Here is a 72,089-nt window from a genome sequence, read left to right as displayed (position 1 = left end):
CACTTACAAACCATTGCATGATAAAATTCCGTGCATACCAACCCCACGTTGTAGATTTGATTAGTCCACCACCATTGGGTAATTTTCAAGTTTTCGAACTATGGTTTGGAGAATATCGAGCTTTTCTGCACATAATTGTAATTTTAGGACACTGATGGTGTTGGATTAATGATCTCAGATGGGAGCTTAAGGTGATGAAGGTGGGGACGAGGCTGGGTTCGCTATCGGAGGCGTGCCTTGCACTGATGTTGTTGCCTGTTTTAAGGAGACTGTCAATCTTTCAGCTACTTGGACTTCAGTTTGAAGCTTCAGTAAGATATCACATATGGCTCAGTAATGCCATGATGCTGTTCTCAACATTGCATGGTTTGATCACCATCTTCATCTGGGCTGTCAAACACCAACTTGGAAACCAGGTACGCAAGTTATCGCATCTCGATGCTTCACCGAATGAAAAACACCCAGATTGTGTAAACACTCCACCATAACGGTCATGGCTAATCATTTCTCATATTCATAGCGCCTGTTTCGATGGATCCAGCTCAAATGAAAGGAATCGAAAACAGCGATCCCCAAGTGGGGCCCGCTGTTCTATGATCATGATTCCAGACGTGGAACTGATGGGCCACACAATGGATGGAGATGCCCCAAAAATGTTCCAGATCCATCAAATCTAGCCCTATTCTGCTGACCTTTGTTGTAGTTTTCCATTTCTTAACTCTCAATTTACAGGTCAGTACTGATTCAGTAAGGCCCATCAGATCAACGGTTAACTAAACTGTGGGCCTTACTGACGTAGGGATGGCTGCTCTGAATCCACGGAGCTTCTGGACTCCTCATAGAGATTCTTTGAATTCATGAGGAGAAATAGAAAATAGAAATAAATTCTAATAAATTCAAAAAAAAATTGATTGATGATAAAAAAGAATTTACAATCATTTAAATAGTGATGCCAGAAGAAGTCTCAGAATCAAACTCCACTCAAACTCCCTGAACTTACTATTTATAGACAGTCATGATTTCTACTAGACTTCATGGTTTTAGGCCAAAAATAGTAAGTGTCCAATTTGGCCTCCTAATTTTTCTTAAGCCTTTTCATGTTGGGCGCGACTCCTAAAGATCAAAGGATCGACGAAATTAAAAAGAACTTTTGATCGTTGATATGATGGAATCTCGCAAATTCGGCGTGGGCAACCTGGCATAGCGGGTTGGTTGTCTAAAGTAGCTTCTCCTACCCAAAATCATATATGGTATGTCGAATAACTCATTTCGGTTTGCGAGATAAGCCTGTTTTAGGGTTCTGACGGTCCTGATCACTTCCACCTCTGATCGGGCCTTCTCTAGTCTATCTTGGACATGAAAGTGTCCTAGACCCTACATCACTTAAACTTCTATATATAGTTTAAATTTGGTATCCAAAACTATCTAAATGAAATTCATGTCTTCATCAACCAAGAACCAAGATCCAAGCTAACTGCTCTTCATTCAATATCAATGGCAGATAAAGCAATGGCAACCAACAGGCCGTGTGAACATTGCAGGTGTGATTACATTAGCAGTGGGCCTAATCATCTGGATCACATCACTTCCTCCAATAAGAAGGAAACGATTTGAGCTTTTCTACTACACCCACCATCTCTATCCAGTCTTCTTACTATTCTTCTTGTTTCATGGTGGAGATCGCCATTTCTATGCTGTCTTGGGTGGTGTTCTTCTCTTTGCTCTTGATAGAATTCTACGGCTGATACAGTCCAGCCAAGTAACGTGCCTCATCTCAGCACGTATACTGCCATGCAAAGCAATAGAACTGACTCTTCCCAAACACCCTGGTAATCTCTCTCTCTCTCTCTCTCTCTCTCTCTCTCTCTCTCTCTCTCTCATGCACTCAATCCAGACCGTTCATATGTTGATGGACCAAATGATTTTTATTCATTTGTTGTCTCTGGTCATCCCATCCAAGTCCATGGATATATAACTGGATCTCATGCCAGATCCAACAACAGTGGTCCCACGCATTCTTTGATTAAGAAAGAAATGTCAACCATCCATAAAACCAAACCTTCACCACCCAAGTGCTTTCCCGGGCGTGGCTTTGGTGGATCCCCGGATCGACCGGGGTACTGTGGGGCCCACTGTGATGTATTTGACTAAATCCATGCCATCCATTCGTATTTAAAGCTCATTTTAGGGTATGGTGCAAAAAAAATGAAGTAGATACAAATTTCAGGTGGACCACAGTACATGAAACAGTGGTAATTGATCATTAAAAGCTTCTTGTGGGCCAAAAAATCTTTGGATTAAGATGATATTTGTGTGGTTTCTTTATCTAGGTATTTTTGACCTTACAAACAGTTTGGATGAAAAATAAACATTCCTGTGGAATCCATAATGTTTTTAATGGTGGGGATTCAATCACGACTGTTTCTTGTGGTGTGGTCCAGCTAAGATTTGGGTCATCTTCACTTTATGTATTATCTCCTAAAATAATCTTTCAAAACGGTTGGACGGTGTCGATTTAAGGCACATATATCACTGTGAGCCACGGAGCCAGGGGTCCCACTCACCTCGGTGGATCCAGGCATCCACCGAAACCACGCCCTGCTTTCCCACTCGCCTCAGTCCCGTCATGAGTGAATTCAAACACCAAGGGGCCGTCTGTCGTATCCAGTAATATTTGTTTATTTGTTAAAAATAATTCTTTTTTCTTAAATAGATTATTCGGTATTGGTCGGTCTGTGATATCTACTAATAAAAGTTTTTTTTTTTTAATTTATCAAAAAGGTCTCTTTTTGAAAAATAAATTATTTGTTAATTGTCTATTTTACATGTATTTATTTTTAAGCATAAGAGGTGGTGGGTTTGCTCTTTTTTTTTAAATTTATTTATAAGAGCTCATGTACCATTCATATCAAAAGTGGGCTCCACATGATTCCACATCAAAAAGGTCAAAGGTGGGACTCACATGATGGATGATATACCCATATGAGGGACAGTTGACTTCGAAGGTCGGCCCCCATAATGAATAACCCATATAGAAGGTGGGGCTCCACGTGATAAATGGTCTTACATCAAGGTGGGCCCCACAAGGAGGATGGGTCCGATAAAGTGTGGCTCGGCATGATGGATGGTCAACATGATCATGGATGGTCCACACAGAAGGTGCACCCCACATGATGGATGATGGACATCAAAAGCAAGTACCCCATGATGGATGGACCACATCAAAGTGTGGCCCCACATGATGGATGACCTACATTAATGTGGGATGCATGTAATGGACGGTCCACATCAAAGGGCAGCCCCAAATGATGAATGGCCCACATCCAAGAATAATTAGTATTGATGGTGGGCCCTACATGATCGCCTACATCAAGGTGAACCCCACATAATGGACGGTCCACATCAAAGGATGGCCCACTTTGAAGGTTAGGCCCACACAATGGATGGTCCACATCAAAGGTGAGCTCCACATCCAATGTCCAACATGATTGACAACCCACAGGCCGCATCCGAGGTGAAAGGCATGAAGGGGCATGCTTGTTTGAGACTCAGTTGTTGCAATTTTTAAAATTGATAACTACTATCCGTACAAAAAACTCCTATTTGAATGTTTTAACGAACATGCTTATTTTAAATGAAAGTTTTTTTTGGTTATGAAAAAATAATTTTACCATATAAACTTATTGAAAAGCAACAATTGAAAAGTATCAATTCTCAACCTCTTCTTAGGTTAGATAACCAAAACTAGTTAGTTTGGATGAAGAGAGGCACGGGATATGTAGAAGAATGTTCTATTAGACCAGAGTCTTAAAGTAATCTTTGTCAATTTCCAGGAATGGTTACAAATAGGGACCCTCATTATATAAATCTAAGAACATTTTGGGTTACTTATGGATGGCTAGAGTAGCGCCATGCATTGATCACCCAATGGCCTAAAAACAATCTAAAACCCTTTTAGAAAATTCTACTCCTCTCTTTTTGTAAGACTTTCCCCAAAAACTTTAAAACATTGTAAAGATCTCAAACTATTCTAAACAAATCTACGTGACTTGAGAAATCTCTACAATATGTGTTTAAAACCTCTAACATATATACTTTTGGGGGACGCGGAAACACAAAGAGATGAATCAAGCAAAGTACTCTAATCGCAACAACCAAGCCCAATTACAAACAAACCGAATTTAACATGGAAAAGCCATTTCGAGAAAAAACCATGGCACATATCGATAGAATGCACTGGACTTCGATGACATCGAACTTTCATGGACAGACATGTTAATTTATAGATTTAAGACATCAATCAACATATACAAATAAGTAGAAGATGACCTAGTCACTTAGTCTCATGAGAATGATTCAAGCCACATAACACAACCTAAGTTTTTATTTTTTTTGGGAGTATGCAGGTTTTTTAAGACATTGACATGGATATATATGAGTGCAGGAACCAAGTACCAGCCAACAAGCATTATATTCATTAAGATACCATGTATATCAAGCTTGGAGTGGCACCCTTTCAGTATAACTTCCAGCTCCTCTCTAGATAAGGACACTATATCTGTTGTAGTTAAATGCCAAGGGAGGTGGACAAACCAGCTCTACAATAAAATAGATGCTCCCATTGATTCAGATAATGGTCTGCTGATGTGCGTACCGGTCGCAGTTGAAGGCCCGTATGGGCCGGCATCCCTCGATTACCAAAGGTATGTATGTGTTAATCAATGTGTTCATTTTGCCCGATCAGTTCATCAAGTGGACCACATCAGTAATGAATATGGGCTGGCCTGATTTCTGGTTCTGCTAGCCAGGGCATGTTCAAGCTGGGTCCCACCTGATGATCATAAGCAAGCTATTCTTGTATTGATAGCTACATTGGGTTGACAGGTATGACGGTTTAATTCTGATCGCCGGAGGGATTGGTATCACTCCCTTTATCAGCATCTTGCGCGAATTTGCTTCCAAAAGCGCCAACAATAAAAGTTTCACTGTGGGCAGTTTGCAGCTGATATATGTAGTGAAGAAGCCCCAAGACCTGAGTATGTTAAACTCGATATGGCCGCTCTTGCTAGACCCACCAACGACGGGTGAACAAGTACATGTCCAATTGAAAGTTTTTGTCACCCAAGAAGATAGATCATCTGACATCCGAGTAAAGGATCAGCTGTTATCTGAAGTGAAGATGGTGTCCTTCGACACCACAAATTCACATTCCAACTGTACCATTTCTGGGCCAGAAAGTTTGTTGTGGATGGCCACAATCGTAGCATTCTCAACGGTAACATTCTTTGTGTTTCTTCTGATCTTAAACCATGCCTTTCTTCGCCCCGAAACGCAGACCTCCAAGAAGAAAAACCCGTCTTGGGTTAGCGATCTACTCATCTTATGGTCATTCGTCATTGCTATAGTTTGTAGTGCCTTGGCTACTGTTCTATTGAGATGGAGAAAGGAAAAGAGTGAGATTCATGTGGCTTCTCCAAAACAAGACAAGGGGATGGAGCGGCATTCTATAGAAGAGAAGGGTACTATGGTGGAACCTGAAATCCATCTTGGAGAGAGGCCAGATTTTCAAGGTATTTTTCTTGTGGTTGTCATCTTCTACCTGACTATTGAAAATCCAAGTTTCTCTATATCCTGCAACTCTCGTTTCCCACCAACTAGTCCTGTGTGTGGGACTTCTAAATTGTGAAAAAATGTCCACACGACGAAGATCACCTGTCGTCAAAATCAGGTTGATCCACTCATTAGGTGGACCCACACCTATTCATTTGAGTCCAATGTTTTGAATAGCTTTGCTATGTAGCGTAGCTTAACCTTAACAATGCGTAGCTTATGAAAATAGCTCAAGTCACATATAGCCTAAGAGCTACATGATAAACATGCATACATTACATGCTACATAGCCTACTATACACGCTATGTAGCTTACATTAAATGTTATTTTTCAGTAAGATATTACAATCAATTAATATTTTCAATGACTTGTTATATTTTTCTTTTTATTTTTGAATAAAAATTAGTTAATCTTTTCAATTGTTTTAGTCAAATAACACTAGTATTAAATCGATTAGGTTGCTCTTTATTTACCTTTATATTTAATCTTTGCCTGTTTTTTATATTATCTTAGGTTGTGTTAGGTTGCACCAAATGTCATTGAATTTCATCATTGATTAAACTAATTCGGTGCAAAATATTACAAAATTTCATGATGTTTAGCACAATCAAAGCACAAACTTAATTAAAAATCTAGAAGTAATCTGTAGTTTATGCCATACACTATATAGCTTAAGCCTCACGCTTTAAAAGGATGAATCTTACACTACACACTATTTACTATTTAAAACATTGTTGAATCAAACAACCAGTTCTTCATTCTTTTGAATGGTATGGCCCAGCTTGGTGAGTGCATCATCATATTTTTGGCCCAGATGATTTTCGTGGCTTGTCATTGTAAAGGATTGTCATCATCATCACTAAATTTGTAGTAAAATTCAAATATAGATCAAGCTAGTTGTAAGTTGCAGTAATGACCCTTTTATTAAGGAGATAGTCTACGTGTAAGATGGATATGTAATTTAATTCTCCATCTCAAAAGAGAGATACCAAAAGAATCAAATTCACCTAAATATTCTTCTGTTTTCATGATAGTAGTTTTAGGTCTACTCGATTGCCAAACGTGTTTGGTGGAGTTGAAATATGCAAACCATGTAACAGCATAAAGCCTGTCCAAATACGCACCTATCATAGGTATCATTGTCCCAACCGTCATCTGACCAACCCCACCATTAACGAGCGAAAATTGTATATCCAACTATCTAGGTATCATTGTCCGGCCCAACCGCTCACCTGATGGGCTCCACCATTAACGAGTACTGAACAAATGATCCTAAAATTCAATCAATGGATTCTTGCATATGGACCCATTTTCTAGTTTTAGGTCTATTGAAAGGCTAAAAATTTATGGGATTTTTCATACACTGCATATACTAATCAATGGTGATCTATGCAGGTTTACTTTCTGATTTTTCAATGCAAACAGAAGGATCCAACATAGGAGTGCTGGTGTGTGGACCTGAATCAATGCAAGAGTCCGTCGCATCGGCATGCCGGCGATATTCACACAAATTCAATATGGATGGTCGAAAGAGGAAGCCATCATTCAGTTATAACTCTCTGAGCTTTTCACTCTAAGACGTCTAGTCGCCTGTGGTGGAAGAGATTCTAGCAGCAGCAGCAGCTTTGCACCCAGCCAATGTATTGTGATGCGTAAAAATAGGTTATTTTGGATTATAATGTAAGTTTATGAGAACATCTGCAATACCTGTGTATGAAATTGTACAGGTCAAGTAGATTTAGGTTTTATTCACTATAAGAGTGTAACTTAGTCAAGTTGATAAATTGGTTTCCTATTGAACAACTCATGCCTGTAAAATAAAATAAATAATAAGCCATGTACCACTCCATATAAATTATATAGTCAGCTTTACTACCGAGGTATCCTTATGCACGGGAGACAAGCATGGTTTAGAACCCACAACCCAAGTGCTAGCATGGGACATAGGCACAAAGGTTTATGAAATCCACCTGAACATAAAATATATAGCATTTTTATAAGAAAAATAAGTTTCGAAAATAAAATTATTATTTTACTCTTAGAAAGTAAATAAATATATTATATGTGGAAACTTTTTTAGAAATACTCATTCTAAATACTCAATTGTATGATATTAAATTTTGAATTACCACTAAAACTGTGGGGGAAGTATTGTTAACCGCAAACCATATTTTAAATGCCATCCCACCAAAAAAAAAAAAGGATGTCTCTCCTATGAACTTTTGAAAAACAAGAAACCCATTCTACATTACTTTAAAAGTATGGGGAGGTATAACAAAAATCAGGATAATTGATTGTAAGAAATTAAAGTCAAGTCTTAGAGAAATTAACTGTGCCTTTGTGCGTTATGAGCTCAATAGTGCTGTATCTAGAAATTTGACTCTAGAATAATCAGCCTTTGCTTAAAAAATATAAGTATAAAATCTAAAGATACTATATTTTTCAAAAATATAGTATGTAATAGTAAGTTAAATTAATAAAAACGAAGTGGAACTAATGAATGATAATCCAGGTACTGTTCCTGATAAATTCAAAAATCATCTAGAAGAAAATAAATCAAGAAGATTGAAAAGGATAAGAAATAAACACATTTTCGTTCATATTTCTATATGTTTCTAGTAGAAGGGGATAGAAATAAAATAAGATATGAGACCCATCTATTGTTAAGTATTAAAGATGATCCTTAAGACTTAGCAAAGTTAGGTCATCTCTTGATGCACAATTTTGGAGGGAAGCCATTAAAGATTAAATGAATTCCATTGACTCCAATATATAACATCTGGTGATTGGTCGATTTTCCATCCAGTTCAAACCCTATAAGATGCAAATGATTTTTATTTTTTTTAAAAAGAAATTTAATTCTTAAAGAATCATAAATAAGTTTAAAGCTCTGCTGATGGCCAAAGGCGTTAGATTTTTTTTTTAAAAAAAAAGTATTAATTTTTTCGAGACATGTGCGCATATTGCTCGTATATCTACCATTATGACACTTCTCTTACTGCAATTCACTGCTTATTAGTCTGCCAAATGGATGTCAAAATAGCATTCTTAAATAATAATCTAGACAAAGAAGTCTACATGCAACAACCTGAGGAGTTTATTCAATATGAAAATAGAAGAAAGTGTGTAAACTGGTCAAATTTCTCTATGGGCTCAGTTAAGCTCTCAAGTAATGACATAAGAAGTTTGACTAAGTAGTGCAATTTAATGGTTTTAGAGTAAACCATGTAGATAAGGGCATGTATCAAAAGTCAAATCATCATTTGCTTGCATGTAAATGATATGCTAATATTTGGACCAAATGTAATTAGTGTGAAAGAAACTAAAAAGCTTTAAAGTACCAACTTTGATATGAAGAATATGGGTAGAATTAATGTAATATTAAGAATCAAAATTCTTGGTCTTGATCATGTAATGGCCTTAACACAATCTCATTATCTATAGAAAATATTAAAGAAAATTAATCACTATGATCATCAACTAATTTCAATCCTATTTTATCCAAGTAATGATTAGCTGAATGGCCTAAATTGATTATTATTTTAAAACTCCTTTTATTGTATAGTTGAATGAAGGCAATTGTTTTGATCATTCTCAAGCGATAAACATTATAAAATTTTATGTATTCTTTTATATCACAATTTATATAGCATCGTAAACAATCTAGATTAATTGGGATTTTGTGTAAAGTATTGGTGGATGGATTGTGGACGGTCAATAGAGGATGCACATAGAGAGAGAGAGAGAGAGAGAGATTGGGTACTTAAACATAACAACCATAGTAATTCCTCATTAATGCGATGCATGATATGCATACTCTAATGGAGGTACTTGACAATGTGAAACAAACATTGTCAAATAGGATCCCCACACTTTGGCCAGAAACGGACATTACCACAATTTCACACAACTGCTAGCCATCAAAGGTTCCGAGATTCCTGCTCCCAAACCCAACTACTGAAATAGGATTTCCCACGCTTTTAGTAGATAGTGTACAACTAGAGCGACAGTCATTACCACTCTTCCTAGGGAAACAGGCATCGTCACGCTTCCTAGGGAAACAGGCATCGTCACGCTTCCCTTATTATAGCACCCAGAGGAGTTGATGCCCACGCATCCAAGTGAATGCATGCTTTAGGTCTAACCATTAATTAAGCCGTTTTAACATCCATTCCATCCAACAATGCACACACTCCCCAAGTAGCACTACATCCACCACAAACCACCATTCATGGTAACACTGTCCACACACTTGTCCACTTATGGACCCACCAATACACAAAATTTATCCACTTATGCACCCATGGTTCAATCACAATCATCCACTTATGGATCCACAGTTCAATCACAATCATCCAACCAACCACTTCGATCTCCTCAACTTGGTAATCACTAATCACCAACACACAACTTTCATAGGGTGGATGTGGCTTACTTGAAATGTGGCATTCTCAAGCATGTGTCCCATCACATAACATAAACACATCAATTCCAAGTTCGCATAACATCATCATTACAAACACCATAGCATAGCATAGTGCATATGTATCCCAAAGACAAACCAAACTTCATGTGCACATGTTCACAGATTCACGAATCACATGGTTCATCAAAAGTCCAACAACATTACATGACATTAATCTCGTATTAAACGTCATTAAACAATTTATACACGTCCTAAGATAAATTGAACAAAACTACACAATGTAGGATTCAACTTAGACTAGTTTTGTGAGCAAATTGAGTCGACTCGATGATTTAATAGTTTTGTGAGCAAATTGAGTCGACTCGATGATTTAATAGTTTTGTGAGCAAATTGAGTCGACTCGATGAGTTAACTCAACCTAGCAAGTTGACTCGCTGTAACATATTTCCACATGTTGCTGAATCTGGAATTTTTGTATTTTGAACATATAATACTATAATTCTACTGAGTGGTTTTAAACACAAATCATTGCACATATGTGAATCATTACTTGTGTGGTCTTACTTTCAAGTCTAACACATGTACATTGTCATGGCAATCAATTTATATTCATAATTTCTCATAATTCAACATGTAATTATAGCATATAATCAACCCAAAAATAGAGATTAAATATAATGGAAACCAAACCTAAAGTAATAAGCATGGAGTACACAAACTAGAAAGTATAAGAAATCATGATAGTTGATGAACAAACTCCAAGGGGATCCCCACCTTAAATCACGATAGTTGATGAACAAACTCCAAGGGGATCCCCACCTTAAATCACGATAGTTGATGAACAAACTCCAAGGGGATCCTCTCTCTCTCTCTCTCTCTCTCTCTCTCTCTCTCTTATAGAGTTGTACATGAGTCGAGTTAGCTCGGTCAACTCGCTTCACTCGACTCAAAAAAGCTTGACTCGCCTCGGCTCAAAATTGGATTCGGACAAAGTCGAGTAGGTTTTTTTAGCTCAAAAATTTTTTTAGCCGAGTTCGAGCTTGCCCAAGCTCGACTCGGCTTAGATTAAACCTCCACTCGAATCGACTTGGATCAAATCGGCTCGGTGACTCGGTTATTTTGGTATTGACGATGCTCGTCGAGTGTTTAATGAAATGACTCAATGAAGTATTGCTTTGGGTGCATACATTCTCCGTGGGATCAGTTGGTGGCAAGGAAGGAATGGATACGAAACAAATCACCACATATAAAAAAAGAAAAAGAAAAAGCTTTACATTATATAACTACCCTCATATCTTGATTTTTGATGTTGCATGCCAAGTGTTTGATGAAATACCTGTAAACTGTTGTTATTGTTTTGCATTCTGTGAGAAATTGAAGATGAGCACTCTGTGTTTGAGAAAATGTCGCAAGGCTCGAACTCGACTCGAACTAGCCTGAGCTGCTAACCGAACCAAGTCGAGTTGGCTAGTCAGGCTCGAGGACCGAGCTGAGCCGAGTTCGAGCCAGGGTTAGCTACTGGCCGAGCCAAGCCGAGTTGTGTCAAGCTCGACTTGGTTCGACTCGTGTACAACTCTACCGAGGTAGGGCATGCAAGGGGTGGCTAGGGCTGGATGGATACTCTTTTTAGGGTTTTTGGAAATAGGAGCAAGGGGGAGGGTGTCTCTTTATGTAAAGCTCATGAGGACAGATTGGACATCCATACCTTATGGGCTATTGGACGGCTCCAAAAACGTGGCCCTATCATGATGTTTTGGTGGATCCATACCACTCATCTGATTTGGTACCCCAAGATTACCCTAAATATGTATTTTTCTAGGTGATCAATGACTCATGATAAGAGATACAAGGTGGGGCTTGATCTATAGTCACGGTACCATGATCAGGTCCATTCTCTTCATCAAAACTCATAGTCTCATTAGATAAGTTGCCACTCAAGTTTTTGTATTTGATAGATGGTGGGAACATAGTTAACTTAGGGCTCACTCTATTGAATTCAAGTATAATATTAGTAAATTCTCTCTTTAGCTTGGATTAGGAAACTAGTTCCTTGTTTTGCGCATGATATAACTAGGATGATGAGGTATCTCAATTGGTCCATGATTTTTGAGATTTGAGCTGCTCAATAGATAGGGAATAATTATGGATAGTGGTTGCATTTTCCCTCACAATAGCTACCAAAATCAAGGGTTTGGAGTATGTTTCGCTATATGGGTCGCTTCAACTATGATCCAGTGGCTGAAAATTGACTTGTATGGTTCATTTATGATAGATGGGCATGTGATAAAATCTCAGGTCAATCAGATCATGGGAACCATGTGATCTAAAAATCAATGGTTTAGGTTAATCGCAAAATCATAAATATTTCTTATCTGAGAATTTTGAAAAATCTAATAGTTTTACACAGTTCTAAGAATATTTCTAAGCAAATCTTACAAATGGAACCTCATCTAAATTATCATGGACAAGTTATTCATGAAATAAGTTAAAATTCACATTTACTAAAGAAAATGCACGTATTAAGTGACAAACTAGAACAAGCACTGGAACGGAAACATTAGGGATGTTACACATCGAGTGTTTTAAATATCAACTGGCACTTTTATGGTCTCTAATTAGTTAATCATAAGTTTTCAACCATTAACTTTGTGTTTTAACTGTTGATTTATTTTAAACCCTACTTAATAGACATCCAATAGTTAAAATCTGTTGATCCACTCCTTGGGGTGGCATGGGATTGCCCGAGGATGGTGACCATGAATGGTGAAGGGAATTGGACGATTGGGTTCATAGATTAGGAAGATAAATAAGTTTAATTCACACTAAAGTATATAAAAATCTATAAGGTAGTTGAGCCACATACTAAGTACAACTCATGAATGACATTATAAATTTTTGCTGATGCCATTTGGGTAACAAATGTTCCGTCAACTTTGCAAGGGTTGATAAATGGTATATTTCATTTCAACTTTATCTTTGACAGTTTGTTTTTGTAATTCTTTGATGGAACATACCTAGAGTAAGCATCTTGATCATTTGTAGATTAATTTTTACAACCTTGAGGTCATGGGTTCCTAGTCATGGCTTAGCAGTATACTCACAAGAGTTTCAACATTGAGGTCATGGGTCCCTAGTCATGGCTCAATAGTATACTCACAAGAGTTTCAACATTGAGGTCATGGGTTCAACAATCCACAGTGGTGTCTGTTAGTGTGAGAGTGTGGTGTAGGACGGCCTAATCCAACCCTAAATGAATACGGAATTTAAAGAGGGCAGATTTATGCAAGCATTAACAATAAAAATTCAGCATTATACATCATGAAACAAGAATGAACTAAGGAAAATTCAGCAATGATCATGGTCTTCCATCACATATGAATTTAGTTGGATCCACCGAAAGATAGGACTTAGGAATTTTCTGGATTGGGAAATCTGATAATTTTAGAAAAATGGATGGTTATTTAATTATAGTTCAAATCTAGGGCATTGGGTGATGGGATTTGAAGAATATCAAAATATGTATATGTGAGGATCAAAATCTTCCAAGATCTAATGATTTAGATTGAAAAGAAAATGAATCATCTTCTAAATCTAGAGAATTTAGAAGAAAATAAAGAAAAGAGGTTTAAAGAAGAGAATAATTTAAGAAAAGAAAGAAGGAGAGAATGAGAAGATGGAAAATCACTTCCTTGGGCCTCGCGCCTTCTTCCAATCACTAGCAGTCAAACATGGAATCATCCAGCCTTAAAGAAGCAAAAGCTCTCTTTTTCATAGACATAACATAGCATTACCTTTTAGGTTTAGGTCAAAACACCCTTATAAATTCGGAATTACATTAAATGCACAAAATACCCCTAATATTTTTTATTTTTTATTTACATTCGCATAAAAAATTATGCACACATTGTATCAAAACTCGAATAAATAAAATGCGCATAAAATAAAATACCTTGAGAAAAGAAAAAATGAGAGAGATTGAGAAGATGGAAAATCACTTCCTTGGACCTCGCCCTCTTCCAATCATTGGAAGTCGAAGACGGAATCATCCGGCCTTGAAGAAGCAAAAGCTCTTTTTTTTCATAAATATAACATAACATTACCTTTAATTTTTGGGGCAAAACACCCTTATAAATTCGGAATTACATTAAATGACCAAAATACCCTTACTAAAAAAGTTCCAGAAAAAAAAAGAAATTCGCACAAAAAATTGTGCGTGCATTATTTCAAAACTCAAATAAATAAAATGTGCATAAAATAAACTTAAATCCAAGATGCCCAATAGGCTTCGATGATAGTGTAATGAAGGTGGGTCATGATGATCCAACAGTCCGATCACACCATTATCGCAATCCAACAATCCAAATATCTCCTCCAAACAACTTACAGGTCACGAACACGTGTAAGGTCTTCAACCTCTAGAAACCTGACCTGTACCCGTTATCTAACCACATTGATACGAGTAATGCACGCTTCCTGCATTGATATCCTTTAAATGGTCTGATGCCCACATCAAAGTGTGTGTGTGTGTGTGTGTGTGAAAATAGAGATAGAGAGATTAATTTTTACAACCCTTTCTTCTAACATATATTTGTGAGGTGGTCCAATTGTTCTTTTGATAGGAAGCAAATTAATTGCTTGGGGCATATTATTATAAGGGAGGGTGTAATTGCAGATCCCATATAATTGATAGTGTCTGTTACGGTTCTCAAGCTTCTCGGGCATGACAAGATATTATCATAAATTTGTTTGAGACTATAAAAAGATAAGTACCCCTTAGATTGCCCAACTGAATAACTCTTTTTTATGGAACCACCCGATAGGAGGCTTTTGAAGCACTTAACCAGCCATATCCACCGCCCGAGTTCTTGGCTTGCCAAATTTCTCTCGACCATTCGAGATAGAGTACGATGCCTCTGCCTCTGGAGTCGAGGGCATGTTGATGCAAAATGGTCATTCCATAGCTTACATGAGCAAGGCTTTATCCAAAAACAAAGCCTGGGGTTTCCACATGCGAGAAGCAAATGCTAGCCACAGCGAGTGTCATTTCGAAGTGGCAGCCATATTTCGTTGGAAGACATTGCAAAATCCGCACACATTACCACTCCTACCCAACAATGATAGCTATCCAAATTAATGAGCTATGACTCTGAAGTGGCATGCAAGAAAGGGGTGGAGAATACTGTGGTTGATGCATTATCCAGAAGAGATGATTTGGGCAACTTATTGGTGTTTTCTATACAGAATTTTAATGGCTTGAGGAGTTTAAGCATGAAGGTGTTAGAGATATCAAATTGGTTGCTATTATGGATGAGGAGTTCAAGCATGAAGGTGTAAGAGATCTCAAATTGGTTGCTATTATGGATATGCTGAAGGGTGACCCAGATTCGATGCCAAAATAATCTTGGAATGGTGAGACCCTGTGGCACAAGGGTCGATTAGTTGTTGATCCTGTCAAACAACCACTTTCTCTAAAAGCTCGAGCTATCAGAGAGGATGGACACTCCAACACTCCCCCGCATGTGCAGAGTTCTTTCTCTAATAGCTCGAGCCGTCAGAGAGAATGGACACTCCAACACTCCCCCACACGTGCATGGTGGAACTCTACACGGGAACATGCTAGGTAAGGGTGGAGGAATACTCAACTCACACCACAAACGGCCCCCTGTGGGAGAATATATTCTGGTGGCATATTTGCTGCTTCTGGAATTTGAACATGAGACCTTCCGCTTAATACCATTTCAAACAACTACTTCCTCTAAAAGCTCGAGCCATCAGAGGATGGTGTATCAATGTATATCAAGGGACTTAACACTCCAACATAACAACAAACTGGGCAACAATCTTACAAATTCATAATGACTTTCCTTATGTTGGTTACTCAAGAAACTTGAAGACACAAGAGAGTTTCAGGGGTATTTTACTAGAAGGGAATGCATAACAAGTTTAAAATATTTATTGCAAAATGTGATGTCAACCAATGGAATAAGAATGAACCCATCTCTCCAACGAGCCTCTTACAATGCTTGCTAATTCTGGAGAGTATGAACTATAATTACCATAGATTTTTTGAAGGATTGCCTAGCTCTCATGGAAAGAACGCTTTATTTTTCGTGGTAGATGGCTTAAGTAAACACGCACATTTCATATCTCTATCTCCCCCACACATTACAATCATTGTAGCTAATAAGGTATTTGTTAAAAATGTTTTCAAACTCCATGGCATGTGAGTCTCCATAACAAGTAAAAGGGATGTTGTCTTTACATCTATTTTTGGAAAGAGTGCTTCAAATTGCAAGGCACTGAATTGTAAATAAGCACAGCTTATCATCTTCAAGAACCGATAGGCAGCACGAACATGTCATCGTTGTCTAGAAACTTTTCTCCATTGTTTCACTAGCCAGCAACCCAAGAAGTGGGTGAATTGGCTAATGGTAGAATATTTCCATAAATCTATTAAATGACCCTTATGAAGCAGTTTATGGGCCACCTTCGTCAATTTCATCATACATGTTTGGTACAATTTCTTTCCACCACCTAAATAAGACTCCTCTCTCATGATCATATTCTGGAACTTCTCTAAGAGTACTATAATATTGCACAAGCTTGCATCAAACAAGAAGCTAACAAATGTCAGACAGAGCAACAATATGGTGTATTTAAAATTACGAACTTATGAGCAGGTTAGCAACACAGTTCAATGAAGCTATCTCGTTATTATCATGGACCATATCACATTTTTGAGTGACTTATCACCTACAACTTCCACTTCTCACAAAAATTCATCTTCTTTCATGTATCTTACCTAAAGAAGAAAATTGGCAACATGGTCACGATTGTTTCCAAAAATTTTATTTTTTTGATGATGGTGTTGAGGGTCAAATATTGCATATTATCCCCCATTTATATCTTAGTTTTATGAACATGATAATGCTTAATGTTCTATTTTACTCATGTTTGTGTTGCAAGGTAAATTTAAGAGCTTGGATTGAAAAGGGTGCTAAAAGCATGGATTTGATACTCAAGAATCACTAAGGCAAGGGATGGATCTTAGGAGACTAAGATTGAAGAATTCACATGCCAAATATCCAAGAAAACCAAGTGAGGAATAAAGAGAATCAAAGATTTGAAGTGAAGAAAAGGAATCTTGAAATCGTCATAAAAAAGCATATTCTAAAACTCTGGGTCATTTTTGTGAAATTGCGCACAGTGAAGTCTATTTTAGCAAACTACATAAATTTGAGGCGGTTTCTAGAGTTTTCTAACTAGGTGTGAAAGTTGGAGTTCCACAACTATAAATAGGACTCCCTAGGATGTTCTTATGCATCTTCTAGAGTTTTAAGGAGTGGAGCAAAAGGGTGGAGAAGCCGTCACTAAGAGTTTTTCTTCTTCTTCCTTAGTTGTTTTCATGTTTTTCTTAAGAGACTTTGGTCCAATCATGTCTATGGTTGGCCAAACCTCTTAGCTAAAGCTAAGAGGTGAAGCTTGTAGCATAATGGGATGCTTCTCTTGCTTTAATTCATGTTTATGTTGAACCTTCTTTTATTCTAATTTGATTTTAAAGGAAGACTTCCAGTTTTTAATGATTTATTGTGACTTAAATTACAGTAGATCTGCAATAGCTTTGAGTATCTTCTTTTCCTTACTTTAAGATTATGGGATTGGTAAATCTTATTGTCGGCCATCGTCCCATGGGCATGGTTTGTGATGAAATCCCTTCCAAGTATCACAATTCTCCTCCTTTGAGAATTAGATCAATGAAAGTTCAGATTTGGTTTTATTGATATATCTTCCAATTGGATAGGATAGGACTCCAATTCCAATTGTGTTACTTGAATCAAGTAAGACGGCTCCCTGATCACTACAAGTGGATCCTTGGCACCCTAGTTCTCACCTTTAAATTCTTAGTTTTAATTACTCTATTCACAATTACTCTCTCAAATACTTCAGAATTAGTTTCACATCTTCTTCTAGTTCTACTTCTAGTTAATTTCATAAACGTTCAAGTTTCAGTCCCTGTGGATTTGACCTCGATCTTACTGAGATTATTACTACATCACGACCCTACACTTGGGGTAGTGAACAGATGGCAACATCACAATGCAATCTAACGCTACTTTCAGTCCCCAAATGCTTAAAAGGCATGACCTAGCTATAACTTATAGGCTTATTAAATGGGCTACTTCAACTGCAGAAGATGCAAAATGAGAGAAGGCCTCCACCATTGAAGACCACTTCGCAACTTTCCGACCTCGAAGAAAAGGTCAGTGACAAGGAGAGAGGCATGTAAAGAAACTCTTTTATCAAAGATTTATCTCCTTTTATGCTTAAAAAATTGCAATTATGTTATTGCCAAGTTCCCTAATTAGTTTCTTTACTTTTTGTAAATGGGTTGGGTATGAGAAGCATGCATAAGGCGTTTAGCTACTCTTTTTCTACTCAGCAGAAATAACAATGTTATTTCTTGCATAGTACCCTATTTTTCTCTTTTTCATTGTGAGATTGTTACATCTAATACGTTAAGACTTTTCAAACATAAGGCATCCATGATAGGACAACAGATGGATGGAATTGATTGTTGAATCATCTTGCCACATGTCCTTGGGAGACGCTCCACCATATCATCTCCCTTTTGTTTCAAAGGTGTTTGTACACAGTAGTTGTCTAGGGGTAAAGCCTTGGACAACCCACCACTACAGATCTCTACATTCGCAGGGCTAGAAAATCATATTTGTTATTGTCATGGAGTGTAGTTGTGAGCACTGTTTTAAATATCAACGATATCGACCGATATATCCAACGATATATCTTGTATCCCACCAATGCGATACGAAACGCACAAGTAGTGCGATATATCCCACATGTTCGATCTAGTGAGCATTTTCGAATTTCGACGCTCTTATTTTCTGTAATTCATGTTAAATTAGTGTCAAATTGTTACAAATTCATGATTTTTCATGTTCTGCATGAAAAATCATGGATTGGGAGCTTCGATTTCAAGATTTGGAGATGAGCCAAGTTGCAAAAAATTGGAAAAAATAAAATAAAATCAAAACTTCCCAATTTCTCATAAATCGTTTGCATTCTTTATGTTCAAACATCACATAAAAAAATGTTTGTAACCTAATCTAGTGTTTCCTCTTTTGCTTTTGAATGTATTGTTTGCGTTTCCACATGTCTTCATACATTTATAAATTACATGAATAGACATTGATTATACTTGCATCAATTCAATTAGACAACGCATAGATTAGGACCCAGAAAACCTATTAAGTGTACTTGTTTTTTGTAATGTTTTGATTTGTAAGTGTGTATTGATGTCTTTTTTAACAATCATTGAAGTTTCATCGAAAAATCCAACCAATTTCCCAATGTTTCCAACAACAGCGATACATTACACGATACAACTAATATATCCCATGCGATAACCGATACGTATCCATATCCCAAGAATGCGATATGTAACGCGATACTGATATTTCGAATACTGATTGTGAGTAAACCTGATCAGAGATCAACATTTCTCGGTATAAGTTGGAGAAAATTGTTTTCAAGGTTGTTGTGAACCCAAAAGGCATGGTAATTGATCCTAGGATGGAAATTGATCCGCCATCACTAGAAGGAATTCCTAGTTCTTCGCTCAATGCTTCAATAACATCCGTGAAACTAAATGTAAAAATTACTTACGCTGGGCTGTTTGTTGAGGTAATTCTTTTAGTCCAAGAGAATGATCAATTACTCATAGAACCCAAGCCAGAGGAATCTTATGCAAAGTATCAACAGTGGATGCGTGATGATGTCCAGATTCGATCTTGCTTGTAGAATAATATAGAACCTGTAGTTAGTTCTAACTTGGCATTCTTGAACACTGTGAAGGATGTGCGAGATACCATGAAAAAGACGTGCTCCTCTGAACAAAACATCTCTCGAGTGTATCAGTTTCAAGAGATGGATCACAACCGTACGTGCATTGACAGGACCCTCTTCAGAACCATGCAAAACATATAAAAAAACGAACCATTCCCATCTGTTTTCATTTACCTCGTACAACATCCAGCCCAAAAGGAAATTCTCTGAAAATCCTATCGTTCTTGGCATCTTTACAGGAAAACGTGGGCCACAACAACAACAACAATAATAGTAGTAGTGAAGAAAAACAATAGGAGGCGTGATACTGAGCATGGTGGAGCAGAGCCTAGCATGCTAACATCATAAAAGCATATTTCAATATTAAGGAAAGCATAGATCTACTCACACACACGCGCATGAACCAAAAACAAAAGCCCATGATAGGCAAAAATGCTCGGCTACTACATTGTGAAGACAAATGTAAGTTTGGAAACTAAAGCATGATCCCAAGTTATTGTATCAACTCAAAAACTAAATTAAAAAATGATTTTAACCATTTCCTAATCACACCTGCAATGCAATCCGACCTTCAACCTTTCTATGATACCAAGTGAAATCCTAAATCACGGCATGTTTTAGCATAAGGGGCTACAGAAGACGTCTTCATGATGCCTACATATCTCCATGATTGAATGTGTTGAAGGTTTTGAAGATGTGGGTCTTGGCTTTATTATTCCCTCTGCTATAGACTACCTCTAATTGATGTGAAACCACCCCAAAGTTGCGATGTGTAATTGATGGGAATTATGAGCCAACTGTTAATAGGCTTCTCCAGTCTGCTCATCAGAAAACAATTTGTCAATTGATTCAGGTTTTGCTACCATGTGATCTTCTATGTAAGCACACACAACAATAACTTTGCTGTTCAGAAGATTGCAAGTTTCTCTTCTTGCATGTTTGCCACAGTCCATTTTGATATAGCAATAACTGAATGTTATGATTCACTAAAAGCCAAATTCTTCTACTATATATTGCTTCTTTTTTTTGTCTCTATGAAAAGGAAAAAATGCTGAGAGAAGTGAACTTATAAACATAGCACTGTCATCTGCATAAAAGTTTGAACAATGAAAAGAACATCTGGTAAGATGCAGCATGTATTGTAGGATAATGATGATTTTGATTTATCACGTCGTTCAATTGCCGAGGAAGAAGCTGTTTTAGTTCCAATATCATCTAATAGGTTCCATATACAAAGTTACGAAAACACTTGTAATTGTTAATTTCCAAGAGCCATCGGCTTTGGATTGAGTCATTAATAACTTAACTCACCATTTTCGCTGTTCTGTATCAAGGGATTGAAAATCACTCACCCCCATTCTTTGTTTGGCAATGATAACATCATTTTATCTACACATCTGCACGTCTGAATCATCCTTGATCACAGGAGGGACCTGCACAAAATTACAAGAAGAAAACAGCAGCTATTTTAGTCAATACATAATAATTTCCATCATCACCTTCCTGCAGAGCACTGAGAAACAGAATTAGTTGGATTTGAGATAACCAGTGGAGAAAGAAAGGTCTCAACTGATGCTGTGGGAAAACGCTACAAAGCTCCTTTTTATCCATCAAACACAGTTATAAACTTATAATCACTAAGCATTGAAACCCATATCCATGCATTCTTCAAATGGCATTACCTCTTGGGTTCGCCAAAAGAATTTCCCTTTCTGACAGTTCGAATATTTCCTTCAAATGATGTGTGAACTTGTCGGATATGTTCCTAGTGATCCTTTTCTGGAACTTAGTGCTTTTCAGCCATACAATTCCTACATAAACTTGGCACTGGCATACTTGAGGGACAGAATCATGGGCGGCCTCAATCTGATACCTCAAATGGACCTGCATATGAATTTGAAAAGCTGAAATCTTCATGGTTGATTGAAAATGTATGCAAGTTCAAATAGAAAATGACAACTTTCTGGGGTAAAGCATACACGAAAATGGTCGCCAAAAGGGACATCATGGAGAGTCATGACCTCATCTACAATCCACCCATTGCCATCTGTTAGAGGAGCCTTTTTCTGCGTGCTTGTTACATCTCCTCCAAAAATTGAGATGTAACGGTAGAACTTGTAAGAGATGTGCCGTTCATATACATCAGGACTTACAGCTTCCCATGGTGTTACATTATAGTTAAGACAACCAACTTTTCCCATTATTTTCCGGTCAAAGGGACCTCCATCAAAAATTTCCATCAATGAGTTCATCTGCAGCCCAGACAAGAAAAGCTTTCAGCATCAAGGTAATAAATAAGACCAAGATGAATTCTTCACTTGATCCTCAAGCCAAGGATGTTTCTACTACAAATCTTCCAAACTTTCCCCTCCACTTCCAGGCGGGCCTAGAAAGATGATCAGCCTTGATTACTGAGAGATATGGGCCGGCCCCATTTTTGGAAACTCAAGGGTCTTACCATTGTTCATATCCTCAGCTCAAAGGATCGATCATATGACATAATTCCTTGGTAAGACCACACCTTGTCTTTTAAGTTTCTTTCGTGAGGAAAAACTCAGCCACAGGTGAAAGTAGCAACTACGTTTTGACTGAGGTGTCTTATAAAGGATCATTAAAAGATTGAGACTATGCTACTCTTGCAAACCCAAAAGATGGGGATTGGATAGGCTGAGGATGTGCCAAATACTCACACTAACAGGAAGTTGAGCAGAGTAAACCTTGGACATTTTTGAATCTTCAATGCCCGGAAAGGATCCAGTATCTTCAATCTGTTCATCCTGATCCTGTTGATCATCAGTTATTGGCGCCTTCTGGTCAGGGGTCAGGGTTCTTGTTCGCCATAAGGCCATGATCGTCCTGTGTAACAAGTCAATGAGTGAAATTTGAACAAAAATGAAAATAGAAAGAACAGATGCCATATTTGTATACATGAAAGGGAGTGGGCACAAGGGTATTTTGAGTTTTAGTATAGCACCTGCTGGCTACACTGAATGACCCAAATGACTGAAAGTGAAATCTCAGCCTGCCTTGTTCATCTTGAGTCTTGGCACCATGCCTAGCATCAAATCCACGGCCCTCGCGAAGAATAATGATGAGTGATGGACTACCCACTGACGCAAGGGATGGAGGAATCACTTGAATATCTTCAATGTCCTCCCACAGAAAAAAGAATTTGGTTTTATGCCAAAATAAATTAGCATAGAAACCAATTATTCTTGCAGAGAGGAAAAGCCGGCCCTGCAACAACAAGCTATTTCGTTTCATGCCTCTCATTTCTAAATAACATCTCATTGTATATAGAGCAGCCAATGGGTACCCAGATCCGCAGGTACCTGAGAAACCCGATTTGGTTAGGATGGGTCTATATATGATTTTGGGCCCATTTTATAAATCAGTTCGGTTCTGTTTACATGGTCTTGTACTCGTTTAGAAACTGGGTCGAACCAGATTAGGTAATAGACAGGTACCCAATTCATAATATATGATATCCATATGGCTCTAATAATATTAGGATGACATTTAATACCGAAAGATAGAGACATGAAGCTCTAGGAATAGGTTTAAGATGACATTTAAATGGCTTCTATAAGTCCCCATGTAATAAGATCCATAATTGATTCATCTGCATGCTTATACCTGTGTGGGGCCCACCATGTTGTGTATACTCCATTCAACCTGTGCATTAATTGAGCCCCACCATGACAATGGGATAATCCAAAATTCAGGCCTATCCAATCATTAAGGGGACCACACCATTGAAAACAATTGACAACCACCCAAAACCTCTAAATTCACAGCGTGGCCCACTTGATGGTTGGATCGGCCTGAATTTTATGATGTCTAACTTCCACAGTGGAGAGACCATAAGCTTAAATGACTTGTAGAGGAACCAGAATCTACATTTAACGCCGAAATTCTCTTCTTAACTTGTATTAGGAGATGGACTGCCAGATAGATTTTTAAGAAATGATACCAAATAAAAAATAAAAAATCAAGCAGAGTATAAATCTATCATACACATGCAATTAGCTGCAATACACGTCTCCGTCACATGTTGCTAATCAAAACTGTCTAAATAATTGGATATAAACAAGAAGGGGCATTTTATCAGAGTCATATTGATTATAAAGTGTTTCATCTGATTAATGGGCATATCTTTGTTAAATTCAGATGTTTGGGTAATTTTCTGAAACTTCAATCACATGTCCTCCAATCATAAGGGATAATGTGTATTTTAGAGCTGTTTTTGTAACACAAACATGTATAGTGGGTCCACGTGTATAATTTCTGAAAGCCTATGTATGAAGAATAATTCTCTGCCACAGTACCAAACAACTCATAGTTATTCCTAAAACCACAGGTCCACACAGTGGAAGATGAAACGGCAGGAAGAATTAAATATGGAAGAGCAATGTCCTAGGTACAAGCATGGTGAAGTTAAAATCGAGACTGTCCAAGATGGCCCATGTTTCAGAAAACCGGACGGTCCAATTGATGTGTCCAAGATGGCCCATGTTTCAGAAATCCAGATGGTCCAATTGATGGTATACAAGCTGGTCAGAAATCACAACCCCAAAAGAGGGTTGCCAACCCAATGGGAACCCAATTTCGATGGGATCTGGATCCAGGACATCAAATCTAGTACCCGGACACAATGGAACCTGACCCAACAAGACCTGGATATGCCTGGACTAGGGCTGTACACGAACCGAGTTAGCTCGGTTAGCTTGCTTGACTCGACTCGAAAAAGCTCAATTCGACTCAGTTCGAAGCTGAGTTCGAGCTGATTTTTTGAGCTCGAAAAATTTCGAACCAAGTTCGAGCTTGCCCGAGCTCGACTCGACTCGGATCGAACCCAACACGAATCGAACTCGGATCAAACCAGTTCGGTGACTTGGTTACTTTGATATTGATGTTGCTCACCAAGTGTTTGATGAAATGACTCAACAGAGTGTCGGCTAGAAGCAATGAAGGTATGTTTCATCAAACAAATACTCTTTTTTCTTGACTTTAATGTTGCCTACAAGGTGTTTGATGAAATACCTGTAAAACCATTGCCGATGTTTTACATACAGTGAGAATTTGGAAGTGCAGTCTCTGTGTTTGTGAAAATGCTGCACAGGCGAACCTGGCTCGATCTTGGCTTGAACTCGGCTTGAACTGGCCCGAGCTGCTGACCAAACCGAGCCGAGCTGGCCAGTCAGGCTCAAGGACCAAGCCAAGCCAAGCTCGACTCAGTTCGACTCATGTACACCTCTAACCTGGACCCAACCCAAACCTGACCTGTTGACAGCCCTAATTGTAAATGAGAGCATAAAGAGGAAAATTACATGTAAAAATAAAATAAAACTTCAGTTTACCACAAGCTACTAAATGAAGTGAAATCAAATCTCAATGTATGCTCCCAACACCAATGCAAAACTAGATTCTTGTCTGGTGTATATGGTAAAGTTGTAGTTGTATGCAAGGCAACTGGACCATCTTGGAAAAGCACAGCTCCTCCCTCCAGGATTATTGTCAGTCACATGGCTTCGACTCAAAGTCCCACTGGTTCTTACTTCTTTGAAGAGCATAAGAAAGAACCGGTTCCAAGACAACGACATGCTGCCCAAAGTACTATCCACGAATCCAACAAATCTCGATTCACATCCAAAATAATACTAATACTAATACTAACACTGATACCAATAACAACAACAATAAATATCAACTGCGCCTACCATGGATAACAGTCCCACAACACACGATAATAAACTAAGCAGATCGATGAGTCCATTCATAGGGGTTAGCGCCTTTGATCTTGAACCTTTCAAAAAACAGACCTAGAATACTTCTTTGAGAAATAAAATTGCCATTAGTTTGAAATACCTCTAAAGTAATACGTCATAAGATGCATGTTTCATCCCTGAAGTCATTAACCAAACAATGTTCCAAATATCAGTGGATATTATTGGTATCGTCGGGTGCCCAATATAGATACTAGGTTCAAATAAATATATTTACTTTTATAGGCGATATTTTCGCCTGTATCGCCAAAATATTGGCAATGCATTGCTGACCAGCCAGTATATATATTTACCTGCATCGGCAATATCTTTGATATTATCACCAATACATGGGTCTCATGCGAAAATGTGGGAAAATCACGAGAAATTTGAAAAAAAGAAAAACCCAATTTTTGTAATTTTTTTTTATTGATTTAGATTCAAAGTAGATTTAGAAGATGATACGGTGCTTCAACATGATTTTCCTAGTGAGGCTCGTCTCACTGCTGATCATTTTATTTTCAGTTCAACCATGTCGTAGGAATATGTCTGATTATGAGCTCTCTAACTTTGTGGATTTATTAATGTCATCCCCTCGATTCATGAAGAAGATATTATGGTTTGGAAAGTGCATAGTTCATGCATCTTGTCTATTCATTCTTTTTATAAGTTAATTTGTGGGGAGCCCCACAATCTTCATTTCCCGCATCAAATTTGGTCATACGGTGCTCCTACTAGAGTGACAGCATCTACATGGCTTGTGGGAAGAAAGAGAATCTTAACCATCAATAATTTACAAAGAAGGGCTCTCATTCTTCCAAATATTTGTTTGATGTGTATGGAAAATGCGGAATCAATTGATCACTTTTTCAATCATTGTTCTTTTGTTCGAAGGGTACAGGACTTCTTTCTTTCTACTCTTCAGACTGATTGGGTTATGCCGATTTTGATTGCAGACATGTTTTAAGCTTGGCATAGAGGTGGGGTGGGTAATCAAGGAAAAGTTGTGGTATCTTCTATTCCTAGCAATGTTGTGGTCCATTTAGGGAGTGTAACAAGGGAAGTTTTTGGAATAGGAAATCTTCGAGTGAGGAGGTTGTTAGGAAATTGATGCAGGACAATTATCCACTTGCTCTAAAAGCTTGAACTGATAGAGCATGGGAAATTAATCCCTTTATCTCATAGCCGAGGCCCCACATCGCATGGGTTAGGACCTCGGCCAAACCCCCCTCACGAGCCCCACTTCACATGGGTACTGCTTCACACGGGTGTGCCCTTGCATCCCACAGGCAATACCACTCGAGCCCGGTGTGAAAATTCACATGCATTAATCACCCTCGGTGAGGAGTCTCGAACACGAGACCTCCCGCTCTAATACCACTTTGATGCAGGACAATTAACCACTTGCTCTAAAAGCTCAAACTGATAGAGCATGTCGAATTAATCCCTTTATCTCATAGACCAGGCCCTACATTGCATGGGTTAGGACCTCAGTCGAACCTGCAAACTTAGGAATTTGGAGATATTTTTCTGTATTGCTTCAACCCAAAGGTGGGTTTAAATAACCACTCTACAAGACTATACAAGGAAACTTATTTAGAGCTTCTCTATACATGGTATATTACAACTAATGATAACCCATATATACAATAATCCCCCCCCCCCCCCCCCCCCTCAAACTGATGTAGGATAATGAACCAACATCAGTTTGCCACGAAGAAACCTATGACGGGATGGGGTCATAGTTATGGTAAATAAATCAGCAAGTTGTAACTCTGATGTCACATGAGGAAGAGAAATGATTCTAGCTATGTATTTTTCTCTCACAAAGTGGCAGTCAACTTCAATGTCTTTAGTGCGCTCGTAAAATACTGAATTGGAAGCCAACTGAATAGCACTAAGGTTGTCAGCATATAATGGAGTCGGCAAAGACAAATGAATCCCAAGATCTGTCAACAATCCCCGTAACCAAGTAATTCACTACATGTCTCTGTCATTGCATGGTATTTGGCTTCTATGCTGGATCCAGATACCGTGGTTTGCTTCTAACACTTCCAGCTAACCAATGATTGTCCCAAGAAAACACAATAGCCAGTAGTGGACCATCGTGAAATGGAACAACCTGCCCAGTATGCATCAGAGTAAGCAGATAATTGTAGATCATGCGATGATGGAAAGAAAAGCGCCTAATTGAGGGTACTTCGAAGGTATCTAATAATGCGATGAACTGCCATCATATGCAATGTGCAAGGTACCTCGCCAAACTGGCTAACAACATGAACTGCATATGAGATATCAGGACGAGACATAGTAAGATAGACTAATCTCCCCACCAGCTGCTTATAGGATATAACATCTGAGAGAATGTCTCCATCATCTTTCATGTGAAATGAGGAGTGAAGTAATGATTTGAGATCGGCAATTCCTTGAGCATCACTTCCTGTGATGAGAATATCATCAACATAGACCAATAAAGCAACAAGACTTGAATCAGACTTGAGAATAAACTGTGATGAGTCATATTAGCTTTGAGAATAGCCCGTCGTGGTTGACACCCCATGGAATTCTTCAAATCATGCTCTTGGTGCTTGTTTGAGTCCATATAAAGCTTTAGATAGCTTGCAAACTAAGCGTGAATCCTTGGACTTATAACCTGGAGTTTGCTTCAAGTAAAAGTCTTCTTTGAGATTCCCATGGAGGAAAGCATTCTTGACATCAAGTTGACTCAGTTGTCAACCTGTAGAAGAACTTATAGCAATCAAAGAACGGACAGTTTTCATTTTTTCCATTGGAGCGAATGTCTCATCATAATCAACTCCATACTCTTGTTTATAGCCCTGGGCCACTAGCCAAGCTTTGTATCAATCTAAGCTCCCATCAGATTTTAATTTCATAGTATATACCCATTTGCTGTCTATCACTTGCTTCCCCTCAGGTAATGGAACTAGCGTCCAAGTAGCGTTCTCCTCGAGTGCTTGAATCTCATCATCCATGGCCTTTACCCAACATAGTTGTGTATATGCGTGAGACTAAGAAGTAGGGACAACCAAAGAATCTAATCTAGAAAACAAGGCATGATGAGAGGCAAAAAGATTTAATCGACAAGGAGGAACAGACGGACGACTGGAACGACGTAATTGGATCTCAGTGGAAGGTGGGACAATTACCTGCACTATAGGAGAAGAGCACACCTGATCGGAAGTAGGAGTAGCTAAGGGATAGGACCCAAGAGAGATAGGCTTCACATGGCGTTGGTAGACCTGCAAAGGATGAGAGGGAGAAGGAAACATAGAAAGACTTTCTTCAAAATGGGACGTGAGAAATGGAAGACGGAACAACGGTAACTGATGAAGATGCATGGACAACTTTATAATATAGCAAATTTTCAAAGAATGTGACATGTTTAGACACACGAACATGATGAGTACGTGGATCATAACAACGATACCCTTTCTGATGCTCCCCATATCCAAGAAATACACATTTAGCTACCTTGGGACTGAGTTTATCCCGTTCTCGTTCTGGAAGATGAACAAAAGCAATGCATCCAAACACTCTTAACTGACTATAATCTGGATCTTTATCATGAAGGAAGAATGTGTGAGTTTTCCAGTTGGCCAAAACACTGAAAGGTAATCGATTGATTAGATACACAACTGTTGATTTTGCTTCAGCCCAAAGAAATTTTGGAACACGTGCATACTTCATTATGGTGGTTGCTACCTTAGTAATGTGTCGATTCTTTCGTTCTGCCACTCCATTCTGCTCCGGTGTGTGAGGACATGTTCGTTGATGTATAGTACCATTTGAACTTAAAAAACTCTCAAACTTGGAAGACATATATTCTCACCCAGAGTCAGACCTTAGAACTTTAATTTTCTTTGCAAATTGGGTCTCCACATATGATGAAAATTGTCTATAATAAGAGAATGCTTCAGACTTGTGATTCATGAAATAAATCCAAGTGTGCCTTGAAAAGTCACCCACAAAGATGATGTAATACAACGAACCACTAGGAACCATGATGGGAGATGCACCCCAAACATCAATATGAACGAGATCAAACAAATTCTGAGTACGAGAGTTACTCAATGAAAAGGGTAATGCAGTACATTTACACATGCCCTAAACGACTATGCCAAAGTTTTCAACATTTATTAGCAAAAGAAATATCATAAGAACATGGAAGAAAAAAACAACGCGATGAGACAACTCTGGGATCGAACTCCTAAGTAAATAACCTTCCTCTCTTATGGCCCTTCCCAATTAGCTTCCCTGTTTCCAGATCCTGTATGAAACAACCAAACCGAGAAAACAAAACCAAACAGTTATTTTTCACTAGTTGAGCAACCGAAATCAAGTTGGCAGATAATTTAGGAACATTAAACACTTTGCGAATGAAGAAATTGCGAGATGATGAAGGTGAGACTTTCCAGGACCCGATATGAGAGATAGGTAAATGGTTCCCATCCGCAGTGTAGATGGAACCCACTCCTCTATAGGAAACACAATCAGTTAGACAAGAAAGATCCCCAGTCATATGATTAGATGCCCCCGAGTCAATATACCAAAGATTTATAGGATTAATATTACCTATCGAACCTGAAGAACCCATCGCTTGAAGGATTTGCTGAATTTGTTCGGGAGAAAGTAGATTAGGCTGCACTGATGGGACCATAGATGATGAGTCAGGCTTCTCAGCAGAGTAAGCCAGAAATGCACATCCACATCACTGGTAGTGAGGTGGTAAAGGAGGGCGAGTCGGGCAATTGGCTATATCATGCCCTTCTTGTTTGCAGTCAGTGTTCAAAATATCAGTATGACGTTACATATCACATTCTTGGGATACGGATAGGTATTGGTTATCGCATGGGATATATCGGTTGTATCGTGTAAACATGGGGAAACATTGGGAAATTGGTTGAATTTTTCGATAAAACTTCAGTGATTGTTAAAAAAGACATCAATACACTTATAAATCAAAACATTACAAAAAACAAGTACACATAATATGATTTCTTTGTATGGGGTCCTAATCTATGCATTGTCTAACTAAATTGATGCAGGTATATTCAATGTCTATTCATATAATTTATAAATGTAAGAAGACGTGTGGAAACACAAGCAATACATTCGAAAGCAAAAGAAGAATCACTAGATTAGGTTATAGACATGTTTGATGTGATGTTTGAACACAGATAACAAACGATTTGCGAGAAATTGGGAAATTTTGAATTTTTTTCAATTTTTCGTAACTTGGCCCATCTCCTTCAAATCTCGAAGTCGAAGCTCCCAATCCATGATTTTTCATGTTTTAAAATCATGAATTTGTAACAATTTGACACTAATTTAACATGATTTACAGAAAATAAGAGCATCGAAATTCGCAAATGCTCACTAGATCGAACATGTGGGATATATCGCACTACTTATGTGTTTCGTATCGCACTGGTGGGATACAAGATATATCGTGGGATATATCGGCCATTATCGTCGATATTTAAAACAGTGTTTGCAGTATCAACAAAACAGAGTACTTAGTCCAGAGGATTTCAGATTTGCTTTCTTGTTGGGATGAGTAGCCACATGACCAAATCAATGGATGAGCGTCGAAATCAATGGAGGACCGCCAGAATCAATGGGGGAGCTCCGGAATCAATGGAGGAGCAGTGGTCGGTCGTGCAGCAGGTTCAAAAACCTAGCTTTGACACCATGTAAACTTAGGAATTTGGAGATATTTTTCTGTATTGCTTCAACCCAAAGGTGGGTTTAAATAACCACTCTACAAGATTATACGAGGAAGCTTATTTAGAGCTTCTCTATACATGGTATATTACAATTAATGATAACCTATATATACAATATTCTCACAGAACCCCCTCGTGGGCCCCACTTCCCATGGGCACTACCTCACACGAGCCACCTGCCTCATACGGGTGGGGCCCGCCTCACACGGGCCGCCTACCCCCAGTGTGCCCCTGCATCCCACAGGCAACCCCACTCGAGCCCGGTGTGAAAATGCCCCTACATTAGAAATCAAATATAATTTTTTGGGTTGGTCTTCTATTGTGAAGGCAACTAACCCTATCTATCTTTCATCATTTTTCAACTTGTAAGTTGGGTTATTCTTTCGCATTTTTTGTACTTTTCTAATAATTTTTTGTTCTCTAATAAAAAAGGTAGATTTAGACCACTCCTCTTCCTTTTTTTGGATCAAATATCAAATTTAGGGGAGAAAAGATGAGAGAGATCATCGCTTGAAAGCAGAAGCGGGATGAAACTCAAAAAGTGAGAAAATTTCGAAAGTAAACATTTTCCTCAGATCTTAGCATGGATTTCATTAGTAATCCATGTCTATATATGATTATCATGCATTGACATATATTTGAGTTGGAAATCTCAACATTTGGGCAGTGGAAATTGAGAAAAATTGGGGAATGCCTAATTTCCTCCATTTTGTCCCCTAAAATTGGTAATTGAAGAGTCGAATTTTGATATGTTGATGAGAGATGGCCGATCTATCGATTCACCAAAAGTTCATCCTGAAAAAGTAATTTTTTTATAATTATATAAATATATGTCCTATGTGCATGCAAGATGTTGAATAGATTAACCGCCTTTTCATTCATCGGAACTTCGCCAAGGAGGTGTGGGCCACCTTCCTTGCTTTATTTGTTACATCATGGGTGATGTTGGAGTCCATAGAAGACCTTGTGGGCTTAGCATGAAGGAAGAGTGGGGAAAGAAAGCAAGATAGTGTGGCGGCTAGTTCTTATGGCTTCGCTTTGGGCTATTTGAGGAAAAGGAACAATCGTTGCTCTCGCAACCTCCGTAGTTTGGTTAGTATGGAAGGTGGACATTGTGTCAGCCAAAGCAGACAATATCTTACCAGAGGGGTCGGGGTGTTACAAATGGTATTAGAGCCAGGGCGCTCTATCTCCCGAGGTGGGGTGAGTCCCTGCCCAGCCGGGTTGGTGACGAGCCAGCTGTCAAGGAGGTGGGTGTCCAGTCCCACATCGGAAAGGGAGAGCCTAAGATCTTGGTCTATATGTGGGGCTTCGGCCTTCAAGGGTAAGACGCGTTTTGCGGGTGGTTCGCTAACCGCTTCCACTTGCGAGAACAAAACCGTGAAGGTGGACATTGTGCCAGCCAAAGCGGACAATATCTTACCGGAGGGGTCGGGGTGTTACAAATGGTATCAGAGCGAGGGCGCTCTGTCTCCCGAGGTGGGGTGAGTCCCTGCCCAGCCGGGTTGGTGACGAGCCAGCTGTCAAGGAGGTGGGTGTCCAGTCCCACATCGGAAAGGGAGAGCCTAAGATCTTGGTCTATATGTGGGGCTTCGACTTTAAGGGTAAGACGCGTCCTACCGGTAGTTCGCTAACCGCTTCCGCTGTGTAGGAACAAAACCGTGAGGGTGGACATTGTGCCAACCCGAAGCGGCCAATATCAATCCTTAATTGGAAAGACGCGTTTTGCAGGTGGTTCGCTAACCGCTTCCACCTGCGAGAACAAAGCCGTGAAGGTGGACATTGTGCCAGTCAAAGCGGACAATATCTTACCATTGGGACCGGAGTGTTACAGGTTGTGACTTGTGAGGAGAATCAAGTTTGATGTAGCCAGTTGGGCATCTGGCTTTAAGTCAATGGATTGTAGAGTTTTTTCTTTTTTAAAATTGTAATTCTTTGTGCCTTCCTCTAATTAGCTGTTCTTAATAAGATTTCCATTACCTTTAAAAAAAATTATTTAAAAATTACAAAGATGGAATAAAAAAATTGTTTTATTTGGTAAATTAATTTTATTATTCCAATATATATATATATATATATATATATAGAGAGAGAGAGAGAGAGAGAGAGGAATGCTCAGATGCACACCAGGTCTCACGAGTTCTTGTGAGAACTCATTTCCGATGATATAAGCCCAAAATCTTCATTGTCCACCTGATGCAGCACCTTATGAACCCCCCAGTGCCCAAGTTCTATCCTGATCCAAAAGTCTGGTGGGCCATGGAAAAAGGAAATAGTTTCCTCCCTTGATTTGCCTCTCTTTTGTCATGACCCACCAAAGTTTTGGATTAGGGTAAAACTTGGCCCTAGGGGTTTCATGGGGTGCTGCATCAAGTGGATGGTTCAGATTTTGGACTTATATCACGGGAAATGAGTTCTCAAAAAGTTCGTGAGAACTGGTGCGCAGCGGAGCATCCCTATATGTGTGTGTGTGTGTGTGTGTGTGTGGATGGATGTTGATAAGTAATGTGCTACCTTTGGAGGAAAGTTATTTTTGAATGATTTCAAAATTTAGAAAATAATTAAAAATCTTTTTATTTTCAAAAATTAATTATATTTTTCATAATTATGTATGCATGTATGGATGGATGTGTCATGAAACAACTACAATAAGATCAAAAAAAAACTTGTTCTACCAGGAAACCTAGGCACAAAGTATCCCATGCACTATCTACTACCAAACAAAGAGCTATTATGTAATGCCCATCCAGAGAGTTTCTACAGTATGATTAGGTTTTCAGTCCATACAAGCAGGAGCCCCCGGTTCATTGTTAAAGATTTGATATGATGCAACTTATTTTAGATGGGCCATGCACCAAAGACCCACCTGAATGGAAAATCCCAATCTTTCAATATGTCGCCAGCAAACAGGTGTTTAACAAAGAAAATACAGCAAAAGGGACCATTCAAACCTAAAACCAAAAAAAAAAAAAAAAAACAAAACAAAACAAACAAACAAACAACAAACAAAAAAAAACAAAAAAGAGCCAAAGATTCAACAATTAGGATCTGACAGTCCAAGGGACTTAGTGCATCAACCATTAACGGTGGGCCCGCATATTAACAATTTGGACCTGTGAACCATGTGCACCACTAGCTGATAGGGACATATCGTGCACACGCACGCCCCCCTTATGCACGTACGCAAGGAAGGCCCCACCTTCGATCTGGATCGATGACGACATCCATGGAGGGCCTCCTAGCTAGATGACTATGTTTTGGTTCCTTGGAGTGGACCCGATCATCATGTAGATCCCATTATTGGATCTCATGATCGTGGCCCACTACCCTAGGTGACCTGGGACTATGAGTTTTGCTTATTACCGTTATTAGGAACACCATGAACGGTTTAGATTGCATTGATTAGTTGCTATTTTATATTACTTCGTCTCTACGTAATATTATGCGCACATGGCGCAGCTTTTGAGGTATAGGTTTTTCTTATAAATAGGCAACCCCTTGTAGGGTTTTTTTTCATTGAAGATGATTAATAAAATTCTGCGTTTTCCTGCTTCTCTAATTCTCTGAGTTGTGGAAACCTAATTGAGTGTGAAACCCTCCCTTCTTTGAAGAGCTAACTACCGTGGTGCGAAACCACACCCATCCCAAATCGCCCTCATCTCCTACCCTCCATATTCCTCATCTCCTACAGCCATCCCCTCATCAAGTCCACCCACGTTTGCAGCTAATCTTTCTCCAACAGCAGATTTCTAAAATCTGGCCCTCCAAGAGGGCTGAAACTTCAACGGAGCACCATGTTCAAACCGATTATCCATTTGACCTGAAATTTGGAGGGAAGGTGGCCCATCCCTGGCCGACCAGGCCCTAGTTGGCTGATTCCAGATTCGTGGGCCCCACACACATGCGGGCCACCATCCACGCACGTGCATCAAGCCGATTTGTTGTCCACACGTGCGGGCTGATCACAAGTTCCCTCTCATCTCTATTTCACTCCTCTTTCGCCTTATTTCCATAACTCTAACCCTAGATCATCTCAAATCCCCAAGTTCTATTCCACTTTTGAAACCCTAGGTTTTCCCAAATTGAAACGTGGGAATCCCTTGGATTGGGAAATAATCCTCTGCATGTGTGGATGAATCTACTATCCTTCGAGCATTGTTTGGCCTATAATTTTTAATTGATTCAGCCCTAACATGTGTAGGCTTGGACCCTCGTAGATTCCCCTTGTTGAATGCTTGACTTTATGTGGGATGTGGAATTATTGTAATTGTTTCTAAATTATTATGATCTAAAGCCTGAAATCTTGCACATCATATCTAATTTTCATGTTCTGCATCACTAGCACAAACTGGAAAATGCTAATGATGCTATAGAAAAACCTGGGTCGAGTATTGTGTAGTACCCTCTTAAACGAACAAAAATAAATACTTAAAACCATGCACATTATTCTACTCCAAACTCAAAGATCTTAACTTGAAAAGCATGTAGTCCAAACCCAACCCAAATACCTAGTAACTTAAATTGACTATCCAACTACCCAAAAACTGAACAACAAAATTTTGGATCAGATTACAATTCCAAGTACATGCATAGTGTAAATAAATAGCACCCACCATCATATCAACAGTTTGGATCTCTGAACCATGAGCACCACTCGTACAAAATGAAAAACCATGCATATTATAGAAACACCCACGCTAAGCCTCCCTTTTTTTTTCCTTTTCTATTCTTTTTTTACTTTTCTTTTCTTTTCTTTTCTTTCTTTCTTTCTTTTTTCTTTTTTCTTTTTTTTTTTGATAAATGAAATGAGAATTGTATAATAACCTCCTATATAAAGTTGGAAACTTAAATATTTGCACATTATACTATTGAAAGTCAATGATCTTTAAGTGAAAAAGCTTGTAGCCAAACTCAATCAAAATAGCTAGTGACCTAAAACAAAATGGTTTGGTTTTGTTTCCATTTCCAACCTAGAAACAGAACAATTAATTATAGTTTGGTTTACATTTCCAACAACATGCAATGGAAACAAATAGCACCTGCAAAGGTAACTTGCGCTTCAAGTAGCATGAAAAATCATTGATGAGAAATTCGTCTGGTGGCAACCCAAACAGCTTCTGAAACGTCAAATTCCTCTGAGGCGACTGAAGGTTTAGCTGGAAAATGGGAATTACGCAGTTAGAGAAACAGTTTTAGGATGTACACGAACACCATGGTAATTATGATCCATTTACCTTCTTTCCAACTTCCTTCTCCATCTTCATTAAGTACTCTCTAATAGTTTCAGCTCCTTTACTATTGTCTAGGAAAATTCGTAAGTGCAGCTTCGTCTGAGATACTTGTGCCAGTTTGCCTTCAAGGGGAACCCATATATCTGCCAGTTCTGCAGATGTGTGTTTTAGAAAATTGATCTCAGCATGCCCAAGAGAGCCAGCCTGATAAAATGGACCATCAAAATCAAAAGCTTCCACATCCAAGACAGATGGCGGCTCTTCCATTGCATCAAACTCCAGTATTTCTGCACATGAATTCACTTAAAAAGTGATGATCACAAGGTAGACCAATCATCTCAAATACCCAAGTGTCTAAACAAAAGTAAGCAAGTAATTCAGAATGTTACCATTCCATTGAGGATTGCGAGTTTGAAGCTTGACAGAGCTTGTTCTAGTTTTGCCATTGCATGTGAAAACCACATAAGGGTCTGAAAGCCCATCTGAATCTACAGACGCAAAATTCTCTCCTTCAATTAAAGCCACTGTAAGTAACCATCCATCACCTTGTGCTTTGACTCCATGATCACTACCTATGGAAAAGGAGAGAATGGCATCAAAAGTAACTAATACATACAACATTACCACTAGCGGTGTGTCAAAGGGCTAGATCTGACCCAGCCCAAACCCGTTAATACTTAGTCACACATCATACATGATACACCCAATCATCAATCCAAATTGTCCACTCCTTGTACACCACTATTGGCAGGCCATGACACACACACAAAAAAAATGCATCGCATGGATCGGATGATACTAACCCTTTGAATGTTGGACACTCTGCCAGAAACAATCCAATTTTTACGAGCCATAGCACAGATGGGAGCATCATCTGACCAAAGTGCTTCTTTTGCATCACATGCAATCCACAGTGGAGCCTATTGATAGATGTTTTAAAATGATGATGAACCTAGTTGATCTTTGCTCACCATTTTTCATAATATTGATCAGATGGTTAGGATCATCCAATCCGATCCGTGTGATCTATGCATCATAGCTAGGCAATAATGGTGTGGAACAAATGGACAGTCCCAACCAATAACTAGTGGAACCACATGTCATTTAGAAGTTATGAAATCATATACAATCCATAATGGGACCTATTGCATTGATATTTCAGATGACGATTGGGTGATTTTGCCTATGCCATGATGGTTAGGATTATCTGCTCGATGCCATCTGTGCATCACACATACGCGCGCGCGTGCACACACACACCCACACCACCACCTTTATATTTGTGTGTGCAAGCGCACACACATACCTTCCCAAAATTTATATCTCCACACTCATGCACATACACACATGTATGCACGCGTACGCATGCACCCCATCCCCATCTTTACACTTCCCCAAATTATATCTGCACACACACACACACACATGCATGCGCTTGTCCCCAACCAAGGTAATGGAGGGTTGATCTTAAGTAGGCAGTATATGAGGGTCTCTATATGACCACATGGCCATATAACCCTGCCCATCCAGTTGACATGTATAGAGATACGATTAGTCCATCTAATGAACCACCTAACCATCCAGCCGGATATTCTGGCAGACAGTGTAACCAGTTCTATCATGAACTAATCTGAACTTTTTGCCCCCTTCCTCCCTCATGACCTTAGTCTAAAATTGAAACCCATAATCATGATCCAAAATTATAATAGGCTACCATGGTGATTGAACAAAAGCCAGCAACTAGAGATAAAGAACACTTTGATCTCACTTCAAATTGTCAAACTTGAGTGTCAGAAAAGTTCCAGAAAGAAAATAAATAAGAAAAAAAAAATACCTCTTTGCAGTCTAGCCTGTAGAAAATGAGAAATCATATTAAATATGCATTGTCCTTGAAGAACCAAAATTCCACAGGAGACCAACTCCCCAAGGGTGTCAGGCAAATCAAGACCATTAAATTCCAGCCCCTGACGTGTGCTAGGACCTGATAGGAGAATGTGCACTAGAACATACAAGCCCATGAAAATGGTAGAAACCACAGTCACATTCCAAAAGTACTCCACTGCCAATTCCCAGTCTGACTGGTGCTCCATTTGCAATGATGCCAGTGCCTGCTTCTTATCAAACAGGAGCTCTGCAGGATCCACTGGTTTAATATTCTGAGCTAACAAGTTAGCAAATTGTTCATAGCTTTCCTTGAGTCCCTGCCGAGCCCCTCCTTCAATCATTCCTTTCATAACCGTGCTCTGAAAGAAGTTTATGTTCCAAGATATTATGAGACGGGAGGACTCTTCTCCTGAAGACAATTCTGGCCCAGGCATTATCTTGTAGAGCAGCTCGATCTTGAAACAGTTGCCATATGGGACATCAGGTGTGCTCACACTCATCAAGACTGCAAACTCCTTCCCATCTGCTTTTAGATAGGATTGCTCCTCCACAGCTTTCACAGCCTTCACTAACTTTGTTGCAGCCTTTGTGTAGGTAACAACTCTTCTTAAACGTAAAATCTCGCCGCATTCCCATGTCCATGAACCTTCTTGCATGTCCATGGTTCCCTGCACTTGTGCCAGATCTTTCCTGAACTGTGAATTGGGTGCAAAAAGAAATGTGTTCAAATCTTTGGATGAAATCATATATGTCTGATCAACAAGGATACCCCCTTGTAGATCTTCTGGCATCTCATCATGCTCTTCATCTTCTGACCGCATTCTTTCCATGGCTTCTTCAAAGGTGCAGCTAGCAGAAGGTTCACTTGTGTTATTCCCACAATCAGAGAGTGTATTGCCAAACTCAGATGAATCATGATTACTCGAAACACTTGTGTAGGATTCCCCATTCTTAGTAAGAAGTTTCTGCATTAAACGGCCCGCAAGTGCCTGCACTGACTGTTTTTCCTGTGGGACAGGTGCTGATTTTTCCAAGTTCATCTTTGCATCAGGAGTTGTGTGACTCAGAATTTCATGAGATGCTTCTTTTGGGTTTTCCATTTCTTCTGAGTTGACATTGTCAGTGAGTCTCACGCAAGTAGGAGAACAATGGATGATACCATCATCATTATTTCTCCCATATAAGGACATGGTAAGAAAAATCTTCCCTGCATTTCCCAAGAATCAGGTCATTTCATGGTGATCAAATAGAATATTGAAGTTACATATAGAAAGGGAAGAACAAGTCATACACCTAGAATTCCTCATTCTTCTAAACACTATTTTTAAACTGATCATTGTTAAATGCTGAAAGAGTGCATAAGCAGACAAGCAACCATGGATGATGAAATCTTAGAAAAGAAAACATTCCCCACGAAGTACCAAATCAAATCAAGAAACTATCCCAGCATGAATTATGAAGCCTACATGCATAAGCACTTTCAAACAGGGGAAAAAAAACATTTTTCCATCCATTAGTGCTGCCGCAAGATTGCGCCATTATGCAAAACTCCCAAGTGCAGATTGATTGAAGGGGACTCAATGCAATTGCATGGGCCTCCTCAGAATACACCTCTTTGGGGTTAGCTTATATTTTAAATGAGCTACGAATATTTCACTTATTCAGGTCCCTAGGGTCTCGAATTGTATCGTTTGATTATTTAGCACAGGTGGGGGTTCATATCTCCAGTGTTCGTGGTATCAATATCCTTTACATGCATCACTGGCTGCGTATACAGAAACATGTATCAATATCGCCAATGTTATTGCTGATACCCAGAAATGTATTGCTGATTGAGGGAAATATTGGGAAAACACAGAAATTGTGGAATTTCTCAATGAAACTTCAGGAAATGCTAAAATACACATTTGCATATTTAGGAATCAAATAATTGTAAAAAAAAAAAAGACACACATAATACGTTTCTCTCTAATGGGGGCTAAAAGCATGTAACACTAACTCAAGGATACATTGAGAAACATGGGCAAATTGGTGGATTTTTTCAATATTACTTCAGGAGATACTAGAATACACATTATTGCATATTTAAGAATCAAATAATAGCAAAACTGATGCATATTTGCATATTTAGGAATCAAATAATAAGTTTCATAAAAGCATGTATCATTGACTTAGGGAAACATTGAGGAAACATGGGGAAAATGGTGGATCCATCCATCCATGCACGCACATATATACAAACATACATTCATGATACATACATCCATCCATCCATCCATGCATACATATACACACATACAACACATGCATTTCATCATACAACCATGCACCTATAAAAATAAAAATAAAAATGAAATGAAATGGAATTTTTTTTAATAAACAGATTTTTGGCTATATTGATACATTGGCGATATTATTGAAATACCGCCGATACATTGGCAATACAAGCACACAGTTGAAAATATTGGCAATACATTAGCGATATCGATACATTGGCAATACATGCAACACTTGGAATTTACACAATCAAAAATATTGGGTTACGGTTTTGACAGGTTTAGAAAGGTTGTAAGGCAAGGGAAAAGATAAGGGAAAAAGAAGAAGAGGAATACCTTGTTGGAGAAGAGAGAGGAAGCATGCACCTTAGGGAATCCACCACCAAACAAGCGTCTACTCTTCCACGATTCAATTAGAATGAAGGATTTCTCACAAACCCTAAAAACAAAGAGGAAAACTACCTTCACACAAGAGAGCTTCTCTTTTATTTTCTTCTCAATCTTCTCCACTAGGGTTAGAACTCGTCTCCCATCCACAGAGAGTTGCGTGGATGTGGGTGGTTGCCTCCATCTCCAGTACACCGAGTAGGTCATTTGATGTCCCCATCAATTCTCTTCAAAATAGCCTGGCGGGTCCCATCTAGAACTCGTCTCCCTTCCACAAAGAGAGTTGCGCTGATGTGGGTGGTTGCACCCATCTCTGGTACACCCGAGTAGGTCCTCTAATGTCCCCATCATGAATCTACTAAAGGCATTGGTGGGGCTTATTTGAAGTGGCGAGTTACATCGGTTTTAAGTTGTGTCAAAAATTACGCATGCTCAAAAACAAAATCCATACTTAGAAGAAAGAGGTTCTGGGGTCTCGTGGGTGGGAGATCAGGAACATCCTTGTGGGACTTCAGGAGTTAGATATGAAGGAAGAAATTTCTAAGTTATCGAAGAAATAAAAAGGAGTTCGGGCTAATTTGTCTCAAGACTAGAGAAACCAATTAAAGGAAGAAGAAATCAAGTGGCACCAAAATTCCAGAATGGTATGGTTGAAGAAGAGGGGCAAGATTACAAAACTTTTCCACATTATCGCTAATGCTAGGGCTAGATGCCATAAATTATCCAGCTTGTAAATGGATAGGAGGAGAGTTTAAGGAAAGGATCGATTACGCGAGGCAGTGATAAACTTATACAAAAGAATGCGATCAAGGGAAGAGTGGATAAAGTTGAGGTTACATAATCTACACTACCATAGATTGTCAAACGAGCAGGTGGAGAATTTGGAGCCCCCTTTTTCTAAAGAGAAGGTAAAGGTACGATTGAGTCGTTAGGCAGTGATAAGGCGTCAGGTCGGAATGGTTTTCCGATAGCATTCTTCCAATTGTTTTGGGATACAGCAAAGGGCGACATCATGTGCTTCATAACAGAGTTCGCTGAGGGGGTCCACCTGTTGGCAGATATTCGCACCTCCTTATTGCGATCATCCCAAAGGTGTCAGGTGCAAAAAATATTAAGGATTTCAGGCCTATTAGTTTGATTGGAGGCCCCTATAAAATCCTTGTTAAAACCTTTACTTACAAATTCATATTGGTTTTGAGTAGCGTGATATTAGATAACCAATGTGCTTTTATGTCGAGTAAACCGATTCTAGATTGTGACCTCATGACCCATGAGTGCATTGATTCAAGATTTAAGGAGGGTTCAAATGGCTTAGTGTGTAAGCTGGATATTGAAAAGGCCTACGACCATGACGACTGGACTTTTCTAGACAATATACTTAGTAGGATTAGGCGTGGTGAGAAATGGAGAAGGTGGATGAAGGAACGTATCTGTTACGCAAGATTCGGTTTTTTCAAAGACGACACTAGCCAAAACAGCCCAAAATCTTAAAGCCAATATTTTAACTAGGATCTTATACGGACCTCCAATCAAGCTAATCAGCTTGAAATCTTTTAAGCTTTTCGCTTTGGTGACCTTCGGGATTTGTGGCTATGAAAGATGCTCCTAACTCGATTATGTAGAATTCCAATATGAAGCTCACGATATCCCCTTCAACCATTTCCCAAAACTCCTGAAAGAAGACCAACAGGAAGCCATTGGGACACGGGGCCTCATCCCTTCATAAAGACTTTACAGCAGAGCCTTTACTTCATCCTCCAAAAACGGCCTCTGAATAGATGCAGCGACAATGTCGAAAAGACCACGGATCTAGAGATCATCCAGCAAGGGCAACTCCCACCCCTCGTCCATAAGGAGAGATTATAAAATTTGACCACATATACGCACACCTGATTTTTCTCCTCAATTCTTCTACCGTCCACAACAACACTGCCAATATTACATTGCTTCCATTTGATCTCTTCCTCCTTAAGTCGGCTTGAATATTCCTGAGTAGCCACACCCTACGGTTCTTTTCTTCCTCTAAGAACTTGACTCTTCCGCCTTTATATTGAGGGCATGAATTCCATTCAGCCAATCATCCATCTCCCCCTCGTGCCTCCCTAAAAACTCTCTTCCAAGAAAAATGATTTTTGCCTTTAAGAAGCTTCAACTTTTGACTGAGCTGGAACCCGGCAAATCCCACCACAGTGAAGGAATTCCACCATTCTTTGATTAGGTCAACAAAGCCCTTCACCTCTAGCCATGATAGCTCGAACTTAAATAGCTTTGACCCCCAACTCTCCACCTCTGGCTCCGACAAACAAGAACAATGGTCTGAAACAAGTTTTGGCAACCCTCTCAAAGAGAACAATGGACCCAATCCACTTACAACTAGGGTTGTACACGAACCGGGCTAGCCCGATTAACTCGCTCGACTCGGCCCGACCCGGAACTGAGTTCAGGTCGGGAAGGGCCATTTTTTTCGGCCCGAAACTGAGTTCGGGCCGAGTTCGGATTTGTCCCAGTTCAGCCCGACTCGGCCCGAAACCCGACTCGATTTGGCTTAACCCGGCCCGACTGATGCAAATTCTCTCAAATGCTCAGGATCAAAGTAGAACCGAAAATCCTTCCCTTCCTCGTCCTGATTTGAAGAAGTGTACATCGAAGATAAACAGATCTTTAAATCCATAACCAAGGTCCGGTTCAGATACTGAACTTCACCCAAAGCACACAAGAAACTCCACAGGTAATGATTCATGCTCTTGCATCTATCCCCGTCGCCTGTGTAGATCAAGTACCGTCCTTTACTAAATGCACCCTCGGAAACAATCACCGGAAGGGTATCATTTACTGCTTCACCAACCACGGGCAAATTAGCTTGAGGCATAGGCTGCTTCTCAAATCCTGGCTTTTGATTCTTTTTCCTTTTCCTCGCATTCATACTTGTATGGTAATCCCCAATCCCAACAACAGTATAAGTGCAGTTCTCGGATCTAGTAAAACGATGCAGTTTTCCCTTCCTTAGGTCTAAACCGCCATGCCATGTCGCAGCTGCTATCATTTGATCCACGAGCAGATTTCCCAAATCGATAGAAATGGATGTCCTTAAAATGCTCTATGGCGGCCCTCATCATCAACTGGAAGATATTTGGGTTTGTACAATCAATTGGGCCATGAAATCCTCACCTGTCTTGAGGACAGATTCTTCAGACTTGAATGTGACATTTGTTTTGGAAGTGAGGAAGGTAGTGATTTTGGTTGACGAGTGGAAAAGAGGATCTTCGGGCTAGTAAGTTGCAGCGATGATGGTGAAAATCAAGACCCCTAGAACGAAGAGCGTGAAACAGAGGTTCCCAATCATGGCAAGGGCGTTTTGCCCAAGGTTCTCTGGTAAGGTCCGAAACTGGCCCCGAACTCAGCCCGAACTCGCCCGATTGCTGACCGGGCCGGATTCAAGCTTGATGTGTTGGCCCGGAGGCTGGGCCGGGTTCGGGCTGGATTTGGCTGGTGACCGGGCCGGGCCGGGTTTAGCCCAGTTCGACCCAAATCGACCCATGTACACCCCTACTTACAACATAAATCTGTCTAAACTGGAGATTGTTATCTTAATCTTGCCAATTGGACCAGGGGTGTAACATCCCAAATTTTCACGACCAGAGTTTGTACTCATGCCCGTGAGAACCGGGTGTTAATGATGTATAAATTGGATGCTTTAAAAATCGCACTATTTTTTTTCCATTTGGATCACATCCAGGTATATTCCTGAAGGTAATCATTCATGAGAATAAAATCAACTGTATTGATTATTTCATTAGAGTAAAGAAATTTAATAAATAATCAAATGCCTTCTCAATGGAAGCTTATTACATTAATCGAGTTCGCAGCAGAAGTATAAAACTAAATAATAAAACTATCTTCGTATTCTTTCAGTATGATCTTACATAGGAAGATGGTCCTCTAGGTCTTTAATCTGTACATCACTTGCATCATCTGTACGGTTGGGAGAGGGTCAATGCCCTACTTATAGTAATGGTCATCCTTTAAGATTAACAATAATTCAAGAGATTTATAAAAGCAATGTAAAGGTTCTAATACATCCCGTACTCCACAGCTACAAAAGGTATCAATGCACAAGCAATCTATATGAGATGCATGCCTAGCAAAGTATATGCGGTTTATCACACTTAGCGATCGCCACAATGTGGAATACGATTATAGTTATCCGACACGCCCCGCATCCCATACTAGGAGATTCGCCGGCGTGTCCCACGTTTAACATGGATTTATGCTATTATCCCAAGACGAACACAACACATGACCAAGGGAATCACGCAACCCGAATTGGAGCGACTAATTGCGACATCCAACCCCCAAAAGAAAAGACTGGATTGGAACGACTAAATGCGACACCCAACCCCCAAAAGAAAAGAATTGATGTAACACATGTAACGATTTACATACACCAATTTGTGTACCATCACCCATGAAACATGGAATTACGTGTCGCCCCAAGGCCGCAACCGAAAACGCATTACGTCCACGATATTTATTCGATCGCTAGAAGAGGGATACCCAACATAATACTTGCACCAAAGAGGGAAATCCAGTGAATCATAGGAGTTCAGGAATATCAAGACACATGCCTGCGCCCTTTAAAAATAGATAGCACAAAGCCAATAACATAAAGAGAAGAGTGGCAAAGGCCAACGTAATAAAGAGGAGAGAGACGATGGTCAACTTAATAAAAGAATAGTAGCAATGGCTAACTCAACAAATAGACGAGTGGCAATGGCCAACTCAAATATAAGGAGAGTGGTAATAACCAACTCAATAAATTAATAAAGGCAAGGGCAAGGCTTGCATCCATCGCCCCACATACATTCATAAAGATCATTCGTAATTAACATTACATTATAATCCCAAAGGGCAAATAATTGGTGGTAAAACATATGATTGCAGGAAGGATTTGTAGTAACAAGAAGGCATGTAAAAGGCAAGATAAATATAACAACTTAAATTAATGTAAGCTTAAAGGATAAACCCTCACCTTCACTCGACTCAAATTTGGCCCATGCAAGTCTACTCATCACACGATCTCTCTCTCTCTCTCTTTCTTTCTTTCTTCCCTTTCCTTTCTCTTTCTTCTTCTTTTTTTTCTTTCTTTTTCCTTTTTCTTCCTTTCTGCCACGTCCGGTAAGGTTGGTTGTTGCTCTCTCTCTCTTTTCTTGCAGTCTCTCTTTTTCTTGTTTTCCAACTCGACTTAGCCTCAGCCCAACTCGTCAACGAGTTGAGGCAGGATGGAGTGGCACTCGACGTAGTGCAACACCACACGAACCCTCTCTCCTTCTGATCGGATCTTGTTTCTCCTCTCAAATCCTTGCTAGGTTTTTATAGCTCTCGATCTAAACTCAAAAAACTTTTTACGTAAGTCAATTTACGCAGCAAGAACAATGGCGTAAGACCTACACAGCTCGTTTTGCAACCGAGAGAGACGGACACACTCAACTCCCTACTTTCTTGTGGAACGGTGTTGTTTCCGTTTATATCTGGGATTCCCTTCCGGTTTACGATCCCTATGGTCAACGTATGTTCCATCGGAAATCCCTTTGCCTATCTTTGGACGGTTCAGATCATGATCTGGTCTTCAATCTTAGTGGTGTTGGATATTAGAAACAACTGCTTTGTGGCCACAATCGCCCTATGCAGAGCAGTTTACTCCGTCGTGGTTAGGGATGGTGGGCAGCGAATGATGATGAACAGCTTGGATTCGTTCCTCATTCCATGATGGTGGGTCCCACTATGCGTTCTTGTCACGGTCGGATTCATGTTCCAAATGCAAAAACAGGAGGAACGTAACGAGAGCTTCGGGAGCAGTCCGGTTGTCGCCGGTCTTGTGTGTGTGAGAGACCTCACCTATGTGCGAAACAACCTAAGGTGTGGTTGGGTTTGCCCTGGCTTCAAGATGGATGGTCTAAATTGACCATCCGATCACAGCTAGTGGGCTACAACTTGTTTTAGCGGATGAGGTCCATTCACTTTGCGAACGGCAGGAAATCCTCCTCTCTTTCGAATTCTGTCGGGTCAGCGCCCATTTGACCCGGGCTTCTGGCCCAGTGCACCACTCTTTATACACACCCACGCTAAGTGTGGGGCCCACAGTGCTGCTCTTAAGAAATCTACACTGTTCCTTTGTTTTTCCATCTAATTTAAGGCATTGAGCCCAAAGTTGAAGCATATCCTATGGTCAAGTGAATCATACCACATGAAACAGTTGTGATTTCCACCGTTGAAACTTTTCTAAGCCCTACAGTGATGTTTATTTATCATCCAATCCTGTTCATAAGATCATACAGACACAGATGAAGGGAAATTCCCTACCACAACTACCCAGGACCTTTCTTCGCTCGATGGACACCAAAATCAACGGTTGAGGGCTGATCTGTCGATTGGGTCTCTTTTACAATGATCCAAGGGTTGAAATTCGATGTGTACAGTTAAATTTGGATTCCTAGGCATGGTATAAAATTTCACATTAATTGGATAGTGGGAACTACGTGATCTAGAATTCAGGGGTCTAGTTTAATGGCATTTTCATAGTTATTGCCAATCTAAGAGTTTTGTGAAATCCAATGATTCTACATGGTTGAATGCATCCTTCTAAACAATTCTTACAAATAGACTTGCGTCTGGACCATTACGGATAGGGAGTTATTCGCCACTTCATTCAAGGGAAGGTGCCTACGTCAAATCACGTAATGGATGATCTTGTCTTAAAATCAACAGTCAGATAGCTTGGTCCTATTGCTTGGAGATCATTATCAATGGTTAGACTTGCGTCAGGATATAGATGTAACGTTAGGATAGTTAGATTTGTATCGTACGCGTGTACATATTATGTTAACTTATTGGTAACGCTTGAGAACTTTCAATACACGGGTATTGAAATGTTCGGGGTGTTACAAGGGGTACTTGTCATCCACCATCAGAAGATCCACCAACCCATGTCGGTCTACCCACAACAAGAACTCCTCTATACCATACATAATATAGGCCCTGTTGGACTTCTCAAAGCTAAATCTTGTCACGTTGAAATCACCCCCTATGCACCAAGTAAAAATGAACCTGTGGCGCACTAAATCGAGCTCTTCCCAAAAGTTGTCTTGATGCAGGACCAATGCATGAACTGAGTAATATGTGAGATCAAATAGCCGAATTAAGATATTTAATAAAAAAAAACACAAGCATCGATATAATCATCACAAATATCATGAAAATCAAAAGAAAACCATGCGTAATCCTAGCCTAAGCTACTAACATTGTAACTCAAGATCATTAAATAAAAAGAAACTAGGATCTAATAGATGTAGGTACATCCAATTAGCATAGGATATAGTCTATTTCAAAATAAGAAACCTAACACAACCTAGGGTGAAAATTAGGGTTTTGGTAATTTGGGAAAGTAGGAAATTTAGGAAATTTAGGTTTAGGGTTAGGGTTTCGGGTATGGAAGAAAGGGGTTTTGATATAATGATGGCGGGAAGCCAAAAGGGGCAGGTGGGTTTCACACGTGTGGTCGTACGGTCACACATGTGGCGTGAGAGGATGGGTTTAGGTTGGTTAGGGTTTGGATTGTGGATGGGTATAGAAAAGTTGGGCTTACAGAAAACGAAGATTTGAGATGGGAGAATTAAGAACCTGAAGAGAATACCTGGATGAGGAAGAAAAGAGAAGATGGTGTGGGGATAGATGGAAACCTCACACCTCTGTTGGTGAAGATTAGCCTCGCACCAATCTTCCTTCCAAATCGCATGGAAGTATCTTCAAATCGCAGGAAGATGGGAAAAGAAAGCAAGAGCTTTTCTATTTTTTTAATCACGAAATTCAATGGGAGAGAGGTCACACGCCGCACCCCCCACCCCCCTTTTTTTTATAGATCCAAGAAGTTTCAAATTTACAATAATCCCCGTCTTGTGCACTTTTAACGAAAATAGCCCTAGTCTAAATAAAATCAACCAAAACACTCATAATGTGTCCAAATATAAAATAATCAAAAGCTAAATCCTAAAATATGATCAAATCTAAAACTAATGTGGACAATCAACGATCAATGGCCCGATTATGTGATTCATGCGATCCAATGGTCCGATCGTCGCATCCCTCCGATCCAACGATCTGGATCACTCCATAAAGCAGCCCATGTGCATCTTCCCAGTGTGGGGTCTTCAGCACGATCATGCGTACTCGCCTAGCCACAAGGAAGGTGGTGCGGCCCGCATCCTCCTTTGATATGTACATGAAGGTGTACGTGACGTGATGTCCTCATCAACTCTCCTCGGCTAAGAAGAGTTCGCCTTTGGCGGACTAAAACTCCTGTAGTACTCCAAAATGTCTGGATCTAAATGTTTTAGCTCGTCCTCTTTAATCCACGTACTGTCGGAGATCGGCCTGTGCTTCCACTTGACAAGGAATTTTTGAAATCTTCCATGTCGAGTGGAAACTACTTGTGTATCTAGTATATCTTCTATCTGTTCGCTTCAAGTAGGCAAGGAAGGTAAAGGTGGTAATGGCTCGGATGATTGGTCAGGTAAGGGCCATGGATTTAGGACTAGGTCATGGTCTGTGGGAGGGTCTGTGGATGGATCAACAAGCAAAGTGGAAGAACCCTTGTATTGTACTAGATCTTCCAATTAAAAGTAGAACTAATTCCCATGGTAGGTGGAAGGTCTATTACATACGCATTAGAACCCAGTTTCTGCATTATTTTGTATGGTCCTACGCTACGTGCTTGTAACTTTTTAACAGCCCCATGTGGGAACCGCTCAGGCCTCATGCGAACCATGACATAATCTCCTACTTGAAATTCATGAAACTTGCGATGAGAATCGGCAAATGCTTTGTATTTTTCATTACTTACATTAATTCGCTTCCTGACCTCACTGTACAACTAATGTATATGACATGCAAACTCATATGCAGACTCAGATGGCCTATGGGACACAGGTACGAGATCTACAGGTTTCCTAGGTTTGTACTCATGCACAACCTCAAATGGACTCATGCCTATGGACCTATTGTATGCTAACTCAGATGTAGGCAAAACAGTATCCCAAGTTCAAGCGTGAGCACCCACAAGACATCTAAGCAGATTTCCAAGACTCGTATTGACAACTTCAGTTTGACCATCTGTCTGAGGGTGGTAGGCAGATGAAAATTGAAGCCTTGTGCCCATCATGTGTCATAGTGTCTTCCAAAAATAGCTCATAAAGCACACATCACGATCAGACACTATGTTCTTAGGTAAACCATGTAAACGCACTACCTCCCCAAAGAAAAGCTTAGCCATATTGGAGGCATCTAACGTTTTCAAGCACGGAATGAAATGGGCCATTTTGGAAAAACGGTCCACAACCACAAATACGGAATCGTGTTTCTTGATAGTTTTCGGTAAGCCCAACATGAAATCCATACTAATATCCTGCCGCGAAGCATGGGGTACTGGCAAAGGCGTATATAATCCTGTATTTTGCTTCCTCTGCTTTGCCAGTTGACAAGTCCTGCACTGCCCAACAATCTTGGCTACATCTCGTTTAGACTTGGCCAATAAAATCTATCCTCCACAAGGGCAATGATCTTGTCCCTCCCCAAATGACCGGCTACCCTCCTTCATGAAGTTCCCAAACTAGAAAATCACGGAGGGATATACGAGGGATGCAAAGTCCGTCACCTTTAAATAGGAACTCATTGATAATGACAAACCCGTGACCATCGGTTGACTGACCATCTTGACGCATATAAATCTCCAAAATATGAGCATGTAGGATACTCCTCTCTCAGCCGATCAAACCTAGTCACTTCCACTCTCATACTTTGGAGAAGCGTCACCCGACGACTAAGGGCATCGGCAGGTTTGTTCTCGACCCCAGTCTTATGTTTAAGAACGAAAGAGTATTCCTGAAAAAATTAGACCCATTTAGCATGCCTAGGGTTTAGTTTCTTCTGGAAATTGAGGTAACATAAGGTCTCGTGATCAGAGAACAAGACATTCTTACGGTAATAAATAATGCCGCCAATGGCGCAAGGGATTGAACGACCGCATAGACCGCTTTGTTATAGGTGGAATATCGTTGCTTTGCCTCATTCAACTTCTCACTAAAATAAGCAACGGGGTGCCCTTCCTGACAAAGCGCACCACCTATACTTACCCCAGATGCGTCACCTGCAACCTTAAACTTTAGAAAAGTTTGAAAGGCAAAAGTCTGAAAGGCGCATGACGGGGGCTTCGCTCATCTTGCCCTTAATCTTCTTGAAAGCTTTAGAAGTAGCTTTAGTCCATACAAATTCCCTTTTCTTGATGCAATCGGTAATGGGAGCCATAATGGAGCTAAATCCTCTAATGAACCGCCTATAAAAAGTTATCAAGCCATGAAAGCTTCGTACCTCATGAATATTGCACGATTCAAGCCATTCAACTATGGCACGGACTTCCTCGAGGTCCACTCTCATGCCCTCAAATGATACGATGAACCCTAAGAAGATAACGCTCTTTGACATAAATGTGCACTTCTTAAGGTTGGCGTATAGCTTTTCAGTTCTAGGGACCCCGCGAACTTGCCTTATATGGTGGAGGTGTTGTTCCTTTGATGTGCTATAGACAAGAATGCCATCAAAATACACCACAGGGAACTTACCCACAAAGGGTCTCAACACCTGGGTCATCACTCTCATAAATGTGCTCAGGGCGTTAGTCAAGCCAAAGGGCATGACTAGCCATTCGTATAGCCCATCCTTCATCTTGAAGGCTGTCTTCCACTCATCTCTTGGGCGTATATGTATTTGGTGATACCCGCTCTTGAGGTCAATCTTCGAAAAGATTGTGGCACCTGCCATCATATCTAACATATCATCAAGACGCGGTATGGGAAACCGGTACTTGACCGTGATTTTATTGATGGCCCAACTGTCCACAGACATGCACCACATGCCATCTTTCTTGGGCGTGAAAAGCACTGGCAAGGCACACGGACTCATAATCTCCTGAATAAAACCCTTTATGAGGAGCTCATCTACTTGCCTCTTCAACTTCGCATGCTCCTTAGGGTTCGTTTGATAATGAGGAAGGTTTGGTAGAGTCAACCCAAGGATAAGATCAATGGCATACTAGATGTCCCTCATTGGTGGAAGCTCATCTGGAAAGTCCTCTGGAAATACGTCGTGAAACTCATCCATAATTGGCTTCACCTCAGGGGGTCCCTCTACACTAACCTCGAGTGTAATTTCCCTCACCACTAAGGCGTACACCATCAAATCCACCGTAGTCTCTCTCTCAAACTCCTTGGCGTTGATTACATGGAGAGACTTAGGTTGGGATTTCCTCGTATCCCTTGGGTTACCGGACTTCCCCTCAGTTTTCTTCTCCGCGTTGATTTTTGGTGGGAGAGGAACTAGAGATATCTTTTTGCCTTGATTTATGAATGAACATGCATTTGAGCGGCCGTATATCGTCACATCGTGGTCAAATAGTCAAGGTCGTCCCAAAATGATGTGTCCAACGTCCATGGGTAAGACGTCACACCACAGCGAATATAAATAAGATCCAAAATTAACAGGCACGAGACATCACTAGGTAACAGGTATGGAAGATGCATTTACCCATGACACTCTATAGGGCTGAGGGTGCGGTTTAGGTTTCAACCCCAAACGGGACAACGTGCTAGTGGAGACCACATTGGTACAACTGCCACTATCGACGATCACCTTGCAATTCTTCTCTTCACATTTTGCATAGGAGTAAAATATCGTAGTCCGACACCAATCATCATTCTCCTTAGCATTGGTCAAGGCGCACCTGACTACTGCAAGTGGTGTGGTCTCTTCTCCTTCTACTTCTTCATCACTAGCACCATTGATGTTGGGCTGATAAAATTCTTCTTCAAAATCGCCCTGTTCATCTCCTTCTTCCTCACCATCGTCAATTACTAGGGTTTTGTTCCTCTCTTTCGATGGAGATTGATGCGCAAAGTGACCAATCCCATAGCAATTGAAGCATTGCATTTGCTCACCTCCCCTAGAGCTAGCAATCGCTATCCCCTTTCCTTTGACATCTCCAGGGTTGGGTTGGGAGCCAATTTGGGGCCTAGACTGACTCCCCACATTAGGCTTAGCTCCTTGAGAGAAAGACTTGACATTTGGATCCCAAGAGTCATAACGCTTACCAACTGGTGCCTTAAGGTAGTGTTCAATGTCTTGCACCACTTGGTACATGTGCTCTAATGTACCAACATCAAGAGAATAAAGTTCTCGTTGGATCTAAAATCAGAGGCCCATCCTGAATCTGGACAATGTAACTATCAGGTCCTCCTCAATGTCACATCGCATCATGTACTCTGGAATGGTCATGGATCCTTAGCGCAAAGCCTGCCACTAGTCTAGGAGCCTCTGACGATAAGAAAGAGGGAGATATTTTTCTTTAAGGACCTCTTTCATCTTGGCCCAATGCGCAACTGTGGGCTCTCCTTTCCTTTCAATATTACACTCCATGTTGGTCCAAAAAAGTTTGGCTTGGCCCACCAACTTCATCTTGGCAAATCTCACTCGACGAGTATCAGACATATCATACCACTCAAAATAGTGGTCCATGTCTGCTAACCAATCAAGGAATGCTTTGGGGTCCAAGCGACCATCAAAATTGGGGGCATCAACTTTCACACCTTTCATGACTTTTGCGTCTAGATCATAACACTCTTCACGTGGTGGTGGCACCTGTGCTCGACCACGGCCAACGCCTTGGCCACGATCATGCTCCCACCTATCAACTTGATTTCCAGCTTGAGATTAAATGTCATCCCCAGTGTTGGGGTTTGCCTGTAAGGAGGCCTCAAGTTGATTAACGCGCACATTGGTTACGGTTAATTAAGTGGCAGTGGTTCTATTGTGTGCTTCAATGGTCGTCAAATAGTTATTGATAGCATTAAGGGCCTCGGCAATCTACTCTAAATTCATATTGGGAGGTAAACCAAAACCACGTCCTAAACGAGTGGGCATACACAAGGAAATTCTAAAAGGAAACCCTAGATGTGACTCTTAACCTAGATGCGACACAAAAATCCTATATGGCCTAGATCTATATGAGGACTCAACAAAACCTAGAAAAATGACTGACTACCTCAACGAAATATGTCCCCTTCGCAGAGCCGGTCATGCGGGTCGATGATGCAGGACATGAAAATTTAAATATGATATGCAAGATTTCAGGCTTAGATCCTACCAATTCAGAAACAATCACACAAATTCCACGTCCCACATGAGGATCCAAACATTCAATTAAAGGGGAATCTATGCGGGTCCAAGCCGACACAGGCTAGGACTGGACCAATAAAATTATAAGCCAAACGATGTCAAAGGGAAATAAAATCAACTACTCATGCATAAAAATCAGTCCCTAATCCAAGGGATTCCCTAATTTCAATTCAAGGAACCCTAAGGTGATAAAAAGGGGCAAATCAATTAGGGATCATGTAATATAGGGTTAGGATTCATGAAAAAACGGCTATGAAAGGATAAAAGAGGATAAAAACCTGAGCCAAAAGATGATCCCGCGTGTGGACAGCAACAATGGCCCAGACGGACATACGTGTGATCCCGGCCGCACGTGTGTGGGGCCCACTATTCAGAAAAAGGCCACCTTGGCCCTGGTCGGCCAGGGATGGACTCCAAAACCCCCAAATCTCAGCTCGAACCGATGTACGGTTTGTGCATGGTGCTCCGCCGAAGTTTCAGCTCGCCTACAGGCCGAAATCTGGAAACCTGTTGTAATAAAGAAATCTAATGCAACAAAAGGACAAATTCGAAGTACGGATGGTGGGGGAAGATGAAAAAAAAGATGATGGAAGATGGGGGTGAATTGGGATCGATGTGGCTTCGCACCACGGTAGTTAGCCCTTCGAAAAGGGAGGGCCTCGCACCCATTTTTGAATTCTTCCACAACTCACGAAGAGAGCAGAAAAATAAAGCAGGAATTTTTTTATTAACTTCAATGAATGAAAAGAACTACAAGGGGTGCCTATTTATAGGGAGAACCATATACCCAAAAACTCGCACCATGTGCGACACCTATTACTTAGCGATGAAGTAAACTAAAATAAAAACCAAACAAGGAAATCTAAAGCGTTCACGATGGTCTAAATAATAACAATAAGCAAAACCTAAAATATAAAATCAATCCGATGAGTGGGCCACGATCATGAGATCTCATGGTGGGCTTTTCTTGACTATCGAGCCACTTTTCTGAACCAAAACTTGACTTCTAGCTAGGAGGCCCTCCCTGGACGTCATCATCGAGCCAGATCGATGGTGGGGTCCTTCTACGTACGTACATGCGTAGGGGGGTGGCGTGAGTGCGCGTGATGTCCCCATCAGTCGAGCTGACCATTTTTAAAATTTAAGTAAAGGGTTTCTGTAGAAAATTTTCACCACAAAGACGGATTAACAATAGACCCACCTACACTAAAACTGTTCTTTGATACTAAATTTGATATAGGACCGATGCATGAATCGAGTAACATGTGAGATCGAATAGCCGAATTAAGATATTTATAAAAAAAAAAAAAACACACAAACATCACTATAATCATCACAAATATCATGAAAATTAAAAGAAAACCATGCATAATCCTAGCCTAAGCTACCAACATCGTAACTCAAGATCATTAAATAAAAAGAAACTATGATCTAATGGATATAGGGACATCCAATTAGCATAGGATATAGTTTCTTTCAAAATAAGAAACCTAATGCAACCTAGGGTGAAAATTAGGGTTTTGGTAATTTGGGAAAGTAGGAAATTTAGGAAATTTAGGTTTAGGGTTAGGGTTTCGGGGATGGACGAAGGGGTTTTGATATAATGATGGCGGGAAACCAAAAGGGACAGGTGGGTTTCAAACATGTGGCCATACGGTCACACGTGTCACGTGGGAGGATGGGTTTGGGTCGGTTAGGGTTTGGATTGTGGATGGTTATAGAAAAGTTGGGTTTGGAGAAAACGAAGATTTGAGATGGGAGAATTAAGAACCTAAAGAGAATACCTAGATGGGGAAGAAAAGAGAAGATGGTGTGGGGATAGATAGAGACCTCGCACCTCCATTTGTGAAGATTAGCCTCGCACCAATCTTCCTTCCAAATCGCATGGAAGTATTTTCAAATCGCACGAAGATGGGAAAAGAAAGCAAGAGCTTTTCTCTTTTTTTATCACGAAATTCTCAATAGGAGGGAGGTCACACGCCCCCCCTCTTTTTATAGATCCAAGAAGTTTCAAATTTACAATAATCCCCGTCTTGTGAACTTTAACAAAAATAGCCCTAGTCTAAATAAAATTAACCAAAACACTCATAATGTGTCCAAATATAAAATAATCAAAAGCTAAATCTTAAAATATGATAAAATCTAAAACTGATGTGGACGATCAACGATCAATGGCCCGATCATGTGATCCATGTGATCCAATGGTCCGATCGTCACGTCCCTCCAATCCAACGGTCTAGATCACTCTATAAAGCAGCCCATGTGCATCTTCCCAGTGTGGGGTCTTCCAGATGCTCGCACATGCACATGGGGTCTTTAGCACGATCACGGGTACTCGCCTAAACACAGGGAAAGTGGTGAGGCCCGCCTCTTCGTCTGATACGTACATAAGGGTGTACGTGACGTAATGTCCTCATCATGTCTCCTCGTGACTTGGGTCGGCTCATACACGAGAAGCACCACTAGAACCCTAACAGGACATCCCTAAGAACCAACGACACTAAAAGGGACCCTCCCCACATTTTGGAATCCCAAGCCAACACAATACCCCTAGTCGATCCAACAGACTCAATGACCACCCACTCCTTTGAGTTCACTTCCCAAAGAGAATCCACAAGCTTTGTGCCAATGGCCTGCATCTTGATCTCCTGGAGAGAAATCACCTAAGGCTTCCACCTACTACAAATATCTTTAATTTTTCCCCTCTTCTGTGGGCAGCCCAATCCCCTATCTTCCAACATAAGATCTTCATTCAGGTACTAACCTACCCCTTCTCCCCTTCTTAGCCTAGGTCCTAAACTCCCCAGTTAAGAAATCGATGCCTGATACAAGACTTAAAAGCTCCCTATGGCCTCTAGGGTGTCATTGGATTTTCCTCTGAGATGCTTGTTGAGATCTCTGGCTTCCCCTCTCCTTCACAACTAGGAACAAGGCATAATAGTATTCTACTTTATTACTAAAGGTGACATCCAGCATTCTACGTGCTTAGTACATCGCGACCCTGAGACATCTTCTCCTTCTAGCTTTCGACACTTGATCACCAAAATTGTCTTCCTCAACAAACCCAACTCGAGTGGCTAATGGTGAGATCAAGCTCCCCATCCCACTAGAGGCCACCTGAGGCAGAGCTACCTCAAGCACCTCCCCAAGAGCTTCCCCAACTCTGAACAGCTTAACTAACCGAGCCAACAGCCTTGACCCCTGCCAGTGCAGCCTACCATTGAAGGGGTCGCCATCAAAGCATCGGATGAACTTTCACGCTCCATTAATACTCTACTGAAGACATCAGATTCAAAGTCCTTGCTAGGTCCCGACTCCCCCATTAGTTACGACGAGATCCTGTCATCAGAGATCACAAGAGCTGACCTAGAGCAAGGGCTCTCCTCGAACTCAAAAGGGGGGAAAAAAAAAAAACGAACCTCTTGGTATTTTAAGGGGGGAGACCGGTCACATGTGACTTGAGAATTAAAAATACCCACACGAGCCATAAAAGGAAGAGAAGTCACACGAGCAAAAAATTGACACAACCAACGTCACCCAAGGCACGTGGCTCTGTGGTGAGACAGACACCCACCACCATCACCATGATGTCTGCAAGACACGCATCTCCCAATGCTCGCACCACGGCATCACCTCCCCTACTCGAACCTCCATCTGGGACTCAAGCCTGCTCTCTCGACCTAACACCACCACTGAACTGAACCCCGACACCTTGCCATGTATCGAATCCCGATCGCCTCAACTAACGCCCTATGTTGCTACCACTGATGGAGGGTTGGCATCCAAGACACATGTCAGATCGCTCGCCTCTCCTAACAACAAAGTTTCCCTCCGTTGGCGCATTTGAGATGTCGACACAGGTGACATGCATCACCCTATGAGAGGACCCAGGACTAGCCGTCGGTTATCACACGGAAGACATTGGGAGAGAATCACACATCCCTCACCTGATTCGGTGTTCCGACATCCACCATTGCTTGCACCAAAGCTCCCCCTAGTCGGCTTTCCGATGACCTCTGCCCCCACTCCGACCTCCGACCGCCTCCCAACAACCTCTGGAACCTACTTCGCCACTCGAATGGAGACCTTTTCCACCCCCACCACGATCAAAATCATCTTAGGAGCCACTATCAACCTCTTTCTTTTGACGAAAATCCAAGCCACCCTAACCTCCAATCCTAACTCCGTCGCCGAATTGATCATCAACACCTCATCGATACAGGATCCAATCATCTCAAATGCTCTAAAGAACCACAACTCTAGCGGTATTCCCCCAAACTAGTACCACTCTCTCACCCACAAACATCAATCTCTCTTCCCACCGATATAGCCACTTAACAGGTCAATCGTCGAAGAGAGCTCCGTCTAGTAGTACTTGATCAATCTCCACCGTTGATTTGAGGAATAACCAGAACTCCTACTGTGGTAGAGGCTTGAGAGTATATTCTCCTTCCTCCACTCCCCACTTTTTGACAGTCACCTTTTCACCTCCTTTAGAGTGGTTACAGGCCTCACGGCCACCACCAGACTCCATTAAAGACTCTCCCGGGCATTCTCTATCACCTAGTGATGCACGAACACCGGCGGGCCCGCAGTAGTCAACTCCTTTCAAAGTCATTACTACTTCGTGATTGACCATCTCTGGACTAGACATGGCCTTTTGCACTGACAACTACCTACCGTCGAAGCTCCTTCGATGCAACACAACCACCACTAAGGGGACGTTCTTCGCCCTCTTAAGATGAACAAAGGAGAACCCTCCAAGCTTCCCCAACCCCCTCCCTGGGAATAACTGCCTCTTCACCACTCCTATCCTCCCGAAAACCCATCTAAAGTTGAGTTTCGTTCACTCCTCTGGGAAATTATCGACGAAGAGGGTAGGCCTGGGGAACACAGGGTATGACCTAGAGGATCCACCTCCAACACCCTTTGCTACCTTACAGGATTTCTCCACCCGAAGCCAATCCCCTACAACCCTACTAGAGAACCCTCTACTTCCCTCTCACACAAAGTTTCTAGCAAAACCCCTCTCCCATTCTGCAAAGTTCGGTCCCTAACATCTCCTCCCTCCCCAGCCTTCGCCTTCCCCTTCCCGTTGCAGTAACTGGCTCTCTATTTATACCCGCCCTGCTTCTCTCTATAACACTCCTTCCTAGCAAACCCCTATGATGATTCCCCAAATTACTACGCTCCTCGATCGGCTTCGAGCATTTTGCTTCTGACTCTACACATGAGGTGGTGCGATTTCCTTAACTTTCCCACCTCTTTCGCTAGTGTTGAGGTAGATGGTTTATCACACCTCCCATCTCCAAGCCCAGCCCCTAGCTTCCTCTCATAATTGGTCTGATGACCAAGCTCTGGAGAGAACTTTGTATCCCGATCTTACGAAACCCCTCCAATGAGATCTCCCTCTTGAAATCCCTCTCAAGATCCTTCAATACAAAGCCCTCAATTGATTGTTTGAGCACTCTCTCATCTTGCACCTCCTCTACAGCACCCTTGGACCTCTTCACTTTTTTAGCTTTTGTCATAGCCCTTGGACCTCTTCACTTTTTTAGCTTTTGCCATAGCCCTTGGACCTCTTCACTTTTTTAGTTTTTACCATAACGAACACTTAGGGACACTTGGACACACAACTCACATCCCAAATTGCCTTTAACATGCATATGATATCAGTTTTCCCATCTACCACCATCAAAATTAACTTAAAATGATAGATCATCTACAATGTACAAAATTTGCAAAATAAAAAGAAACGAAAAGAAAAAATGAAGTGTAGGTGGAAGGAAAACCGCACCCTCTCCATGTACCATTACTAAAATCTTAATATATGTTTCTCAGTATAAAACCCAATACGATTGTCCTGTTTTTCACTGTGAAACTTTATTATCTTTCCAACCAAGTTGAATTCTGGTCACAAGAGGGTTCATCCAACAACTCTTTACCAAAGAAAATGGTGTAACAACTATCTCCCAAATAAATGCCATCCATAGAATCATGAGTGCCCTACAGAAGAAAGGTGGGTCCCATTGCGGTTGCTCACGCAAGCAGAGTGAGAATAGCAAATTCAGCAAAAGAGCAAAGCAAAACCAAACCAAACCAAACACACCTCATTCCATCGATGATTCAATTGGGGTTCCATCTTTCGAAGCCGGCGAAGCAGAGAAAGAAACAAAGAGAGAAAACAATGAAGAAAAAGAGGAGGAGAAAATCAAAGACGAGAAAGAAAACAGACGCACACCCACCAGTGTCCTTGTTGGTCTTGTTGGATTTTCCATGCTTCGGACAGAGAGAAAACCAGGTGGGCGGAACCATCTGCTTCTCTTCTGCAAGCACCGTCGAGATGGGAATCCGAACCTGACCAACGAAACAGGACGCCCTCCCATTGAAGAACCGTCCATCAAGATGATGATGGTGATGATCCGGACCGTCGATGTAGACAGATATGACGATAAGATCATCTTGATCGTCGACTCTGAAAATGAATTCCTCATTCCAAATGGGATTGGATGTCTTCCTGACGACCCTAGTCCTTGCCTCGTACTTTCCCAACCGAAGCTTCACGTAGGAATCAGTACGCCCACCGTCGGATGGAGGTAGGTCCCTCGCTTCCAAGACGTACACGTGTATCTTTGTCATTGTAGTTGCAGGGAGTAGTAGAAAATGGAGAGTAGGAGCAGTGTTTCGTTGTAGTTGTTGTTGTGGTTGTTGTTTGAATGAGAATAGCAGTGGTAATGCAGGAAGGTGGGAGAGGAGGGTTTTGATGGAAGGAGCGGCTCCGACGCAATTGAGAGTAGACGTGGAAGTGGGAGGAACTGACACGCCGTGGCAGGACTTCCGTAAGAGAGAGACAGAGCGATGGAGCTGATGTTCGGGTTGGGGCGGGTTCGCGGTTTTACTTTCGTCCTTTGCGCCATGCACCGGTCATGGTTCGTTGCAAATGGTGGGCCCTAGTACTGCCTGTGGTTACCCTCATGGGGCCTATGTATGTGTGTTATCCATGCCGTCCATCCTTTTTTCCAGTTAATTTTAGATTCCGAGTATAACATTATGACAGATCCAAATCTCAGGTAGACCACACCACAAGAAACAGTGGTGATTGAACGCCTACCATTAAAATCTTCCTAGAATCATTGTAATGTTTACTTGCCATCGAATCTGTTTATTAGGTCACACATACCTAGATGAAGGGGAAAACATAAATATCAGCTATGTATTATCGTACCCTAAAATGAGGTGGAAAAATAGATGTACAGCATGGTTAAAACACATACATCACGGTGGACCCACGTAGCTCTTCCAGCAGCCCACCGAACCCGCGAGATGATCTGGCGTGGCGGGACTTGATTGCTCTTGAACCACCGACCGCCTATCGGTTTTCCTGCTCAGTGCACCTGACACGCTTCGGTGGGTACCTGACTGTGGGACCCACCTTGATGTATTTTCATTACATCCACTCCGTCCATATACTTTGAAAATTTATTTTAGATTATGATCCAAAAAATAAATTACATTTAAATTTCAGGTTGAACACACCACAAGAAACAGTGGTGATTAACCATTAAAAATGTATTGTGAACCACAAAAGTTTCGATCAAGCTAATATTTGTGTGATTCCTTTTTTCTTGTCTTTGTTGCCTTATGAACAGGTTGGATGGTTCCGGTAGCCCCTAAGAAGTTTTTAATGGTGGGTATTGAATCACCACTGTTTCTCATGGTGTGGTCCGCCTAAGATTTTTATCAGCTTTGTTTTTGGGGTCATGACCTAAAATGATATGTCAAAACGGATGGACCGTGTGGATGTAAGTAACATACATAACAGTGGGCCCCAAAGTCAAGAATCCACCGAAGCCAACCGCCAAATGACTTCGATCTCAACACGTGCGCCACGTTGGCACGTGATCCGCAATCGACCGGTCAGCATCCCTCTAGAAGAACCAACTCGCCCACATGATTCTCGATTCTTACACGAAATGGACGGCTCAAAATCACCGAAGGTGCACAGGGTCCATGGCTAGTACTGGAAACTGGTTCAGTTGCTCCGTCCTTGTCAGTTGTCACGCCCAACGGCCTTGACCTTCTGTCAGTTCCGACTCCTTTGAAATTCTCTGGTGTACCACACACCAACGACTTAGCTGGTGTCGGTACGTGTCGTGCGAAGATGAGAGCTCGAGCTTCGAGTTGTACGAACGGTTTAAAGGAGATCAAAGTTACATGGGCCTCACAATGATGTATTTATTATATCCACGCCGTTCATCCATTTGGCGAGATCATTTTAGATGTTTATCCCAAAAATGAGTCATATCCAAAGCTCAAATGTACCACACGACAAATAGCATTCGTAGGGCCCACCATAACTTTTGTTTTCCATCCAATCGGTTTATAAGATCACAGGCCTGGATGAAGAGGAAAAATATCATATTGATCCAAAATTTCTGTGACCCCAGGAGGGTTTCAATGGTAGACACTCAATCCACCGCTGGTTTTTTCAGTGTGGTCCACTTAATCTTTGGATCTGTTTTATTTTTAGATTCCAGATTTATGACCATCTATGGACGGTTTGGATACATCTCATACCTCAAGATGGGACCCACAGAACCTAGTGACGTCAACACATCAGCCAGGTCAGTGGTGTGTAGTACACCAGCCAATCCGCTTCCCGAATTCTCCTGCAATGAACATAGTATACTCATCGGTTGCACTTGAAATTGTACTCCTCATTTTGATGATCGGACACATGAGCTTCCGATGGATGAGGACTTGGGTCGGTGCTTTATGGACCCACCGTGATTTATATGTTTTATCCATTCCATCCATCCATTTTTCCAACTCATTATAGGGCATGAGCCTAAAAATGAAGCAGACTCAAATCTTAGTTGGACCACACCACAGGAAACAACGGTGATTGATCCTTCACCATTAAAACTTCCTAAGTCCATTGCAATGTTTATATGCTACCCAACTTTTCAACACAAATATCAGCTTAATTTAAAACTTTTGTGCCTCCAATAAAATTTTAATTATATGGTGCGGTGGATCTGCCTCATTTTTATGGCATGAGTTAGTAAAATAGACGATGGCATGGAACACCTAAATTATGGTGGGCCTCACAGCTTTTCCAGCACCAACCAGTACCAACGTGGGTCACGACTATATTTAAATCTTTTGGATGAATATTAAAATCTATTGATCACAACAAACCAATGCCTTCGTATACATACTTGGCTCCAAAGTCCTTCACAAATAATTCAAAGCACCCCATACAACATTTGTAAGCACTTACATCCGTGCATATTGTGTTTGGCACACTGGATTACGAATCAACTTTAATCCAAAAGTAATTATGCATGATATATTTATGGGGGTTTGAATTTAATTACTAAATCAATTTTAATATCTCTAATTAATGATGTATGCAATGTTTGACACAATGGTTGTAATAAGCCCGTTAAAATATATGCTTCACCCAAAAAGGATGAAATTCCAAGTCTCGGATGGGCCACAAGCACAAGATCATGTCTAAGTGACTAACTAACGATTTTTAACCGTTAATTTACATAAACAATGTTTGGACAGTGTTGATCATCATATTAAAGTAATTATAGTGATGCAATTGATAATCTAATTGATTTTAGATATCATTGGTAGGCCATGTGCCTAATAGAATAATAGTTCGATGACACACATGTAACAACTATTGAAAGGATTTTAGGTGTAATCCAAACTCTTGCCTATGATTTGAAACCCCCTCTTTGAGAGGATTTGAAACCCCAGTTACTTTATGCTGCCAAACAACTAGGGAATTTGAAATCTCCCCAAATCCATGGTGCCAAATGACCCTTAAGTTTATCATGTGAATTTAAGGGTTTTAGTGCAACTGGTTGGTATCATTTGACACCAACGCTAACACCTTATGGTCATTTGATAAGCCTCAAATGGCTATATAAATTATATTGTTTGAATAAAATTATTTTATGATGATTACAGTTATGATAATATATAGATTGCATCATATAAATAAGAATATTTTATGATAATTACAGTTATGGTGGTAATGAATATAATATGGTTTTTTTTTCTTTCTTTCTTTCTTTCTTTCTTTCTGGTTAACTTGTTAGTACACTCACTACCAGTTCACACTTTACTGTTAGCCACCCCCACTAGGGAATCGATACCAAGACCTCAGCGTTGAAATGAGGTATCTTGTTAACACTATCAATCCACATAAACATATGTTAATAATAAAATTGGTAGTCAAATGTATAAAAGGTATCGTTTTTCAGTTATGCTTTATTTAAAATTGATTTAATGATTTAAATGTTGGGGGGCTTGCACAAAACCTTAAGATCTAACCTCCTAAAACAAACCAAAATTATGGGATAGTAAAGCAATGAAATAAATCAAAGCATAAACCACACCACACAAGAGATTTTTACGTGAAAAACTCTCAAAAAGGTAAAAACCACGGGACCTAGTCCAGAGCAATAATCCATTATGAAGTAGAACGTTACAACCGATCACAAGCACACACTGCTTGGATCAAACTTTCTTCACTCACGCAGGAGTGGCTAAACAATAAGAGAATAGAAGAAAAACGGAAAGATTTCACCGATTACGAGGACATAGAAGCATTGAAACGTTGACTCCCTTCCACAAGCTTCCTCTCTCTTTTCTCTATCTCTCTCTCACCTTTAATAACATAAACCCTTTTAGCAAATATTTGCAAAGCTTTAGGAAACCCTCTTGCATTGCCTAGAAAAGCCCTAGGCACTCCTATTTATAGTTTAGGAAACTCCCTTTCGCACCCTATTGCGAAAGGCATCGGATTTCCGCAGTCTGCACAAGATCCGGACTCGAATCTGCGTAAGCTCGACTGGTCGAACCGAGTCCTCGACCGGTCGAGCGGCCCACTCGACCGGTCGAGCGCCTCCCTCGACTGGTTGAGCACCTCGGAGAAAAACATTAGATGGTTGCTGGACTTTGAGTTGAGCCCCACTCAACCGGTCGAGCGCCACCCACGACCGGTTGAGCAGCATGGTGAATTACTCCAATTTGTCACCCGCTGCTCCATCTCTCTTCTGAACTGGGGAGGAAAAACTCATCAAATCTTTCCCTTTTCGACTCAGGAGGAATTCGCCTTCTTCAAGCTAGCCTGGTTTCTACAAACCTCAAACTTGCCCTTGAGCAAATCATTGGTCATCATGTCTAACCCATTATCGTCCATGTGGACCTTCTCAAGTTGTAACACCTTCTGTTCCAAAGTATCCCTGATCCAATGATACCGAATCTTTATGTGCTTCGACTTGGAATGTTGACTTAGATTCTTGCTCAAGTGTATAGCACTTTGAATATCGTAATAGACCACGTGCTGCTCCTGCTTCAGGCTAAGTTCTTGCAGGAACATCTTCATCCAAAGTATCTCTTTACATGCCTCTGTGATTGCAATATACTCAGCCTCTGTCGTCGACAATGTTACGACCTGTTGTAGCTTGCTCTGCCAAGAGACCGCTCTCCCTGCAAACGTGAACATGAACCCCAATGTAGCCTTCCTGAAGTCTATGTCACTTGCCATATCTGCATCTGTGTAGCCCTCTAACACAAGTTTTTCGTCACCATAGTATAGGCTTAACCTGAATGAGCCTCTTAGATACCGCAGTATACATTTCACCGTTGCCAAATGCTCTTTGCCAGAATTTGCAAGATATTGGCTGACAACACCAACCGCATGTGTTATGTCTAAGCGTGTACACACCATAGCATACATCAAACTTCCTACAGCTGACGCGTAGGGTATCTTCTGTATCTCTTCCACCTCTGCCTTCGTCTTGGGACACTCTGTCGCTCAATATGAAGTAACCATCTAGTGGAGTACTGACCGGCCTCGCTGCATTCATATTGAACCGCTTTAAGACTTTCTCAATATACCGCTCTTCTGACAGCCAAAGCTTCCTGCTACTTCTGTCACGGGTTATCTCTATTTCTATGATCCATTTAGCTGGGCCCAAGTCTTTCATCGCAAACGACTTACCCAACTCCTGTTTCAGCCTGTCGATCTTCTTGATGTCTTTTCCCATGATGAGCATGTCATCAACATATAACAGCAGAACTAAGAAATCACCATCTGGGAACTTATGCATGAATACACAATGGTCCGACTCCGTTCTGTCATACCCATGCTGTAACATGAATGAGTCGAATTTCTTGTACCATTGCCGTGGAGCTTGTTTCAACCCATACAAGCTCTTCCTTAGCCTACACACTATATGCTCCTTGCCCTTGACTTCGAACCCCTCCGGTTGATGCATGTAAATCTCTTCTTCCAGGTCACCATGGAGAAAGGCAATTTTAACATCTAACTGCTCTATCTCCATATCCATGCTAGCCGCCAACCCAAGCAACACCCGTATGGATGTCATCTTCACCACTGGTGAGAATCTCCTCGAAGCCTATACCTTTTTTCTGACCGAACCCTTTCGCCACAAGTCTGGCCTTGAACCTCGTCTATGAATTCTTCTGCTCAGCCTTCTTTCTGAACACCCACTTGTTGCTCAGAGCTTTCTTGCCCTTAGGCAGTTTCACCATATCATAGGTGTAGTTCTTATGCAAGAATTTCATTTCCTCTTGCATAGCTTTCAACCAAACCCCTTATGCTCGTCGGCTAGGGCCTCGAAATAATCTTCTGGCTCTCCCCCATCAGTCAGCATAATGTACTCATACGACAAGTACCTCTTGGACGGCTGTCTGTCCGTAGATGACCTCCTCACCTGTGGCTCAACAGGAGGATCAAGTGGGGGCTGCTCCTCTGGTCCATCTTCTATAGCAATTCCCTCGTCCACTGCACCTTGCTATACTCCCCCGTCATCAAGCACCACGGGAGGAATAATCAAATCTATGTCCTCTAGATCACCTGAACTGGGCTAGTTCTTCTCCGACTTACCAATGTCTTTTATACACTGATCTTCAAAGAAAACCACATCTCTACTTCTGACGAGCTTCTTCTCGGTCGGATCCTACAATCTGTAACCGAATTTTTCATCACCGTACCCCAAGAACACACACTGTCTGATTTTCATATCGAACTTGGACATCTCGTCCTTTGGTACATGAACGGATGCCCTATATCCAAACACCCTGAGATGACTGTACAATAGATCATGTCCAGTTCACACATTCTCAGGCACTTCTCCATTCAACGGGGCTGATGAAGACCTATTTATCAGATATGTTGCTGTGTGCATTGCTTCTCCCCAGAACGTCTTGGGCAACTTCACATGGGATAACATACATCTGATTCTCTCAACAATGGTGTGATTCATTCGCTCAGTTACACCATTATGTTGGGGGGTCTTGGGAACCGTCTGTTCATGCCGTATACCCAAGGACTTACAATACTTATGGAAGTCACCGATGTATTCACCACTATTGTCAGTGCGGATGCACTTCAATGATCTACCTGTCTCTCTCTCTCGACCATAGCATGAAACAACTTAAACACACCAAAGACCCCGTCCTTTGATTTCAAAGCATAAACCTAAACCTTCCTAGATACATCATCTATAAAAGTAACAAAATACAATACCCCACCCAAGGTTTTTGTCCTCATAGGACCACAAACATCAGAATAAATCAAATCTAATGCATGCACTTTATTATCATGAGAAACAGATTTAATTAATGAAACTCTATGTTCTTTTCCTGATAAACAATCAAGACAAGTTTTGAGAGGCATACCTGTCACGTCTGGAAGGAGCCGCTTCCTCGCTAGTAGCTAAAGCCATTTTTCACCCATGTGGCCTAGACACCTGTGCCACATGTCAATGGCCGAATCTTCCACTGCGTTCAACCCACTTTTGCACACACTGACACTTATCTTGTAAATGATACAACACTTCTTTCCTTTAGCTGTGATCAATGAACCCTTGATGAGCTTCCAGCGCCCACCAGCAAACCGACTTTCATAACTATCATCATCCAGCTTTCCCTTCGACATCAAGTTGAGGCGAAGATCTGGGATATGCCTCACATCCCTGAGAACCAATGTGCAACCCACATCGGTCTTCACACAAATATCACAAACTCCTACGATTTTCGATATGCCAGAATTCCTCATCTTCATGGTCTCATAGTCACCTGACTTGTAGCTTGTGAAGAAGTCCCTGCGTGGAGTAGCATGAAAAGAGGCCCCTGAGTCTATCACTCAGTCGGTGTCCTAACTCGTAGCCGTGAGACATACATCGTGATCTGCTGAAAGAATAACTACAACGTCGTCATCTGAAACGACCGCAGTAGAATCTGATTCATCTTCTTTCTCCCTTCCTTTTCCTTTCTTGTCGTTCTTATTCTTACGAGATTCATGCTTGTAGTAGCCTTTATTGCTACAATTCCAGCATTCAACATCCTTCCTGGTACTCGACTTGCCTCTTGATTTATCTCGGGCCTTCCCTCCCTTCTTGTTCTTTCCTCTCCCCCGTTCCTGTGTCACAAGGGCCTCTTACTGAGTAAACCCCTAAGACTTCCTCCTTATCTCCTCATTGAAGAGACAGCTAGTTATCTGTTCCACGAATACTTTTCCATCTGGCGTGGAGTTACTTAGAGACACCACCAATGTCTCCCAATTACCAGGCAATGAGTTAAGCAATAGCAAAGCCTGTAATTCATCATCCAGGACCATCTTCATAGCGGAGAGCTGGTACAATATATTGCTAACCTTATTCATATGCTCGGCCACAGAATCACCATCTTTGAACATGAGATTCACAAGTCGTCTTATCAGAAAGATTTTATTACCGGCTGTCTTCCTCTCATACAGCCCTTCCAATTTCAGTCATATGCTAGTGGCTGAGGTCTCCGTAGACACGTGGTGGAACACAGAATCATCCAGCCATTGTCTAATAAACCCCACCGTCTTCCGGTCCAACTTCTTCCAATCATCATCAGACATATCCTTAGATTTTACTAACATGCCTAAAATTGGAGAATATAAGTCCGTGCGATAAAGCAAGTCCTCCATCTTAGCCTTTCATATGATCCAATCAGAACCATTGAGGCCGATCATCCTTAATGAGCCATCTTCCATAATTCAGAACCGATCTCATTCCGTTCAATGAACTTAGCTCTGATACGACTTTGTTGGGGGCCTTGCACAAAACCTTAGGATCTAGCCTCCCAAAACAAACCAAAATTATGGGATAATAAAGCAATGAAATAAATCAAAGCATATACCACACCGCACAAGAGATTTTTACGTAAAAAATTCTCAAAGAGGTAAAAACCACGGGACCTAGTCCAGAGCAACAATCCACTATAAAGTAGAACGTTACAACCGATCACAAGTACACACCGCTTGGATCAAAGCTTCTTTACTCACACAGGAGTGGATAAATAATAAGAGAATAGAAGAAAAACGGAGAGATCTCACCGATTACGAGGACGTAGAAGCGCTAAGACGTCGACTCCCTTTGTAACGCCTTGAAAATCGGGGGTCGAGCAGGAGCCCAACTCCCGAGTTCCAACACATCACTGATGCAATATAAAAAATGATGATTAAATGTTGTCTGTATTAGTGTCTTAAACATGAGTGAGATTATACCAAACAGCATATCATACTTCAGAGACAGTTAAATTACGTGAGCGGAAAACTGTAATAATTATATAAAATGTATAAACTATTGTAAGTCTCCAAAGTGTGAACATGTTACCAGGTTAAATATATACATGTATACCCCTAAAATGGACAAAATGAATATACATGGGTACTCCAAAATGTAAAATAACAAGTGTAATGTCATCTAGACAATATCCCTGTAACCCCGTCGATCAGAACACGGTCTACATAGACCCGCCTGATAGCTGCATATAGGAGAACTCCTCCTCATCATCGTAAAAGTCCGGCTTTGCCTCGAAAGAATCGCCATCATCTGCATCTACAACAGGGTCTGATTGGTGTGTAAAACACCGTCCCATAACGTAGGAGTGAGTGATCAACTCAGTGGAGTCATAAAGCAAAGGTAAACATGTTATCAATTCAGTCAAGCGATAATGATAAAGCAGTATAACACTCATGTCTTAATGCTCTTGTTAATGTATAGATAATATGCGATAATGATATATGCCCTCACCTGCACTCCCTCTACGACATCATCTCATGATCGCGGCATGCAACACTCCCGCTGTATTCAACTCCAACGTCAAAGGCACATACAATGCAGTGCATGTGCGTGATTAACCAAGTTCTTAAGTAGACATATTTATATAGCAGGATTAGGAAGCTAAGGCACCTCCTTTTATATCATATACCCAAACATTGATCCATTTAGAGTTGTCAATCCTAGTAGTCACATACAATAGACAGTTTCCAAGTCGCTACATAGCGGCTCGTCACCTCAGCGCAGGCCTGGTTTATACTCGAGGTCACTACGGAAAGGCTCGTCACCTTAGCATAGTCCTAGTGTATACTCGTGGTCACTACGGGCTCGTCACCTGATCATAGGCCGACAGCTCGAATACAGTGTCCCATACACCACCATATTCAGTTCATGAGTTTGGGTTACTCACTGGTCACTACAGGGAAGCTCGTCACCCCAGTGTAAGCTGACAGTTCGACCACGATGTCCCATACACCACCATGTCCGGCTCATGAGTCTTATCAGATCAAGGTACCAAGGTTAAACGAGATCTTCACTGGTAAGTTGGTACCTTAAATTCGAACAGTAGCGTCCATACATGGTGAACATATTATGGGTCAATCCGGTTACTTGACAATCTCGACTGGTATGAGCATATGTCGAGTTAATCGACATGGAGCGCATACGCACTCCTTGTGGCCTAACCGCTGTTGTTAATCTCCGTACAATTCGGATTCATCGAACGTATCCATCGTGGCTAAAACAATGCGGCCACCGATTGTAAATTGTTACCGATTGCCTAAACTACATCGTAACCCCAATCATTCTCAACACAATAAGCATTCACATGTGATAATGAAAGACAACATGTGACAACTAATACTACACATAAATCTTACTTGAGCATTTCAACACAACACATACTACACATGTTACCGTACCTAAGCATTTCATCCATATATAACATAGTAGTAAGACAGGTACATGGAGGAAATCATAACCATAGATAAGGGAGTTGAGAGTCCCATCTCACCACCCTCATTACATACCTTTACACAAGCATTTTCTCATTCAAGCATTTTATCAAACACTCAGACTACACATATCACACATATGTAAATAAATTTGTAAAACATATATTACAGCAAATCCTTTCACATAGGGGTTGCCACATGCACAACAATCATGTATTTACAATCAATAATCATGGCGAGTACAAATTCAAATTCCATGTTCATTCAAGCATTGCAACAAACACATGGAATGTGTTATAAATCAACATAGTCTATATATAAGCATATGTACGGAAAACCTTGTATCTAAGCACATGTGATAGCAATCAAGCCAGTCATAAATCATTACTGACATTAAAAGCCTTGAAAACCATAACCTAAACATTTATAGTCCGCACCTTTCACCGGTAGACTCGTAACAAATTCAGTTTAAACACTAAGTCTCGCCTACGACACAACGGCAACCTATAGCATAAAATAGGT

At 40.8% G+C, this 72,089-nt stretch overlaps 2 protein-coding genes across 4 annotated transcripts in view; one reads left to right on the top strand and one right to left on the bottom strand.

Annotated features, from left to right (window-relative positions):
* LOC131246418 (ferric reduction oxidase 8, mitochondrial) overlaps positions 1-7,488 on the top strand; it is a 9,561-nt gene extending 2,073 nt beyond the window's left edge. Inside the window, exons 4-8 of the mRNA XM_058246525.1 lie at positions 179-416; positions 1,502-1,829; positions 4,445-4,703; positions 4,885-5,570; positions 7,007-7,488. Of these exons, the coding sequence (XP_058102508.1) occupies positions 179-416; positions 1,502-1,829; positions 4,445-4,703; positions 4,885-5,570; positions 7,007-7,188 (1,693 nt within the window). The 3' untranslated portion in view covers positions 7,189-7,488. The remainder of the gene's footprint in view (positions 1-178; positions 417-1,501; positions 1,830-4,444; positions 4,704-4,884; positions 5,571-7,006) is intronic.
* A 13,550-nt stretch (positions 7,489-21,038) lies between these two features.
* LOC131246417 (C2 and GRAM domain-containing protein At5g50170-like) lies at positions 21,039-61,300 on the bottom strand. 3 transcript variants are annotated; one of them, XM_058246522.1, is made up of 9 exons: positions 60,715-61,300; positions 38,479-39,735; positions 37,034-37,216; positions 36,648-36,931; positions 36,453-36,569; positions 22,876-23,138; positions 22,592-22,757; positions 21,881-22,153; positions 21,039-21,785 (listed from the first exon to the last, which is right to left on the bottom strand). In XM_058246522.1, the coding sequence occupies exons 1-9, from the start codon at positions 61,106-61,108 to the stop codon at positions 21,570-21,572; spliced, it is 3,153 nt and encodes a 1,050-aa protein (XP_058102505.1). In that variant the 5' UTR covers positions 61,109-61,300; the 3' UTR covers positions 21,039-21,569. The 3 variants fall into 3 exon arrangements, with proteins under 3 accessions (XP_058102505.1, XP_058102506.1, XP_058102507.1); XM_058246523.1 differs by having other exon boundaries at positions 22,619-22,757; XM_058246524.1 differs by lacking the exon at positions 21,881-22,153.
* Positions 61,301-72,089: the final 10,789 nt, after the last annotated feature.

This window comes from Magnolia sinica, chromosome 5 (genome assembly GCF_029962835.1).
Source record: "Magnolia sinica isolate HGM2019 chromosome 5, MsV1, whole genome shotgun sequence".
NCBI classification, from domain to species: domain Eukaryota; kingdom Viridiplantae; phylum Streptophyta; class Magnoliopsida; order Magnoliales; family Magnoliaceae; genus Magnolia; species Magnolia sinica.
This window is presented reverse-complemented; position numbering and strand designations above follow the sequence as displayed.

Excerpts from the sequence above, each read along its gene's own strand:
- LOC131246417 (XM_058246522.1), bottom strand. The coding sequence starts at position 61,108 with ATGACAAAGATACACGTGTACGTCTTGGAAGCGAGGGACCTACCTCCA. Across the intron at positions 36,570-36,647 it reads AGAAGGAAGTTGGAAAGAAG|CTAAACCTTCAGTCGCCTCA; the intron begins GTAAATGGATCA and ends CCCATTTTCCAG. Across the intron at positions 22,758-22,875 it reads TCATTCAGTGTAGCCAGCAG|GACGATCATGGCCTTATGGC; the intron begins GTGCTATACTAA and ends CTTGTTACACAG.